Source organism: Pinus tabuliformis, chromosome 1_1 (genome assembly GCF_031772625.1).
Source record: "Pinus tabuliformis cultivar Carrire ecotype Pingquan chromosome 1_1, CPIR1, whole genome shotgun sequence".
Classification (NCBI taxonomy): Eukaryota; Viridiplantae; Streptophyta; class Pinopsida; order Pinales; family Pinaceae; genus Pinus; species Pinus tabuliformis.
The window spans coordinates 784,986,629-785,058,717 of record NC_142297.1 but is presented as its reverse complement, the minus strand read 5'-3'; the positions used below and the strand labels follow the sequence as shown (position 1 = coordinate 785,058,717).

Sequence of the window (72,089 nt, the reverse complement as noted above, 5' to 3'; positions counted from 1 at the left end):
ACCTCAACATTGTTGTGCTCAAAGTGGTAGGTGATTCAGAAATTGTTGTACGACAAGTATGCAACAACATACACTATTTATCACCTCATTTCAAAAGTTTCCATCACAAGGTATGATGACTAATCTCTAACTTCCAAGCATTCAATATCATTGTTGTGCCAAGAACGCATAATGTAGCTGTCAATGCTTTAGCAAACGCAACTTCTAGAATATCACCACTTAGGGATAGATTTACTGTTGAAATTTCATACAAACCTTCTATCCCTGATAGCATAACTAATCTACTTGTTTTTTACGATGATCAACATATACTGCACTTCATGGCCAACATTGATGTCTTCAAAGATGCAACGATTGATGAAGATGAGCACGAGCAGTCTCTACAAGTTGGAGTTGATGACAAGAAAGGTAGCCTCATCCCCAAGGGTGTGGTATCTCTAGAAAATATCTATGACTTGCAAAACTGCTTTCAGGGGCCAAGGAACAACAAAACCCACAGCTCCACCATGATGCACGAACAGATAAACCTGGGAATAGAACAAGATCTGAAGTTTGTCAATCTCAGTACATCTTGCACACAATAGGAGAGGAAAGCCTTTGTCTGCTTGTTCAAACAGTACCGGGATGTCTTCGCGTTGATGTATGATGATCTGAAGACATAACACATGCGAATAATCCAACATGTGATTCCAATCAAAGAATGGGTCAAGCCATTTTAGAAAAAGTTGAGGAAAGTCCATCCATCACATGAACCCCTCATACAAAAAGAGTTGACCAAGTTGTTGGATGCACGGATCATTTACAGATTTCGTCATTCCACATGGGTTTAGAACCTTATTCCTGTATGTAAGAATTCCGGGGAGATCCACTTGTATGTTGATTTCCGAAACTTCAACCGTGCCTCGGACAAAGACAATTTCCCTGTGCCGTCTATGGAGCATATTTTACAGATAGTATATGGGGCAGAGATGTTTTCCTTACTTGACGGGTTTTTAGGATATAACCAAGTTCTGGTAGAGGAACCTGATCGACATAAAACTACCTTCTGTACCAAGTGGGGAAAGTTCACATATAGACGAATGCCATTTGGGCTTGTGAATACAAGTGAAACCTTTTAGCACGCCATGGACATCACCTTATGTGGACTCATCGGATAGAGCATAGTGGTGTACCTTGATGACGTGATTGTCTTTTCCAGAAAAGGGTTAGACCACATATGCCACCTGAAGAAGATATTCAAGCGATGCCGAAAATACGGTATTTCCTTGAATTCCAAAAAGAGCATATTTTTAATGTCTGAGGGGAACCTCCTTGGGCACATCATTTCCAGAAGTGGGATCAAGGTTGATCCGGACCGAGTCTGGACCATTACACAAATCCGTCACCCAACCAACAAGAAAGCAATGTAGTCCTTCATGGGAAAGATAAACTTCCTTCGGAAGTTCATCTCGGACTATGCACAAATAGTGAAACCAATGCAAGACATGATCAAGAAGGATGTAGTTTACAGCTGGGGAAAGAGGGAAAAAAATGCATTCACCCATATCAAGTAGGTTATAGCAGATGCACCTGCACTTTACAGGCCAGATTTCAACAAAGATTTCTTGCTATACACCTTTTCCTCTAACAACTCGCTTGCTGCAACACTCACTCGGAAGGATGAGATGAATGACGAATGTCCCATCTCCTTTATGAGCGCAAGCATGCAAGGACCTGAACTCAAATACCTCGTCGTTGACAAACAAGCATACAAAATATACAAGGCGGTGAAACACTTCAGACCCTACTTGCTGAAGAACCATTGCATAGTCTACGTGCCTCACCCAACAGTCTGCTCACTGCTTGTACAACAAGAGTTGGATGAACGACATGCGAACTGGAGGACAGGCTTGCAAGACTATGATCTTGACATCAAGCCAACTCACACCGTCAAGGGTCATGGTCTCTGCAGACTCGCAAATAAGGTAGTCCATGCACAGGAGGAAGAAGAAGAGTTCATTGGTTGGTAGAAAGAAACCGAGATATGTGATGTAGAGCGAGCACCACCCACTGCATGCGAAAACTCTTATTACGAAGATGTGTGCCATGTGAAAATTTATGAATCTAACAAATCAAAAATCCTACAACAACAAATTGATTTGCATTACCTACCTGTGTTCTTCATTTTAACAAGCTATTTTTAGAATTATTTAGAAAATATTAATGAAGATACACTGCAACCTACACCAATATACAAATCTAGTACTCAAAAATAAATGTGACAACCACACAAGGGACACACTTATTTTTGGACTAAACGTACCTGGAAAAACCCAATGTGATAAAACCAGTGCAACAGATATGAGGGTTTTATTATTAAGCAGATTTTTGAATACAACTAGGGAGCCAAATCTGGCTCACCCAACAAAGAATAAATTGGCAGCAGTACCTCTATCTGGAGACAGATATTTTGGTGGATCTAACAACTGGATGAACAAACCCCATTGGTGACTACGTTGTCCCTAGTGTTGTGCAGCGATGGCTGCTTGGAGCTCTGTGTTGGAATTGCGTCACCTCCTCTAGGAGTTGTGTCACCCTCCCGATGAGCCTTCCTGACTCAGAAATCGATCTGTTGAACTGATGCTCGATCTGCCTCACAGAAACCCAAACGTTGCCTCTGTGTGACTGCGTCAACCCCTCTAGCTTCCGCGTCACCCTCGTGGAGTTGCGTTGTCTTTCCATGGTGCTACACTGCCTCTCTGCTATGTATTATTGGCCTTGGACGAAATTTTTGCTGCCGAACTGCCCCTCTATGCACTAGAAGCTTACTCTGAAATTCTCAGCAAAACACACCCCAAAATTTCGATCTAGCTCAAGTGTTGCTCTCACTATGTGTGTTCTCCAACTGACCCCAAGCCTTCCTTCATACTTTTTCTGTTGATAAATCAACGGTCGTGATCTAATCTCTAATCAAAGATGTGTCCCTTCTATTCAAACACTACTTTGCATAATGGCCAGACTTGATGCAAGCAAAGCATCTTCCTTTCCTTCCATCCTTAGATCCAAACTTCTCATTGAAGTGACCTGTAGGTAGGCCACTAGATGTTTTTGTTGCGCCATTTTGATAATCTATTTTGCTTCGACTTCACCCTTGGTGAATTTGAAGAGGGATGAGGAACACATTGAGTCTTTTGTCCTTTACAACTATCTACGGAGATTGCTCTTTCACTCTTGCTTGGGCTTTGTCTTCACCTCAGCTCTGATACCATGTTAAGTTTTGGTATGTTCGATGCTTAGAGAAATTTATTTAAATTTTTCCAATTAGCTCAATATCTTTTCCAGATTAGCAATCACATCATAATAATAATAAATTGCAGGTCAAACATAAACATAAATCGCAGAAAACAAGCCAAGACAAGGGAACACAAGATGTGGCGCCAGCTAGGGACAAACCCCAATGAGGGGAAACCCTTGATCAATTCTTCTTATATGTTCTTCAATAGTTCAGCAAAGAAAGAGATAGTACATATACATCAGAAGTCAACCTTTTGACTTATCTAAATAAGAGTAGAGATCTTCTTTAGGAAGATGGCATATGAGGAAGCTGATTTGAGCAAACTGCTTCCACTAATCCTAGGTGACTCCATCACCATGCTACACCTCACTGTGCTGCACCCAATCTTCATGTTGTACCTTATCTTCTTGTTGCACCTGCCTATGCTGCATCATGTTGTACCTCATTGTGCCCATCATGTTGCATCTCATTGTAGCATTTATTATCACTGTGCTGCACTTTGTTACCAAAAGTTGCACACAACATGCTACACTACACTTCATCATGATGCCCATCATTATGCAACACCATTCAACGTCATGTTGCACCTTATAGAAACGTTGTCACATCTTACCATGTTTTGCATTAGTTCACTATTTAGGGGATTCACTATTTGCTGCAGTAGATTGGGCAACCTTCATCATGGACTGGTTAGGCCATCAAGACTGTCCTACCAACCCTCACACATAGGCAGCAACATATCAAATACATACCTGGAACTTGTGCACACTATTATAACATTAGATAATAGGTTAGGGCATCCAAACAATCATGTTCAACCCTTCTTCCAGCTATAATAGTCCTCTTAAATTTGCAGCTCATCAACCATAGAGAACACCCTTCATTCCATGCACAAGTTGCTCCACAAACCACCTAGGTTTGTCCTTCTTCAATGCAGCTCCCTACTACACTTGCTCGACCCTGTCTAGGGCATCATGCTGCCTATAAAAACACTTCAGAAACCCTCAACATGGCTCCATTTCCTTCGCTGCTGCTACAGGAATATGCGGCCTTGTTTTGGAGGGCCTAATACGTCTCAGCCTCCAAAACAAACCTCCCTTCCTACCTGTAATTACCCAAAGAAACTTGACCTATTCACTTGTGAGGTTTCTTTTATTTCTGCCCATACTTTCCCATCGTGACCTCAGCCTCCTGCCTGTAGTAACTAGGCTTCCAAACAATCTAGAAGGAGGCATAAAGTATGCCTTCCTTCACCTTCACTGGGCTTCTCTCTTCTGTGGCCAAAACAAAGCTCTTTATGCACCATAGATCTTGTCATAAGTCTGCTGCTAAGGCACATTGTGATAGTTCATTTAGGGCCTCATAGATCGACATTGTAGGTCTCTTATAGACCTGCATTTAGGGCATCTTCATGACCACGTTTTAGGGCATCATCTACATGACTGCGTTTTAGGGCATCATTGTCTTCTTAGGATATCTCCTCCCACCAAAACCCAAGACAAGTGGAGAGGAAGAGATCACAAGAAGTGTGTGTCCAAATGACCTTCAAGGCACCTCTATTTATACTAAAACGTTTAGCACAAGTGATGGCAATTTGGTTGTTGGCCGACCTTGACGAATTGTCCCATAACACAAATAAATTCATATCTCCATGAATACTTGCCGGAATCGAATGATATTTAGATCAATTCTACACCTCTCGATGAGAGGAATCCAAGAAAAATATCATCTTCCATAAATAAGATGACCCACATGGAGTTTGGCCCTAGATTCCAATTTTAACACAAACACGTTGGCATCAAGGGGTTGCAATCTGTGAGTGGTATGAGCTGGCAATGTTAATAGGTCAATGCCAAAATTGTTGGCCTCCTCAATTGTCTGCACAACCATGTGGCTTCCATGGCCATCTAAAATAAGTAAGTGTTTTTTTCAGGCGAGACACCACCTGTTACAAATGCAGTAAAGTGACAAATCCAATTCATGAATAGTTCCTTTGTCATCCATGCATGGGGATGTGCTGCCATGCATGCACCTGGTTCATAGTTTTGTATATAGTGTTTTAGTTTTGTTTTACCTTTGAATAGATAAAATCCTCGGATTGAAGAACCAACTGCATTGACACAAGAAAGAATAGTGATCCATTCCCTGCTCTTAGGCAAAATCTTAGGCACATTTTTGCTCCCTCTTTTGACAATTACCCACATACCAGAATTCCTTCCCACCTGTAAGTTTGTTTCATCACATTTCCATATATGGTCTGGGGCATATGAGTGTTGCTCATATGAAGCAGAAAGAGTGTTATAGAACCTGGACACAATTGTAGGGCGTAGATTTAAAGCCCTGTCTCTATCAAGGCCCTCAAATGTACGTAGCACAAGGTCTGGATGCCTTTTTTTATATCCACTCCACCATGATTTACCAGGAAACCCATCTTTGAAGGGGTTTGGCCTCCCCTGACAGATTTGAGCTACTGTGGATTTAAGTTGTATAATCTCTAACCCATGTCCCAACTGGGCCATCTCCTTACACCACTCAACCACCTCGACTTCCTCCTCTTCAGTCATAATTGTAATAGGCCCTCTACGCTTCTTATTAGTCAACCCATTTATCCAATAATGTATGTTAGAGGCAACGATACCATGTTTTTTTGCAAAGGCACAGATTGAATGTCCCTTACACTTGATGTCATCAATTACAACTAGCATGACTTTATTTGTCCAACCTCTAATGGAATTGCTTTTCTTTGTTGAACTTGCACCTTGCACTGTGGTTGAAGGCAACTCTGTGGTTGATGGTGGGATAGCATGATCTGCCAACACAATTTCCTTTTCAACGAAATTACTGGGCGCATTGGGAGTATTCACATCACCCCCCTATCCTCATTTGATGAACTCGATTGCAGTTGGGCCGCCCTCGGCCCTTGCCTCCTCCTGTTCCTTGTATGATCTACAATACAAAATCTTGGCATGGCTGCAACAACCTGCAAAGTTACCACCAAATTCTGATTTTAAAAAATTGTATTAGAAAACAAGGAAATTCACTGGCCTTTGCAATCAATGAGCAACAACAATCAGTGCTTTATCTATATATTGTAACTGAATACATCTCGGATCTGAAAATCATTATTGGAAGGGTTTAAACTTCTTTATTTGATTCTTAGATGGTTTTTATGAGTTATCAGGAAGAGCTATTCCTTTTTAATTTTGTAACAGGTTTGACATAACACAATTTCTTCAATTTTTCTGTCCCCTCGAATGATTGTTGGCATTCATTTTATTCCTAGTTGGTAAAAATATGGGTTTTCGGGAAGAGATATTGCTTTTTCTTTTTGTAATAGATTTGACATAACACAGTTTCTTCAATCCAACTATCTTTCTATGTCCTCAAATCATTGTTCTTGTCATTCACTTTGTTCTTGGCATTCATTTTATTCCTAGTTGGTAAAAAGATGAGTTATTAGGAAGAGATATTCCTTTTTCTTTTTTGTAACAAATAACACAGTTTCTTCAACCCAACAAACTTTTTGTATCCTAAAATCATTGTTTTTCGCACTCATTTTGTTCTTGCCATTCATTTTATTGCTAGTAAGGGCTAGCATGTTTTTATGTAAGGGTTCTTAGTTGTAGTCTCTTTATGTAGTTATTCCCTTTCAAATTCTAGAAGTCTAAGGTGGAGGCATTCGTTTACTGGTGTCTCTCCCCTGTGTAGTTATTCCATTTCAAATTCCTAGTTCCAGTTCTTTTAGTTCTTGCAAGTCAAAACCTAAGTCAAATACAAGTAAGAGGTTTCTTTCCTTCTTGTTCTTGTTCCTACTCTATCCTAATTATTATAACTAAACTATCAAAACTATTACAGTTTGGGTTTTCCACACCTAATGGTGCTCTATATGCCTTCAATGTTGCCCCCCACTGCGGTGTAATTCAACCTCAAATAATATTTGGTTTGGTTCTATTATGCTTTATCTCTAGTTCTTAGAATCTATTGGCTCAATAGTTCTTAGATGTGTTGCGATGTTTGGTTTGCTTGATACTTATTTTGATTTCAGATTCACCTCAGGCACATATCTTTTCAATTTTGTCATTCTTCACTCATTGTTATATTGTTGGAGGCATCTAATCTCAATGAGCATTAATATAGGTAAGAAATTATCCTTACTATTGACTGCTTAGGGGCAACAGATCACACTGAGTTTTTTGTGTGCCAATCAACTTTGATTCTTTACATATTTATGGGTTTGTTGGCAGCATACAACTCCTAGGGGACCCCCTTGAGACTAGAAAATTACTAGTCCAAACAAAGAGGCGTAGTCGTGGTAACACTAGATGGCCTATAATTATTAGGCAGGTCCACTGATGCATATTTGCATGATAGCACTCTAAAACCTTCACTTTAAGTTTATGCAGGACTTTGACAGACCTTAACAGAGATAATATAATGTGTTCTCACAGCTATTACAGTTTGGGTTTTTCACACCTAATAGTGCACTATATGCCTTCAATGTTGCTCCCACTGTGGTGTAATTCGACCTCAAGTAATATTTGGTTTAGTTCTATTATGCCTTATCTCCGGTTCTTAGAATCTATTGGCTCAATAGTTGTTATATGTGTTGCAATGTTTGGTTTGCTTGATACTTATTTTGATTTCAAATTCACCTCGGGCACATATCTTTTCAATTTTGTCATTCTTCACTCATTATTATAATGTTGGAGGCATATGATCTCAACAATCATTAATATAGGTAAAAAACTATCTTTGATGTTCACTGCTTAGGGGAAACAGCTCACACTGAGTTTTTTGTGTGCCAATCAACTTTGATTCTTTACAAATTTATGGGTTTTTTGGCAGCATCCAACATCTATGGGACCCCCTTGAGACTGGAAAATTACCAGTCCAAACAGAGAGGCGTAGTCATGGTAGGGCTAGATGGCCTATAATTTTTAAGCATATCCACTGATGCAGATTTGCATGATAGCACTCTGGAACCTTCACTTTAATTTTATGTAGGAAATTAAAAAAATACCTTAATGGAGATAATATAGCATGTTCTTACAACTATTACAGTTTGGATTTTCCACACCTAATGGTGCACTATATGCCTTCAATGTTTTCCCCTTATATGCAGAAGCTCAACATGGTCCATAAATCAATTGAACAGAAGTGTGATCTGTCAGTTTTCAGGTCCAAAATATCCAACTTATCCAATTTCAGCTCTTCTCTAATTGGAATAGCTAGTCCTCTAATTCCTTGTAGTTCTGCTCCTGCGATCTTGTAGTTATCTCACTTTAATTTGATATTGTAATAATTCGATATTCTGATAATTAAAAGAGAATTTCTAAACCAGTGGGTCTATTATTCATTTAGAAATACTTCTCTAACCAAACAATGAATCTACTTGACATCAAAATTTTCTCTTTGAAAGGATATTCTTTGCTATTATAGTAGTCTGATATTGAATTGCAGGGGGCATTGAAATTGGTTTCTAAATCAGTGGGTATGCTATTCATATAGAAATTCTTCTTGATCTTGTGATCTATTTAACAAGTGATATTGGCTGTAATGGCTTTAATTTACCCTTGTTTCTCAACAAAAATAACATTATTCATTATTCAACAAAAATGGTAACATTATTCAACAAAAACATACATGTATTTCTCTAGCAACTAAAGAATAGGATGAATGTAACGATCTGCACCCACTCTATTTGTACGTCTCGAGCAGCTGATGAATAAAATGAATGTAACGGTGTGCACACACTTCGTTTGTATGTTTCTAACAACTTCTGAATAGAATGAATGTAACAATGTCTGAACACTTTGATTGTATGTCTCCAATAACTCATGAGTAGAATGAATGTTTGAAATGAAAATGAGTAAGAGTTTATGTTTTATAGTTTTTTCATATATAATTTAATTTGTAGGGAAGATTGGCATGGATTGCCATCTCCCAAATTCAAATGTGTGGCCTAGATTGATTTGTACATGATCAAATGGCTGATAATATTTGATGGTTGATCCTTGGGTTTTCTTGTTTTTAATTCCTGCATTGAAAAGGTTAGTGTGTTTAATACTTGAATTTAAAGGGTTGGTGTCATTTATTGCATCCTCTAAACTAATTCCTGAATTGAATGTTGTCATTTATTGTCTTCAATAGCTTGAATGGTTAAACACACATGTACATATGGCTGACACACATTTCACCTATTCTTGTGCAGGTATTACTAAGTAATGAGATGTGTTGCTCGAGTGGAAATCTGTAGGTGATTGTTTGATGGGATAGGTGTACTCCTGAATAGAATTCAATGGAATATTTGGTAGTGCATTTTGACTTATTCGGTAATTCAGTGTTGGAGGTACTTGGGACATTATGTCTTGTCAACTTGTGATGTAAAGGTTTGGTATTTGACACTTGTTGGCCCAATCAATATGTGGGCCCATTTTGGACTAAATTATATAACTTAATATAAACTATTTATGTGCATATTTTTTATGATTTATGAATATTTTTGGATGGATGTGTGGGACCAGTACTATAAATAGTATTTGTTCGTGCACAATAATAGAAGGCTCTCCCGTAACTATAATTTTGTTTTGGACAAATGATCTAGCAAAACCACAAAGAGAATAGAGAGGTGGATAGCCTTTTACAGTACGTCCGGAACATGACCTATGGGCTAGGCCGGTCTCCTCCTCATTTCCAATAAAAGTATCCAAGCAAACCCACTATATAGTCTCGGTTAGGTATTGATATGAGAAAATTACAAATATCTTTAAAGTAAATCTTAAAATCGAATAATTATAAATTTAAATAAAATTTTACTAGTTTAAAATTATGTTCATTATTCATATTTATCAAGTGGGAAAATCTATTTTTCCTCTTTTGTTAAGATTTATGTTCATTATTCATATTTATCAAGTGGGAAAATTTGTTTTTCCTCTTTAAAAAAAAGATTTGTTAGATCCAGAGTTAAATGGATCTATATTATTAATTATAGTTATAAATATTTATTTTATATTTATTATTATTATTGAAAAATAAATATATTAAATAAGGGACATTAGAATATCTTTACTATATTAGACTAGAATTTTATGTTTTTTATTTGTCAAAATTAAATAAAGAACATAGAATGTCTTTATTATATTAGACTAAAATCTTATGTCTTTTATTTGTCAACATGTTTAATAAAACCACATTAAATTGAACAAAAATCAAATTAACTTCAAAATAAGTTTCAACTAAATAACTTAAACATATGAAAGGTTGAAATTTAAATATATATGAAAAAATATTATAATTAAAAAATAATTGATAATGAGTAAATATTTATTTCATTCTATCTAGAAACTCTTTCCATTGTTATTAAAAAATAATTGATGTTAGATATATTTAATAATAATGAGAGTGCAAATTTCACAATTATTTATATTGAAAGAATTTGAAAAAACTTTTTGGTTGGACACCAACCATAGTTAAAGATTAGAGAAATGAATAATGACAAACAAGTGCTTTGAAGCATTAAATGTGAGAGGTTTGCCAATTAGTCATTAAGAAATAATATTAAATTGATAAAGTGATAGTTAAGAGAAGACAGCCAAGATTAAAAATATATATAAATAATTAAATAACAAAAAGATGAGTAAAAAAAGAAAAGAAATTATAAATAGTTTAATAAAAAAATCAAGGAGAGAATTAGGGGATGCAGGAGAGTAAACTAGAATTAATTAAAGAGAGAGACAAATTTGATTAATTTATGAAATTTAACATGGATATAAAAACTTATAAATAAGAAGTAAAATGAATGAAAAATGAAATCTTCAATTTTTAATAAAAAATAATATTAGATATATTTAATTGTATTACCACTAGTATTTAGTATTAATAACCAAAGTTTTCCTAACTCATTAGGATTGTGCTAATAGTAATAATATTTTGCTATTTGATTATCAAAACAACAATGTTTATTTAATTGTTTGAAATAATGGAAATCAAAGTATACAATTTAATAAGGTGTTATTTTGTTTTTTTTTTTCATTAAAATTTGATGATTCAATTTTGGGTAACATTATGATGTTTCTCTATTTAATTTTTAAGTATATAGACAAATCTAGGTTTTTGAAAAATTTTGGAGCATTTAAATTTATGTAGACTCCACAACTTAATTTGAAAAAAATTAAAGAGAAAAGAAAAAGGAAAAAAATATCACTAATTAAGCCATGGCAATAAGATTGGACAAGTTAACGCCGATGAATTGTCCAGACGACAACCTTTGGCCATAATCCGTGCAAAAAATATTCAACAAATCTTGCAGAATCAATGTTTAAATCATGTTTTTGATAGTGAAAATGGATTTGACACCATCAAAAACGTCTGGGGCACTCAAAATTTTGAAATTTGACAGTGATAATTTAGATTTATAAAAATCCCTACCAAAATTTATCAAAATATTACAAGAAATTCCATAATTTTCAAGACAAAAAAAATATGATTAGACTACAACATTATAAATGGTTTAATATTCTTTTTTTTGGTAGGTAAGCACCCACGGGGGATTTAAACCAATGACATATCGCAGGGAGTGCCTTAACAATGCATCCATTCATTGTCAATCCAAAACCTCGTAGATTAATTTAATATTCATTAATAATATAAATATAATAATAAAAAATATTATTAAATAACTTTATATATTATATAAACCACCTTATTGATTATTATAACCCAAACAAGATACATAGTACTTTTTACTATCATTAAAAGCTCAATTAAATTCACAATAAAATTATCTATCTTGCAATGTACTCATAGTACTTTTTGTTATCATTAAAAGCTCAAATAATTCACAATAAAATGATCTATTTTGCAATGTACTCTGTTCGATTCGCTTACCAATTATAAACGAAACGGAATGCATATTATTTTTTACTATTAGTAAAAGCTAAAATAAAGTCACAACTTAGATAGTGTTAATTTAAATATTTAATTTAAATATTTAAATTAATTTATAACATGTTTGGCCATTTTAAATGGTAAGATTTTAATAATTAATTAGTTAGTCGATTGTTATTATTATTATTATTATTTTTTTTTTTTTCTCAGTTTGTCAAACCAACAGTGAGGATAGCCATCTCTGGCTGCTATCCGCGAGTTGACACATCACTGTTATCAAGGAAAACCACGCCACCTGAAATAACCCGCTGTGGTCCGTAAGGGCGCAGGCTTTCACTCCTGCCAGATGCCTCTGGGTCTTGGGCCATTAACCTGTTTCCTTACGTCCGAGGAAGACGAGCTCTTAGCCAAGCAGAAGCAGTTTTAGGGCATACTCCAGGCCCTCGATTGTTATTAATTTAATATTATAATTTATAACACTTAATTTTAAAAAATAAATTATTTAATTAAATTATTTGATTAAATTATAATTTGAAGGTTTTATTTGAGCTTTCACACAATATAATACCAGGTGGATACTTGTTTCACTTAATTTATATTATAATGTATAGATATCACTACAATTTATAGATATGGTTATTGTATTCATGTATGATATTTATATACTTGTGTAGTGATTTTTTATTCTTAAGTTTTGTAGAAAAGCTATCCAAAAATAAATTCTTTGAAAATAACTCATGCTCAAGTACTTCTGAAAAAAAAACTCATGCTTAATATATTTAAGCAAGTCTTTGCATAACAAATGGATAGGAATAAGATGTAAATATGATGTAAATAAATTTACTTACTCCCACCTTTATTTATTGTTCAATACTTCATACTTATACTTCCTAGTGATTATTGCCCACCAAAATTTATTCATATTCTTGTACCGGACAAGCAATTAATTTATCCACTTCACATCTCAATTTATTAGTTTTAGCTAAATCAATACTATAAGATTCTATTTTCTTATTGACCACTATTAATTTACCATTAACCACTATAAATTATATTTTTATGCAATTTTTCTCAAAGTAAAATTTCTAACTTAAATGACACTACCCTGCCCCATAACACTTATTCACATATATCTTTTACACTACAAAAAATAAATTTTGATAAAATCTTAAACACTACAAAAGATGTACAATTGGTTATATATATGAACACATTTTTTTAACAAAATCAATTGAACATTACACATGAATAGGATGCTAATTTAACTTATATTTGCATTATTAACTAGTTCAATTTGATTATTTAATTTTGTTTGTTAATTAACCTATTTTTATTTTATTTTAAATTAAATAAATAATATACATTTATTTTCACCTCAAAGACAAAAGTATAGATTTGTTATTCGTGATAATAAAAGTGTATGTATTTATTATTCATAAGTTTTGTTATTTTTAAATTTTATATATAATTATTTGGAATAAAACTAGTAATTTTATATTAAATAATTGAAAATTGAAAATTTTATTAGGATAGTTAAAGGAATTGGTTTTAATGGTGAAAAGCTATGAACTTTTTACTATTGGACATTTTTTGTTAAAGCCATAGGGTTATCTTGAGGTAGTGATTGAATGTGTGGTTTCACGTAGAGAGCTCATGATCCATGAACACATCAATGGATCGAAGTCCACCCTCATATCCTTAATAAATATGCACACTTAAGGCTCTTTGAAACCCTATGGATATGACTTTGGGCTTATGGGGGGTTTATGTCCTTTCCCTCGTCTCTTGAGGATTGATATGTTTAAGTAACTTGTCTCCTCCCTAAGCACCTAAGCAAACTAGTAAGAAGAACCCCCTCTCATTTTACTGGAAGATTGGAAGCAATCTTGGAGGCCTTGGTCCCTCTGGTAAATGCTCAATGTATGTCTTTAAAACTCATGGATCATGTTCTTTCTCATTATTTTTGTAACAAAGGGTTTCATGCTTTCTCCTTTGAAACTAAAGAAGATAGAGATTTAATATTTCCAATTAAGACATATTTTTATGGCACTAAAGGGGTTTACCTAAACATATGGACATTTGATTTCAACCATGAAAATGGTGTTCGCTCTATTGTCCTAGTATGGGTAAGATTGCCTCATCTTCGTCTTCAATGTTAGAATGATGAGGTATTGAGGAGTATCGTGAGTACTCTTAGAACTTATATTGACAAAGTTGAGCCAATAGATGGAATAATGGCCTATGTGCATATTTGAATTGAAGTGAATCTATAAAATAGACTACTAGAAGCATTACAACTAACATTGGATGACTATATGCATATCCAACCTATCGAATATGAGAAACTGCTTTTGAGTGTAAGTAATGCCATGAATATTAGAAGTTCACTAAAAATTGTCTAAAGAATGCAGTAACAAAGCAAGGGAACCAAGAAAGGAGGAACAATGGAAACATGTAAAAAATAAGAGAGTTAACAATAAGAAAACAAGTAATGTTTCACAATCTAAGCAAGCTTTGCAATCTACAATAGCTACTCAACCCTTTGACACAGAAAGAGTCTCTAGGAAATCATTTAAAGTGGCATACAAAGATTAGGTGGATAGAACTAAAGGAACCTCCTCAATGGGTTGAAAGGAACAATAGGTGGTCTTAATAAAAACAAGTATGAACTACTTTCCCATGGTGAAAATATTCCCTTGGAAATATTTGAAGTCCCTTTGGTTAATTCTAGCTTTTCCACATTCAATCAAATTACGGGGGAATAATTTGATGATATTCAATCACCAACCCTAGAGATAAATATATATTATTTTTTTATTTTTATTTTTATTTTTTTTATCATGAGGAACAATGCTTTCCTTCTCAAAATAAAGACCATATTACAATAAACATTTCCCTAGTGATCAAAGCTCCCATCATGAAGAAGAGGAATGGTTTGATGATGATATGGAAGAGTAAGCAATAGAAGGAAAAATATTGTAAGAGGGTTGGTAGAAAACCATATAAGGAAAAAAAGAGAAGAAATGGTGAAAAAAGAGATAAAGCTTAGTCAACAACATACTATTATGAATCTAACTGGAAAAGGAGCTATAAGGAACCAAAGTGTGTTGAATCCACTTGTTGGTGGAAATTAAAAAAAAACATAGGTAAATGATGATCGTAGTCTTGTAGAATTGTAGGGGATTGTGTAGCATGAAAATAAATTGAATAAATAATGGGCTTGGTTTAGGAGGAAAAACTAACATTTATCCTACTCCAAAATATAAAACTAGAGGCTACTAAATCCTTAAATAAGAGCAAAAACCTTTGAAAAAATAGTGAAGGATGGGTGGTAAACACCAAAGGGCCTTTAGACTATTATGGATAGTGTGGAATAGTTCTTCTTGTTAATCAGTTTACAATTAACACTTCTTGTACCGGTTACACACTAGTTTTAAGCATTTCCTCACAAGTGAAGTTTTTAATTTAGTTAATGTTTACATGCCAACTTCATACTCTAAAAATGTGGATTTTTGAGACATTTTATTAGTGTTGAGAGGGTTAGATCCTAGTTTCATAGAATTGTGGTTGGTGATTTCAACACCACCCTTAATCACAAAGACAAAAGCAGGTGAAGCATTGTTAGAGACCCTCTTAGGGATCAAATACAAGATTTGATATATTTATGGGATCTTTATCAAGTCAAATAGTGGAAGATACACTTGTTCCAACAAGTGACAAGAGCCTATACACACAAAAGCAAGATTAAATAGAATCTTGGTTTACCTGCTTTCTAAAGAGTGATTATTCAACATCGTCTAAAATTTCCCCTTATGCACCCTTTGATCACGTGTCTATTCTACTTCATCTCAAGGAAATCCTTGATTATGTTCCTATTCCTTTTCAATTTAAACCTTTATGGCTTCAAAACAAGATTCATTTTGATATAATAATAGCTTCATGGAGCAAATGGATTATTGATTTGCCTTACTATATTTGGGAGAAAAAATAAAATCCACCAAGAAGGTGCTTAATGGAATGGACCAAAGCTTCTTTCTCCCCTCTTGATATAGAAGTGAAATAAAACTAATAGAAATTATAATTAATTCAAATCAAAATAGAATAAGAGAAGGTTATTCAAGAGTTATTATCAGAAGAGAAGGATACCTTCAACAATATGAAAAATCCCTTCAGCTAACAAAAATGAAATTGAGATCAAACCAAGAAGCTTATGACTTGAGCCAAGGGATAAGAACACACCTTATTTTCATAAACAAATTAAGTCTAGATAGAAAAATAATGTTAAAGAGACATATCTCCCTTATTGGGAAAATTCGTATTCCTTTGACAAAATAAAAAAGGTTTCCGTCAATCACTTTGGTGATCTTTATGTAGAAAAGGATTTTCTTAAGCCTAAAATTACAGTGGCTATTCTAGAACACATTACTTCTATTATCTCTCTTGAGGAAAATAATATTATTTTATAGAAGGTGTTTAACGAGGAAATTTCAAAGGCTATTTGGGATCTTTCCCTTAACAAGGCTCTTGGTCTAGATGTATTCACAATTCATTTCTATATGGAATGTTGGAACATTTCAAGTTTGATCTTATTTTGGCGATTCAATATGTGAAAAAATATTTTCGAATAGGAGAGACATAAAATATTCCTTCCTTTCTCTTATTTAAAAAAAAGACAACCCCTCCTCTTTCTCAAGATTCATACCTACCTCATTGTGTAGTGTCTCATACAAAATTATGTCCAAAATTATAGCAAATATACTTAATCATATACTTCCAAAAATCATCTCCTAGAACCAAGGGGGGTATACAGAAGAAGAAAAAAAAGAAAAAAAGAAAAAGAAAAGAGATAAAATGTTGATAATATGTTTTAGGTCCAGGAAGTGATCCACTTGCGCATGACTAAAGGAAACAAAGATATTGTTATTAAAAATTTGATATGGCAAACTCTTTTGATTGGGTGAAACACTCCTTCCTCTTTGATGTTCTTCATAGGTTTGATTTTCATGTTGATTTTATGCACTAGGTTTCTTCTTATATCGGTAACCATTGGATACCTCCACTTGTCAATAGGCATCCCTTAGGTTTCTTTAAAGAAAGCATGGGGCTAAGGCAAGGTTTCTCTCTATCCCCCTTGTTTTAAATTATTATGGCAAAACCACTTAATTGATTATTAGAAGCTAGACACAACAATTGAAATATTATAGGTATACAAATCATAAGAGTGGTTATAAACATTAACCATCCCTAGTTTGTTGATGAAACCCTTCATTTAGGAGGGGATTCTACTACTATTGTAAGAAGGTTCAATAATATCTTGGATTTGTTCACTTAAAAAATTTGAAGGTTTGATCAATCACAAAAAAAATAATAAAAAAATCTAGATTTACACTCGAATGTGAGCCAAAATATATTAGTTGTTTTTCCAAACTTTTTAAATTTCCTTATAAGGTGGTTGGTATTCTTTAAAATATATAATATGCCTGTTTGTTTCCATTTTTCCTCTTGTAACTTGTAGGAACATATTGTAAACAAAATCAAGACTAAATTTGTCCTGTGGGGTGTAATGGTTAAACCCTCCACGACATCTAATTCCCATAAAATTTGTTCTATTAACTCTACCAAATTTTCAATATTCAACACTCTTGGCCCTTGTAGGTTTAAAATAATAGATAGCCCAAGAGATACAAAAATTCTAACAACAAGGGTAGGGGGAAATAACTAGAAGAGGTTTCATCTAGTCAGTCGGTCTATTGTCAAAGCACCCATGTCACAAGGTGGATTATGAATCAAGGATCTTTGGAGTAATAATTTTAGGGGAAACCAACCACTAATCCAAGCTCTTGTGCTCCATTCTTTGAAAGTCCTGGTTATATTTTCAAAGAGAAAAGTCCTTTTATGACATTTCATCATGGCCTTTTGATGGCTGGCAGAATGGTTAGAATTTTGGCTTTATTCCACCTAAAATCCCCCTAGTTAAGTAGTTAGAAACACATATTAAAGGGTATACTTCAAGAAGGCACTCCTCTAATTATTAATGTGGTTAGGAACATTAAATTTTTCAATAAATAAGGGCTATAATACATAGTTGGAAAAAGTCGTTTTTTCTCCTAGTTCCCCCTAATGGAGTAAGATTGGGCATCCAAATGGTATCACTAGAATCAACATTTTTCACAAATATAGGGGTACATGGTGCTTTCAAATGTGCTTTAGACAATGCAAAAAATATTTCCCATTTATTTTTGGGTGGTTTGTTCACATTTCAAGTCTAGTAACATGCATTGAAAGTGATTAAGCATCAATTTTGTGGTTCAAATTCTTAGATGTATTTATTTAGCAAATGAGGATTTAAGTAGCAAGGGATCCTTAACAACAAACAATTGTTGAGGTAGTTGTGGATTACTATCCTAAAATATATCTATTAGAAAGTCTAGTTGGCAAGAAATTGGGTAATCCCCCAACAAAAGTAGACTTCCAAGCCTAAATTCATAGCAAATAGAGTTTTTGCACTATTAGCAGAATGCACTACCTCTAAAGGCTTCCATCTCTCCTCTACATAATTGTTAGAACTTAATAAAGATACTTGGCTGGCATAGTTTAATCTTCACACTCATTCTCCTAGATTCAAAGGGAGATCAATCTCCATGAGGTGAATTTGGTAGTTTCACATGAATCAAGAAGAATTCTCAGCGTGGAGAGCTCACTAGATTGCTTATCTTCTTTTCTTTGAGGGAGCTTCGAGACATAATCCAAGGGAAATAAGTGCAAGGGAGGTGGGGAGGAGGGGGGTTATTTATAATGTGGAGGAAACTCTGTATCCATATATTGTTGGAGTGTAGGGTTTTCATTCAAAAACTTGGTAGAAATCTATGGAAATTCATGACATACAAAACTTGACAGTGAACATGGATACATTAATAATCATTAGGCATTTGATCAAGAGAACCAATTAATTTTCAGGTCAAGTTTGCTTTAGCATTACGCTAGGCTAGGCACCTTTCTTCCTGTTTTTCTCAACTAAGTCCTTTTCATGTTTTGAGAAGCAATGTTCTTCTCAACTAAGTTCTTTTCATGTTTTGAGAAGCAACAACGTTGAAGTAGATAGAATGACATCCCAAGCCACATCAATCACATTAGAAATCACCTCTCAATATTAAGTCATGACACTTGGCAAAATCAATTGAAATGCCTTTCCCAAAACAAGCTCAACAAGTTATAGTGAACAATCTAGTCAGGCATCCTATTGTGAACAAAGGCTTGGAAGGAGAGGCAAATCACTCAATATGAAGCTCTTCTTTTTAGTGAGTTTCATTTTGGTTATGTTCTTCAAAGTATTTAAGATACTAGGCTCACTTTGTAAACATTATACTTATTATCATGAATAAGACTTAGCATATTTCAAGAACTATATTTTATTGCATTGTTGTAAAGTCCCATATATATATATATATATATTTATTTATTTATTTTGAATATTTTATAATAAAAATCCACCAATATCAACTAAAAAACTAAATTTATTAAATAAAAAAATACATTTTATAATAAAACCAAAACCAAAATATAATATTTACATAATTTATATATACTTTTAATGGTAAAATTAAAATTAAAAATAAAAATAAAAATCCTAAATTTATTAAATAAAAACATACATTTTATAACCAAACCAAAACCAAAATATAATATTTATATAGTTTATATATACATTTTAAAAATAGAAATAAAAAATAAAAAATAATAATCAAGATATAATAAACACAATAATAAAAAATTTACATTAATATTAAATCAAATTACCATTAAAAAAATTAATAATTTTATATTATTTTAATATTAAAAATAAATGTCATATAAAATTTAATAATGTGGGTACGTCAAAATAAAGTCTTCCATATTCTCTAATTACAGGTAGGAAAAACATGGCCGCTAATAAGTACAAGGAAATTAGAACATACGAAAATGTACTAATATCACGGTATTTTGAATTGATTTAATATCGCAATATTTTGAATTTCCTTTGCTATTATTGAAATGTTTAATTAATGCATATTTATATAACTCGGAAGAATAAACTTGCTTATGATACATACGTTAAACTATGTGGACACTGGATTCGCAATAGATAATAGTAAAAATGTGTACAAATATAGATGTAATATAAATATGGAAGTTTTTGTTCACAGTCATATAAATAATTTATTGGAAAAAAAATGTAATACTGAGATATGGATTACATTCATTCCAGTTTTGGAACTTGAAAGTCCATTTCCATGATACACACTTCATTAACACAATTTTAGAATCTTACAAAATAGGCCCTAATATTGTTTGAACCATTAAAGAAATAATTCAAAACCGCTTGGATTCCTCAGAGTTTGTATACCGCCAATTTGTTTCTAGAAACCTTGGCATCAACAAAAGCAATGGCGGTGGATTTTTGGGAAAAAAAAGATAAAAAGCAGATAAAGATGAACGTGATAACTATTTGGAATTTGGAGCAGGCTTGTGACCGTTTGAAGTGGAGCTTATAAACACAGTTTTGGACTCCGAACATCGTATCAGTTTCTTCACAACTTCTTCTGTATTCGCATTGGCTTGGCTTCCTTTTCTGCTCTGTTTGGTCCATTGCATCGGTTTCATCTCAGCTTTTTCTGTATTGGTATTTGCTTGGCTTTTTGTTGTTCTTTATTAGGTCCATTGCGTGGCCATGCATGCTGTTTTTTACAGTCCATTTTATATATTGAGCGTCTTTCTCTATTTCACTTTTAGTATCTGATTGATCTGTTTTTAGTTTTCCATTTTTGTATGTGTGTGTCTGCACCGTTTGTTCAGCCTATTTTATTTTCCTGAGGAAGGTGAACAGCCGATTTTATTTTGCTGCCGGTTTTAGGGCTTAATGTGGACAGCTGGAGATGGATCGGTGATTTCAGATTCTTATGCGGTTGTAATCACTGGAATGGAGTAGCAGGTATGCTATCCTTATTTACTAATATCCACAAAATAGGATATTATCTATAGAAAGGGAACGTTAGTATGCATACGGTCCGAAGCTGTTTCTACGAGAGGTTTAACAGTTTTTATCATTTCTATTTCAAGGAAATGCAGGGTGTGGGAAAGAACTTCGGCGTAGCGATTCTTTGACATTTGAATGGAGATAGAGATCGTCATGGAGGTAAAGATCTCTCTGTATTGGGCCGTGCTGTTAATTTTATTTGGTGAAGATCTTCCTGTACTGGTCCGTGCTCTTAATTTTATTTGGTGAAGATCTTTCTGTATGCTTATCGGCAATTTTGGCCAGCGGATTTTTGACCTAATCTTTTCGTTTTTGAAACATTGAAATTAGCCTTAGCTGAGTGAGTTTGCGTTCCTCTACAATTAGCCTGAGCTCTGTTATAGGCTTTGCTGTGCTCTATGCTATTATTGTACTAAAACCCTTTTTCTATTTCAGGGTTCGGTTGGTTTGGGTTTGAGTGCTGTTTACATCACTGTGGTTCCAGGCGGGAGAAGAATAGAAGATGGAGGAGGATCAATCTTTCCTCAATTATTTGATGTGTATGTGGGTAATTGCAGAGGTCGTAGTCGCCGGTACTGCGTCAACATCAACCTTCGCCTCGATGCAAGGTAGGCCGACCCCATACCTTGTCATTTTCTTTTTAGATGTTATGCCAGGTAGGCGGAAATACACCTTGTCATTTTCTTCTTACATGTTTTGCCAGGTAGGCAGAAATAGGCCGACCCCATACCTTGTCATTTTCTTTTTAGATGTTATGCCAGGTAGGCGGAAATACACCTTGTCATTTTCTTCTTACATGTTTTGCCAGGTAGGCAGAAATATCCCTTGTCATTTTCTTTTTTAAATGTTTGGCAAAAAAGAAGAATATTCTCTCGATCTTTATGCATATAGCTGGAAATTTAGTGTGAGAATAGAATGATGCTCTCTGTTTTAAATGTTTTGCCAAAACTAGGCTGATGTCTCTCTCGATCTTTATCCGAATAACTCGAATGAGAATATTGGCGGACATATTGATGTGTAGTTAATGGAGGTGTGAGTGAGAATGGGTAGCTACTCCATACCCATAGACATATTAATGAGTATGTGCGAGACGTATCATGGTGTGAGAGAGAATGGGTAGCTACTCCATGCATGAGTAGTGTACCCATAGACATAAATGAGTAGGTAATGGTCAGACCATTCATGTTATGGCAGCGATATCGATTTGATGTGCTTCGGTTTCTGAAACAGTTAGTTTGTGGTTGAGAATGTTGGCAGAGGGAGCTGTGTAGGTTACCCGTAATACATATAAATGAGTAGGGAATGGAGGTTTGAGCCGTACGGTTAGGTCAGTAAAATCCATTTGATGTGCTTTTTCAAATAGTTAGGTGAAACAACAAATATTAGTACGGTTCTCTTTTCTTATTATGTTTTTGCCAAAATGAGGAATGAATGGTGTCTCGATCTTTCTCCGTATTTGTGTAGATAGTGCATGCCCATAGACATTAATGAGCAGGTAATGGAGCTGTCAGCCGTATCATTGTCAGGCCATTCATGTTATGGCGGCGATATCCGTTTTTATGTGGCTTCAGTTTTTGGTTCTCTAACAGTTCGTTCCTCGTTGCTGGTTTGGTGGTCGACGGGTTACGAAAAGTTGAGTTGTTAATACTAAAATGATAATTATAAAGAAATTAAATATATTCATTAAAATATATAAAACTGTTGATATAATAAAATGACATTAATTATTTTTTAATCATACTTGTTTTTTTATCTAATTTAATTAGATTTTGTCTTAAAATTATTTTGATCTTAAAATCAAATCTAAAAATAATTTGTAATTATTTTTGTTATAGATATGGATCATATCTTGTATTTGGTATCTGCAAATTAAAATGCTGAATAAGTGTTTTAATTTTTTAAATATAAATTTTAATTAATATATTAAACATAAATAAAATAATAATATTAAAAATAGAATTTGTAATGCTTTTATAAAATTTATAAAATTATTTTATTGGCCATTTTTTTAAATTTAAATTTAAAATTAATATTTTTTAATTATAATTTTTTTTATATAATTAAATTAAATTAAATTTTAAATTAAATTAAATTTTAAAATATAATTTAAAGATAATTTGTAATTATTACTCTTATAAATAAATCATATTTTATAGTTTTTAGTATGTAGATATTTATATAAATATTAAATTGGGAAAAATTGTTAAAATATAAATAAAATATAAATATTAAAAAATATAATTTTTTTTTTTTTAAATCGTTTTTGTTTTTTAATTTAAAATGATAATAATTAAATTATATATATATATATTTATATTTTATATGTTAAATTTATAAAATAATTAACCTTAGATTTATAAATAATCACATAAATAATACATTTAAGTATTGTATAATTTTAAAATTATGGTTGAATTGGAAGTTAGAGATTTATAACATTAGATTTATTATAAAACATATTATAAGTTGAAGTTTAAAGTTTACTTTTGGCGTAATTTTTTAAGATTGATTTGTTTGGAAATTTAATTATAAATTGAAAGAAGATAGTTTTAAGTTGTGGAGTCTACACAATTAAATGTTCCAAATTTTTTCAAAGCCTTAGATTTATCTATATATTTAAAATATAATCAAATAACAAAACACTATAATCTTGCAGAAAATTGAATCGCCAAATTTTACTTAAAAAAATCAAAATAACACCTTAAAATTTTACTTAAAAAAAAAATCAAAATAACACCTTATTAATCCGTCAATAGCCATTGTTGTTTTGATGATCAAATAATAAAATATTATCACTATTAATACAATTGTAATGAGTTAGGAAAATTTTAGTTACTAATATTAAATATTAATGATAATACAATTAAATATATCTAATATTAATTATTATTAATATTGAGAGAAATTTTTGGAACTTGTGTGGAGGATTTTAATATCCTTGTAATGAGAATTTTATTTTTCGTTCATTTTCCTTTTTATTTATATGTTTTATATCTAGATAAAGTTACATAAATTAATTAAATTCCAGTGTAATATGTCTAAAAGGTATACATATTCTATTTTTATGTTTTGAAACTGTGATCTCTTAGGAGGAAACACATGCTCTTAACCATTAGGCTTTGTGATCAACTCAATTAGCTATTTTAGTTCGTTCATGGAAATATTTTTTCTAGAACAAAATTAAAATCCTCCACACAATTTTATTCAAAAATCTATACTTTCTTATTATTATATACCTAATACCAATTATTTTTTAATAAAATTGTGATAAAAAATTGTAATGCCATTTTAAATCTTTTGTAATGCCATTAAAAAAATAAAACACATAAAATTAATAATTATTTTTAAGTTTAGAATTATGATTAATAATTAAATCAGCGTGAGTAAAAAGACATTTAATAAAATTTTAGTTAAATTTATAATTGGTTAGATTTTAATAAAGGGTTTAAAACGGTAATATAAGACAAACTATATATCTGCAATCTTCCCAGAGGAAAAAGAATCAAGTGCCCGGGAATACTTTCAGGAGCTCCTTTTCAGGATGCAGCCCACTCCGAAACTAGTCCGTAGACGATCACTCAGTCTTATATATGATATTTTATAATATTTGGCTTGCTTGGACATGAGGAGAACCCATAGGTCACCGGACTGACTACACAAGGCTTTCCGCTGCTGTATTCTCTTTGTGGTTCTGAGAGATCGTTTTCCAAAACGAAACTCTTCATGCATGACTTATAGGACAAGCGCATGATCGAGCTTAGCCCTTTAATTGATAAGGGGGCAAATCTAGAAAGCACTCCATGTTGGTAGCGCAACTGTAACAATCAACCTAACAACTCTCCGCCTTCAGAAACTCGTCTTTTGAAAGGCCCTATCTAGGTCCTTTCAAGTCGAATTCTTTGCCAGTCATTCAACATTCGTAAAAGGTCAATACTTTTGGAATTGGGTCTTTGCTCTAACAGGGTAGTTTGAGGGAGAAGTTGGCCGGAGATTTAGTGTTTAACTTGGGGGTTGGCTCCCTCGAGATGAAGGGTAGGGTAGGGCAGACGCGAAGTCAACCTAGTGTCACTGAGCAACAGGATGAGGCGGAAGATACTTTCGACACTAGATCAGTGAGACCACAAAACTCATCTTGATCTTTGACTAACAGACTCTGGCGATATACCCACCCAGATAGGCAAGAGAATAATGCTGCGCTCCCCCTCTCTCTTGCCTACCTGCCCCTTTCATTCCACATGATAAAGTCCCTTAAATGAACACATTAAAGCCCCCTTTTCCAGAAATGAATGAATGAATTTATTGTAGGGTATAACATTGTTTTATCCAGGGTACCGTATAAATGACTGGCTTCCCACCCGATTAATCACTGTATAGAGTGGATCAGTCTTCATCTTCAACATCCAGTGTTTCTTTCTTTCTGATTATCTCCCTACCCTCCACCTTGGTTTGTTGTGCCCGTCCTGGGTTTTCGCCGAACGAGCGTCAAGTGTTAGCGGGTCTATAGATTATAGTTTGGAGTTTTGTTTATCTTGGTATAGGTTTTTTCAACTAAATATTAAAGTGGATGTTTTTTTTAATCATTTTTTTATAAAGTTTGAAATATAAATAAGATATTTAATGTTAAAATAATATTTTCATTTATTTAGCTTTTAAATTTATTTTTAATGAATTGAATTAAATTTAAAATTTCTAAGAAATGTTTTTGGCAATAATCACATTGGTTTATGGTAATATTATCATGATTTATTTTCAATTCAAGTACTATTCCTATATTAATATTAGGATAAATTTATATATATTTTATTAATGGAAAAAGAATGAAAAATTTCCATTAATAACTGTGTATTGAATTTAAATTTCTTTATTTAAACACATTAATATATATTTTTAAGTTAATTTTTATTTAATTAATATTCTTAATTAAGCATAGGTTTTTTGGTTAAATAGAATAATAATAAATTCTAACTAACTTTTTTATATATATATTTTAATATATTTTTTAACTTCATTTTTATAATAAATAAATTTTTTAAATATAAACATAATTAATAATTTTTTTAAATATAAATATAGTTATAAGATTCTCATTGTAACCCTCTATATTCATTTAAATATATAAATTTATATATATTTATAAATATATATAATGTTTAACTAATAGATTTTTTAATTTTTTTAAACATAGAATTTATAACAAATCTGGTTTTATATAAAAATAGTTAAAAAAAAATAAATTAGTAAATAAATAAACTTATGTCTTTCACTTCTGGTCTTGTCTTTTGCAGTTGAAGCCCAGTGCAATGTAGCCGTTTTTTTTAGGTCAAATATAGTTGTTTTTCCATTTAACTGGTTACCATGATCCGAGTCTTCACCTTGTCCTGAAGAAGAACCACACTATCTGAGTCTTCACCTTGTCCTGAAGATGAACCACACTTGCTGGTTCGAAACGCGTCAACAAATGAATTGTGATGTGATTATTGCAGAAAACATTTCTCAAAAATCTGATATGGATCACAGAAGACTCAATTCAATAAATTTTAAATTTTAAAATATATATAATTTTTTTTTACTTTTAACTGTTAGAATAATTAGCATTAGAATTTATAAATAATTAAAAGATAATGTATTGATGTATTCCATAACTTTTAAGTTATAATTGAATTGAAGTTTTACTTTAGGCTTGTGAAATTAGATTATCAAGAGGCATACATATGTTATTCTCAAGATGTTACTAAGGCTTGTATAAGATATAATTAATAAAATTTATGGTCACTGAAGTTAATTTAAATTTAACTAGTCAAAACTTCAAGTGGTGCATTGATCAAATTTAATAATGATATTTTTTGTTGACAAGTTTCATCTTCATAAATAATATAACCATGCTGAAATGCTAGTTTAACATCATAGTTACTAAAATGTTATCAACTTAAGCTATTGGTTTTAGTTTAGTAATTCTAGTCAATTTTTAAATGACATGACCTCAAATTGCCATATATACAATGACAGTAAGATTATATTAAAAGTAAATGTCATGACTAGAAATGGACATTCACTAGAGTAAAAGATTGTGGTGGCAGAGAGATAAAAAAAGAATGACATAGTACAAATACATTACATAAATGGATGTTATTATCACAAAATTCCTTATATGTTAGATTTGCAATCTAGATGGTGTCTAATAATTTCCTAATGATTTAAGAAAGTCTTCCTAAAACATGGCCTTCATCTAGAAATGGGGATATGGATAATTGGAATGATCCTTTGCAAGATCACTTAACACCTTCCACAAAAAAATGTGCTAAGAAAAGACTTAGATAAATGGATCATTTCCTTTTATTTTGCAATAGAATATGCAAAACAATGTGAAGCATGAAGTGAGATCCACTTAAACGAGTATAATCCCAAACAACCAAGATATTGAACTCTTTTTTTTTTGGCCTCTCTTTGCATCTTTCCAAGGTTAGCCTTGGACCTTCTTTGGCTCAAGCTAGCTTTCAAAGTAATCCATCTCCTTTGAGATGTGAGAATTAGTTTGGTTATTGAATTCTCTGTTACATTTTTTGTTACCCTATTATGGCCTTGTATAGAGCCTAAGCTAATTAATTGTTTTGGTGGTTTCTCAGGGGTAAAATGTACTATCTATGGGTTGGATTTACTTTTCCTTAGGGAAGATCCCCCTTTTCTTTATCTTTGTGGGATATCTCTTGCCCACGTTTCTCTCCTTTTTTTCCTTTCCTAGTTCCTTCACCTTTTCCTTGTAGTGTTTTCATTTTTGCAAGTGACCCCATGCGACAACCTTTCACTCCCTCTTTCTTACTTTTTAAATATTAGGAGTCTTTTGGAAATTGGAGCACTTTTTGCAACCTCCTTTCTATTGTAGTGGTGTACCCTTCAATAATAAAGATTAAGTGGTGACACTACATCCTTCTATCACTATCAAGATCTTTTAACATTATACAACTTTACATGTATTCTCCATCGGGTTTACTTCACCATGCATCATCCAAGATCCACCACAAGCATATGAGAAGAGATCACATCACATCACAATTTCAACCAAGAAAAGTAACTCGACTTATCCATCCATAGCCAAATTTTAAGAGAGAAATTACAGAAATTTCAAACCTCCCAAAAGATTTTCCCTCCAAAAATTCCACCATATCAAAATGTGAGGAAGTGCACCTCTATTTATAGAAGAACTGCTCAACTTTTCTTACAATAAAATATTAATTTTCCAAGCTAAAATCCCCTTATGGAGGAGTAAAAATCCCTCTTCAACAATTAAATAATCCACAACAATACAATTTAAAAGCATTTATGCCAAGTTTACAACAATGAAAATTAGGGAGCATGAGTGTTCACAAAACAAGGGCTGCAAAATACCCTACGATGTGAACACATTAGACTCATAATAGTAGCATGGGACCTCATAGATAGGACATCGTCTTTGTGAATTTGATGAACCATTTATCGAAAATCAAACAGGGGTTGGGCTTAGTCAAATCTACCAAATAAATGGCACTTGAAAAGTCAGGTCCAATTCAGGTTTGTAGGTAGTTCAGGTCAACCTATTTCGAAAGGCTGTTAACAAATACATATATAGATATATAATTTAATGCATTCAAGGCTGAGCACATTAGTTTCCAAACTCCTGAAACAGTTAAGTGGTGATCTGCGCCCTCTGTAATGCTTGCTGCTTAGCAATGTCATTGGCATAACTGTTTTGATCCCTGCACTTTTGAAATTTTGAAGCAAGAGAATCTGCTGCTAATTTACTCCACTAGACTGCAATATTCCACCTATCATGGAAATACTTGCATACTCATGTCTTCAAATCCATAGGACCAAGAAGAGTATATCATAGTGTTTGGATGAGCCAAATAGAGGGTAGCCATCCTTCTTTCCTCATCATAGACTTCCTTAGCTGCAATGTAAGATGCTGAACCAGGCTTTGGTTGATGAAACTCCTAAGGATCTTGATTTAGACTGGCCAAGAATGTCCCTGTGAATTGTGAATTCTGTCACTTTGGAATTTTTTTTGGCACTTGTTGATTGTTCATACCTTATCTCTCATGTCGCTCAGCTCTAGCAGATGACTCAGAAGCTCTTTTTATGGTAGTACCCTGCTGTTTACAGATTTGGACAACAGCGGTTTGAGGATGTTTATGATTGTCTTCTCTCCTTGTATTGCTAACACCGAAATTGGTCCCAGTTTGTTGTTTTTTTGGAGAATGTTGATGCCAAAACCACCTAAGAATTAGCTTACATTATCAGTGACAACAATGACCTTCACATCCTTTTTCCTCATTGCCTCGTCATATTTTCTTTTAGGCTTGCAAGAACTGTTACTTCCAGAGTATTGACTGAGCTCACCAACTCAACTATATGGTCGTGCATTGAGATCATTGAAACCTGAGCTAAAAATTTGGATTTGCCTCTCACTGGCTGTTGATGTCCATTTTGTTAATTTCTGCAGGTGGACCATCACTTAATATTGCATAGTAAACTCTTCCATAGGACCCTTCCTAAATAATGAAACGTATTATAGGTCTGCTTGAGCCTTTTCATAAAAAATGATCAGACATTCCAACTCTGCCCCCTTTACCTCGTGCAAAATTCTTTTTTATTAGATCAACTACATGCCTTCCATTGTCTTAGGTTAGATGTTGCACATGATCATGCCCTGAAGGGTGTCAAAGATACTCAACTGAAAATGTGTAACATCTGGCTCCTACTTGGGGACAAGTGCTCCCTTGAGCACTTAGATCAACTACATGTCTTCCATTGTATTAGGTTAGATGTTGCACATGATCATGCCCTGAAGGGTGTCCTCAAAAATACTCAACCGAAAATGTGTAACCTCTGGCTCCTACTTGGGGACAAGTGCTGCCTTGAGCACTTGCGAGTCCTAGAATTTCACCAAGTAAAAGCACTACGCCAATGAAGCCACTTCACATCATCACAAATGTGCAATGGTCCTTTCCACAGTGTTTGATTGCCATAAAAGAACAGAGACACATTGAAGCACGAATGTTTGTAACTCAAAACATCCTTCTGGCTCCTTAGCAGTTCAGATACCACCACTTCATTGCCATCCATCAGACTTGTCTCAATTCAAATGCATAAGTCAACCAGAGGATTCATAGATCCTGCCTTGCCAGACTGTTGGTGCATTTCTTTGTATATTAGGCCTAAGATTTCAGCATTGTTGATGAGTGTTTTATAGCAATTAATACTTGAAAAGGCATAACCAACTTCTGGGCACCTGGCTGAATGAGCGAGCATGTGCCATTTCTTGTAGATACCACTGGAAAATTTAGAAAAATAATCCTTCTCCTTTGTCTACCTACATCCAACTTTTTCCCTCCATGCTGCTGCAATATTTTGGACTGTGGATGATTTAAAATTGTACCCATAGTTCCCAAATGGATAAAACAAAATGGCATGAAGTTGATATACCAAACTGATTCATGGAACCCAAAATGCATGAAGAGTTAATGAAATCTTCACCAAACTGATCCATGGAACACAAAATGCATGAAGAGTTAATGAAGTCTTCACCAAACTGTTCCATGGAACCCAAAATGCATGTGTCACCGCAAATCTGTTCAGCAAGAGGGCCTTTTGCAGAATTTTCCGAGCTTTCACTTGATTTAGTAGATGTTGGAGATAGTACCAAACTTCCAAGTACTTCGTCAGGTAGTTACATCCTAACACTGCTCGTAGGAACAGAGAACAGGTCCATTAAGACATCATATGTTAAAGGGACATCATATACATTTTCTGCTTTTACTTTTCCCTCAGAAATCTTTCCTTAGCATAAAGTTGTCACTGCCTTCGTCCTTGTTGTTGTCATTAGAGAGATCACCAACCAGGTTTTATCGCTGTTTTTATCAGTTTGTCCATGTAAATAAGGGTTCTCAGCAGTACTAATAATTTCATCTTCAGGGCTGCAATCACATTGATCATCAGTTCAAAGAAATTAATAAAAAAATCCCTCCTTAACATGTGTCTTAGCCCAAAGATCCTGTTTTCTTTTTGTAACTATCTTTGTCCATATTGTAATAAGGGTCAACATTCGTCTCAGCTCTAGAGTCCAAGGTTTGGGTGCCGAAATCACATACATCATAGACAAAGGTTTCATTATTGTCCTGTTCCAGACACAAAGGAAAAATTGGTCTGGTCTGCACCTCATCATATTTCCCATCGAGCTGTTAGGGTTCATGAGTATCAAATTTTGGAGTGTGATGTTAAGAGCCCGGAAGGTTCTTCTTGAGAACTGGAACGTGAGTGCTGTTATCTTCATTTAACTGAGCAGGTTCATGGTCAGGTCACTGATTTGCTTTATTCGCCTCAACAAGTTGGTGATAAATGCAATTTCATTCTTTTTCCACAATTAGTCGACAAGGTGAGATGTCAATGTCTTCACAATGATGCTTATCTCACCTCACAAGCATCAAATCTTCAGAATATTTAAAGAACAAGGACTTTGTTCTTCCAATGAAGTTCCATAGATGGAAATATCTACAAGATTGAATTTCATCTGATGTCATCTTTTGGGAAACGGGATTTATTTGCAGTAATGGTGCCAAGATGTTACCACAATATCTCTGATTTCTCAAGATAAGTCTGAAAGCTCAAGAGCTCCAAGGGTTAGCTCAATCGGTCAAGTTGGGGCCTCGCCAAATGGGAGGTCACTTGCAGTAGGCCGAGGGGCGTCAGCCCAGATTTTTCCAATGGACGTAAAGATTGAATTTCATCTGATGTCATCTTTTGGGAAACGGGATTTATTTGCAGTAATGGTGCCAAGATGTTACCACAATATCTCTGATTTCTCAAGATAAGTCTGAAAGCTCAAGAGCTCCAAGGGTTAGCTCAATCGGTCAAGTTGGGGCCTCGCCAAATGGGAGGTCACTTGCAGTAGGCCGAGGGGCGTCAGCCCAGATTTTTCCAATGGACGTAGCGCCACCCGTTGACCGAAGGTGTCCATGAACCATGCGCAAAAAAATAAAAATAAATAAATAAAAAAATAAAAAAAGAAAAAGTTTGAAAGCTCAAGTGTGAAACCCTTGTGTAATTTATGAGGGGGGGCCACTATTACCTTACCGACCCTCTTCCCGCTTTTGATTGGCTCTACTTCCATTCAAGGGGGGGGGTTATCCCTAGTAAATGTTAGGTATCTAATGGCCCAGTGAAACCAAGAGTCCCCTAAGGATTCTACTTTTATTACTACCAATCAAATGATTGAACAAATAAGGTTTAAAGTGGATCTTGAAGATATGATTGCTATGATTTTGAGGTTAATTTCCAAATTTAAGTTCAAAGGGAAGGTCCCCAAACACACACAATCAGGGAATTATAGAAATTAGAAGGTGATTTTGGAGAGTAAACCTTAGCAAAATAGTCTGAATGATTTAAAAAAAAGAAGGGTGATAGAGGATAGAAGATCAGTTCCTTAGCCTACCAATATATTTTTCGGGGACATATGGGGTCAAGGATCAACACACTTGAAGAGAATTGGAGTATTTTTACATTCACTAGGCTAGGATAAATCCATTCACTATCCCTAGACTTTTCAATCTTCAAGGACAAGGGAAGGACCCCACTTCTTCCTTCCTTAAAGTCTTGGAGGGAGGTTTTTTTAAGGAGGGATAGTGAAAATAAAATACCATGCTTACCTGCATAATGCTTAATTCCCATCTTCCATAAACATAACCAAGACATGAAAATTCCACTTAGATTATCATGCATTCATCCAAACTTCAGCAGTATGCATCCGAGAAAAGAGTGAAATCCACGTCAACAAGGCCTCTCCAAGAGGTTGCTCAACTTATCCATCCACAGCCAAATGATGGAAAAATATAATCACAAAAATTTCAGATTTGTTAAAGGATTTCTTATCACTAGATGCTGAACTAGACTCTGGTTAATAAAGCTCCTAAGGATTTTGATTTGAGATTCATTGAGAATGTCCTTGTGAATTTTGTCTCCTTGGAATTTTTGTTGGCACTTGTTGTGTTCATATCTTGTCTCTCATGTTGCCTAACTCTAGGAGATGACTTGAAGCTCTTTGTATGGTAGTACAACAATAGCTTGGGGGTGTTGATGATTGTTTTCTCTCCTTTTATTACTTACACTGAAGTTGGCTCCAATTTGTTTTTTATTTTATTTTTATTTTTATTTTTGTGGAGAAAATTGATGTCAAAAACGCTTGAGAATTAGCTTACGTTACTAATGAATAAAATGACCTTCATTTTGACTTACGAGAATTGTTACCACTAGAGCATTGATTGAGCTGACCAACTCAATTATATCATCATGCTTCGGTCTTGAGATCATTGAAACCTAAGCTAAAAATTCAAAATTTGCCTCTCATTGGTTTTTGCATTCCAATTTCTTAATTGTTTTAGGTGGACCCTCACTTAACATTGCATAGTAAGCTCTTCCATGGGACCCTTCATAAATCAAGAAATATATTACAGGTATGCTTGAGCCTTTTCACAAAAAATGCTCAAACTTTTCAACGTTGCACCCTTGACCTCTTGCAAAATTCCTTTTAATTAGATCAACTATATGTCTTCCACTGTCTTGGATTAACTATTTTACATGACCATACCTTGAAGGGTGTCCTCAAAGATCCTCAACCAAAAATATTTAACAAGTTCAATGCTTAATTAGTCAAAATTTCCCATGCTATGTTTCATTGGTAATAGTAGAAGCACGATGAATGATGATGGGAGCGAAGATTGATCGACTAGGCGATGGGGGAGAGAGAGAAATAATAGTTGCAATGTTGATCAATCTAGTATTACAATATACAATACTATTTCTTCCCTCACTCATTCATTACTACCATGTATTATTCTATCCAGTGTGGCCTCAACATCCCCTTCTTGAATGTAATTTTGAAACTTTGTGTCTATCCTAATAATGATCATAATGGTCATATAGATGGGAAATTAGAGGCCATTCGAACAATGGGCACCTAAAATCACACTACAAAGTCCCTAATACCAATCATTTCAACCTTGGAGGTACGCAAAAGTGTTGCTCACTATCACCACAATGACCACTCTTTTCACTTCTCACTATTTCTTTTGTAGCTCAAGGGTGGCTTACCTAAATCAACTTCAATGAGGCTACAATCCTTAGATATTTGACAAGTTCCATGAAAATACAAGAATGAAATAAGATATGTCATGGTTGGATCAGCCATAATTGGTGCCCACTTTTTGGGCTATGGAGTCACAATTGGAGCTAAAATAGCGCTTTGAAATGGTAGTCCAAAAATATAATAGATGAATTGTGCGTAGGATGAATCCTAGAATATTAAGTATGTTAATCTTCATATCGATGTTTGGCATATCGATCCTAATATGTGAGGAAATTTCACTACACACTTCACTAGTTTAATCATATCAAGTAAGTGGGAAAATTGGACACAGCATCAACAATGAGCTATAGACCTAACATAGTCTGATCATTGGTACTAATTTACTTAACTCCATATGACGAGAATTACGAGGATCCAATTACATCTTCAATCCATAGATGTTACCATAGACAACGGGAAGATATGTACATTAGTGCATATGAAAACAAATTGGCTCAATTACAAAGAAAGATAGCAACAGTAACAATGGGATCAACCTATTGAAAAAGAGAGAGAGCATGAAGACACCACTGATTATTCCATTATCATATAATTGCTTCAATAGTTGTTTCAAATTTTCTATAGAAGGGGGACCAAACCTCTTGTATTCACCATTTATAATCTTTACAATTCTCTTTGATCACCTATGACAAAGTTGTAGATGATCATTCAATAAAATAATCAAATTTCCTACAAATATTCCTTTGGATCTATGATGTAGGCATATATAGTCATTCATTCATCATTTAGAAATATTCCTTGTACACCCACACAACACCACACCCTTAGTTATACTACTAACAATGGATTGCTCTTATAACTATCATAACCACGTACCATACAAGAAGGGTAATTAATCATCCATTAAAATAAGGCTTATTAACCCAAGTCATCCTCAAATGCCTATCTTTCAAGAGTGTATCTACAAATTCAAGGTTTTGAAGGTGTTTTTACTAATTTGAATATGTTAGCTCATCATTGGAGCTTCCATTCTATTGTTGCCACATGTGATCTTCAAGTCTTTTTTTGTTCCTTAACCAACATCCTCATGAATTAAACTCCAATGCGCATGAGGTGATCCAAACTTGTTAGTTGCATGTAAAAAATTCATAATGCAAAATGTACTCTATGATTTCAAACATGTATTCTTTGTGTGATAAATTACCTCCTTGGATGACATTGAACAAAATTGAGGTGTAATCTACAATGTTATGTCATTTCTAAAGTTTGTGATTTGATTCCATCTCTCAAAAGGTTCATTATTTGCTCAAAGAAACTATTCGGGTGAAAGACATGGCATAAATCAACGTTTAGGGCTTCTAGAAAATGCTCTTAAGTGTGTAAAAGTACATACTAGATGGAATCTAAGTTCTTGTAATTTTGGCATTGGAGACAATTTTGGGCCTTTTTTACTCGGGAAAAGTCGGTAGATGGGTCCTACACTCTAGAAAAAGGAGGCACTATACACCAAGAGGGAAAATTGAACTTTTGGTGGAATGTGAGGGCCACCAAAGGAGGCAATTCAAACCTCTAGGAAAATGGGACGAATTGGTGGGCTATGGGGGCCAGCAAGCAGAGAGAAGGAGCCATGACTATAGAAGACAATTCGGAATTCAGAATTCGACCTCTCTTGGAGCTGCTAAGCGCAAGGGATTGAAGTGTTGTTGAGCACATGAATTTCAAGCGAAGTTCCACCCCACTTTCGGAGAACTACAAGTGTCTCCCTAGTTGGTACTTGGGAGTCCACTTCAGGGCTTCCATTGAGCTATATTACAACGAAATTTCTTGTGGTGCATACTACCATGGCGCAAAGGTAGTTCGTGTAGCAAAAATTGGGCCAACTATAGTGAGTTGGCAAATTGCGGGTGTATTTCCTACTTTGGAGCTAGAGTTTTCTCGACAATTTGAAGGGCTAGTTTTGGACCATTCTTATGGGCCGAATTCACTCATTTTTGGCAATGTGTGGGAGTTTCTGGGCAAAAGCTGCACAGGTGTAGGGGAGGAGTTGATTCAGGGAGCCAAAGGCTAGAGGGAATTTGGTTTCTGGAGGTAATTTCACAGTGAAGATTGGAAGCTCCTTCACTGGTGGATTTGGGGGCATTTAGCAACAATGTTTTCTCAACAGTGCACACAACCAAGCCAAAAAGCCACTTGCACCACTTGGAGGGCTTTCCCATCACCCAAAATTAACCCAAACCATTTCTGGGTTTTTTTTGGGTTTGAGGAGAGGAGTTTGGGGTTAATTTTTCAAGGCATTCCGAATAGTATTTAGAGCAGGATCTTGAATTCCAGTTAGCAGCTAGCAATAATCTTTTCTAGGTAGTGCACATTACCTATTTTGAGCCATATCCCTCATCTGGGTCCGAGACTTTTTATCTAGGTTTTGAATAGCTTGCATAGCAAGCTCAATTTCTATCATTCCTACCTATTCTATGTACCTAGTTCACAACATTAATAAAATGGCTATGTTTGTTTTGCACTTTCATTTGGTGTTCTGATCTGTGTATGACATGTGTGTGGTTTGTTTTTAATTTCTTTGTTGTTCCTAGTTCATTGCTTGATATTTATTGTTAAATTCCACTTAGGAATATTATTTTGGTATCAGAGCATGTTCTTGGAGAGATATCGGCGTAGGAACTGGTGATGCCACCTCGTTTTCAGCGTGTTATCTTTCACAGAGGTAGGGGCTGAGGGCTTGGCCCTTTTTCAGATACTCAAGTAGAGCACGCTAGAGAGCGTGAGATCTGGGTCGAAGAGCACATGGAGAACTAAGAAGAGCCTAAACAAGGAGGAATGGAACTGACATTAACATAGTTGACTAAGCAGCAAAAACTCAGGATGGACATGCCAACGCAACTATCTAGTGTGCATTTGCAGAACTAGGGGAGGCAGGATAACAATGGTGAAGGTGGATCTCGAATTGGTGAGGGGAGCCAAACACATGCATGCACAAACCAGCCAAAGACCCCACCTGTAACCTGTCATTCCAACCGTCTCACTATGCCCCAATTTGTAGATGGGCCATTAAGAGAACTTAATTCATTTGTAGCTTTTTTGAGGTCTTTCTTAGAGGGGATTGATTTGTATGATGCATTGGACCCAAGCATCAAAATGACCACGTCTTTTGGGTAATCACAGGGGAGGTCAGCAAAACCAGGATTTGCAGATGACAGTGGGGAAGATAACATTCCCCAAATTTGATGGTTTAGCCAGGAGTTCTGTTAGGGATTAAGTGCAAAAGCTAGACATCTACTTCTAGTTGAGCCCCATGATGGAGGCAAATGTGATTAAATTTTCCACCTTGCACTTGGATGGAGATGCATCGGAGTCGTGGTATCACGGGTTGATTACTTTGGGTCATGTGACCATTACTTCCTACACAGAGTTTATGTGGAGGCTTATATAGTAGTTTGAAAGGAAGGACCCAGAGTTGCACTTCTGAGAGTTGGGGCTGTTGAGGTAGACTGATAGTGCAGAAGCTTACATGGAAGACTTCCAAAGGTTGGCAAAGATCCGGATTTAAACAGGAACGCAACAAATTACAGATATAACCATAAATACAGACATGCACCAGAAATAACACTTCATTTCATTAATATCAAATACTGAATATGCTTACAAACAGAATGGAAATAAGACTAGCTAGGGCGATGGTAGCTTATCTCTAAGAAGAGATGTGACGGCTACATGCCTCTGAACTGTGTTACAATGAGGCTCAAAGGCCTATTTATTATTGAGAAATAATGGAAAACCCTAAACATCTAAAAACCTAACCCTAGGAGATGAAGCGCCAAACTACGGGCCCCGTTTTGGGTAAATTGGTATATCAACTTCCCAGGGTCGTAACTTTGGCATACGATCTTCGTTTGAAACGCACAATACCTCGTTAGAAAGATCTATCCGAGGACTACAACTTTTGAATGGCCAAAATCGGTCAAATACCCATATTGGCCCCAATTTTCCCAAAAAAGTCGTTTAGGGCCTCAAAACGGCTCTCAAAGTTTAGGACCCGAAAAATTGCCAAAAATAGTAAATTGTGCTATAAATAAGGAAACTGAAAAACTGAAAGAAACAAAGGTGGGGGTCCAAGTGGAATAATCGGGTGGCCACCAATATCCGCCTGGATCATTCCTCCCCCCTTAGGAAGCAATGGTCCCCATTGCGTTGAGTTCCTCCATGAGATGAGGAAACTTCTGCTGAACTTGGTCCCTGGTGAGCCACTTGCCCTGGTGAAGGAGTTGGCTTGCTTTGACAACTCGATATAGTTGGACCCTTTGTTGTCAGGTGTTTTTGATTTGCGTGCCCATGATCCGATCAGTTATGGCTTGTTCCATGCAGTCCAGATTTAACTTTGTAGGTGTGAGTTGTTCTGCAATGTTTGATGTGTCCAGCAATGGTGAGAAGTATGGTCGAAGGCGGTCCACATTGAACACTGGGTGAAGGCCAAGGAATGGGGGAATGCTGAGCTCAAATGCATTGTCTCCCACAGCCTTGGTAATGGTGTAAGGACCATATCAGAGTGGTACGAGTTTTTGATAGACTCTGATAAGGCGTTGCTTCTGCAAATGCAACCAAACTTTGTCGCTCACCTGAAACTTGTGTGGCACCCAATGTTGATCATGTCGTTGTTTGTACTTGCCATTTGATTTCTCCAGAATGTCGTGGACCTGTTGGCAGATGTGTTGGATGTGCTCAATGAAGTTGTTTACCTTATCGGCTTCGGACTGGACATGAGCCGAATCTGCCTGAGTAGTTGCAAATGGTATGGCCACATCAATGGGACATAGTGGCTGGAATCCCAAGCCCACCTGGAAAGGGTTACGCCCTGTCGAACTGTGGAGAGCTCGGTTATAGCTGTGATGGACATAGGGGAGGCTCTCATCCCATGTGTGTGGATGCTTTGAGTTGTACATGCGCAAAATGTGTACAATCATCCTGTTGACGACCTTTATCTGGCCATCAGTTTGGGGATGGAAAGTTGTGGACTTAGTGAGCTTGGTGTCTAGCATCGACCAGAGACTGGACCAAATGTACTGAGGAACCTGCTGTCCCGATCTGAGATGATAGACTGTGGGATCGCAAAGTGCACCCACCCTCATTCAAAGAAGAGTTTAGCAGTGGCTTTTGCTGTGATATTATTCTTGCAGGCCACCATAATGGCCATCTTCGAGAATCCGTTGACGACAACAAAAACATAGTCATTGCCATGCTTAGTAGAAGGAAGGCCCGACATGTAATCCATGGAGATGGATTCCAAAGGTTGACTATGGGTAGGTAGCAGAATATAGAGGCCTTGCTTCTTGATGGCCGGTTTGGCAATGGCACAGGCAGTGCAGGATTTGATGTACTTCTCGAAATCCTGTCGAAGATTCGGCCAATAGAAATACTTTTGCAGTATTGCCACTATTTTCTCGACCCCAAAATGCCCAAAGGCCTGATTGTAGTGCGCTTCCCAAATCGTCTTGGCACGCTCACTTGAAGGAACACAAAGGTGGCCCAGGTGGCATAACAGGCCATCCTGGAGGTGGAAATCTGGAACTTGCTGACCCTCCAAGAGTGTTTGGTATGTGTGGCTGAATTCTAGGTCGCTTTTGAAGAGAAGTGGCCAATTAGAAGTCTCGTGCCCACAAGAGTTGAGCACGGTGGTTAACGCCATAATCGGTGGTCGATTGAGACAGTCTGCAACATTATTGGTGCTGCCCTTCTTGTACTTGATATTCAAATGGAATTGTTGCAGGTATGTGGACCACTCCCGATGGCGATCATTCTGCAATTTCTCTTGCTTCTGTATGAATTGCAGGGGTTGGTGGTTTGTGTGGATGACTGTTTCCTTCCCCAAAATGTAATGCTTCCTTTGTCGGCAGGCCTGCACAATGGAATACATCTCTTTGTCATAAGTGGGATACTTCCTGACTGTGTCTAAAAGTGTCTCACTGTGGTATGCCACTGTTGAGTAAGGACTGCCCCAATAACATAGTCAGAGGCATCTGTCCTGATCTCAAATGGTTGTTGCAAGTCTGGTAATGTGAGCACTGGTGTAGAGTAGAGGCAATGTTTCAACTTTGCGAATGCCTTTTGTTGAGATTCCGACCAAAATAATTTTTCTTTCGCTTGTCCCTTGGTGACTTGACTCAACGGCCAAGTGATTTGAGAGAACCCCAACATGAACCTGCTGTAGAAATTGGCAAGACCCAGAAAGCTGCAAAGCTCTGTCAGAGTGATTGGGGTTGTCCAATCTTGAATGACTTGGATCTTGGCTGAATCCACATGCACCCCCCGTTCGTTAATAATATCCTAGATACTGAACCTGGGTCATGCCAAAAGTGCATTTCTCCAAATTGGCACACATCTTGTGTTGCGGCATTGTTTGGAGAGCTAGTCGGGTGTGGTGGAGGTGCTCTTCCCAACTCTAGCTAAAGATCAGGATGTCATCCAAGTATGCCACTACAAATGAGTTGGTGAATGGTTGCAAGATATCATCCATGAGCCTCATGAAGGTTGTAGGAGCATTCGTCAACCTGAAAGGCATAACCAACCATTCGAAAAGGCCTTCCTTAGCTTTGAAGGTAGTCTTACACACATTGGAGGGTTCGATTGGTACGTAATGATATCTGGACTTCAAGTCGATCTTGCTGAAATAATTTGCCCCCTTGAGTTGGTCCAGAAGGTCATCAATCTGTGGCATTGGGTACTTATTCTGGATAGTGATCTTGTTCAATGCCCGATAGTCAATAAAGAGTCTCCAAGTCCCATCCTTCTTCTGTACCAAAATGATCGGGCTTCCACACGGTGATGAACTTAGTTGGATGTGACTTTTTTGTAGCAACTAATGACTCTGCCTCTTGATCTCATCGTTCTCTAGAATGGAGCGCTGATAGGTTGGTCCATTGGGAAATGGCACACCTGAGGTCAAATCGATGGAGTGCTTGACTTGACAGTGCAAAGGCACCCCTGTGGGGGAGGTGAAGATGTCCTTGTACTCCTCCACGAATTTGTCCATCTGTTGTTGTCGTGCGGAGGGGCCCTATTTGGAGGTCATGGCCACCGTATTCTTTACCTGAGGGTGTATCATCAGGAAAAAGAGTATCTCGATTTTGGAAAAATCATGAACATAAAAGTATACTTCTAGCAGATTTAACCATTTATCTATGGTGTCTGCATCTATTTGGCCCTCAAATATGGGAATGTCAAAGTTTACTTGTACCTTAAAGGGCGTGGAGCCTCCAGAGTGGTTGCTGGATGTGGATGCGCCACTGGTGGGCAACCGTTGATGGATTTGGGCAAAGTCATCCATCCTTTGTTTCTCGAGGGCCTCCTCGAGCAATATTTTGATAGGATCTTCTGCCCCCTCGTCTTTCTTTTCTTCCCCCATAGGCAGTTGTCAGGGTTTGCGAGGCTGATCTTGCAAGGGTTCAACCAGATCGAGCCCTAATTCCTTATATCTCGACCTTGTTGGGAACATGCAAAGAAAAACAGAGAAAGAGCAGACCCCTCTGAAACCATTCATCTGGATTTAAACAGGAACGCAACAAATTACAGATATAACCATAAATACAGAGATGCAACAGAATTAACACTTCATTTCATTAATATCAAACAAACAGAATGGAAATAAAACTAGCTCAAGCGATGGTAGCTTATCTCTGAAAAGAGATGTGGCGGCTACATACCTATGAATTGTGTTACAATGAGGCTCAAAGGCCTATTTATTAAACATCCAGAAGCCTAAACCTAGGAGATGAAGCACCAAACTATGGGCCTCGTTTTGGGTAAATTGGTACATCAACTTCCCGGGGTCGTAACTTTGGCATACGATTTTCGTTTGACGCCACAATACCTTGTTAGAAAGATCTATCTGAGGACTATAACTTCTGAATGGCCAACATTGGTAACAATCCCATGTTGGCCCCAGTTTTCCCAAAAAAATTTGTTTAGGGCTTCAAAACGGCTCCAGAAGTTTAGGACCTAAAAAACTGCCAAAAATAGTAAATTGTGCTAGAAATAAGGAAACTGAAAAACTGAAAGAAACAATGGTGGGGGTCCAAGTGGAATAGGCGGGTGGCCACCAATATCCACCTGGATCAGGCAGTGATGGTAGCAATATCTTGAAGGTGAGATTGGTTATGTTGTTCGTTGAGGGGTTGATAGACCCATTGCGTGGATGGGTGAGGGTTTATAAGCCCAAGAAATTACATGATGCTATTACCCGGACTAGGGACATGCTAGATGTAGTTCTTAAGACTAGAGCTCCTCCTAGACCTACCTTTCCCTAGAAGTGTAAGGACACCAAACCTCCTCAAAAGGAGCGGACAGGACAATGGGTAGATGGATGATGAGATCATGAGGGATCTCCATAGGAGGAAGCTTTGTTTCACTTATTAGGAGCCATGGGCTCCAGGCTACATATGCACTAAGGGAAAATCCCATTCAATGAAGTGTTTTCTGACAATGAGCCTAGGGGAGAGGATGAGTAGGAGTAGATAGTAGGAGGAGCACCATGACATAGGGGAGGATTCACATGGTTAGGGTGCCAAGGGAGGCATCATTGCTTCACTCATAGGGATTCCAAGTTATCTGATGTTATGGGTCAGAGACAACATTCAAAGGAAATAAGTGATTGTTTTAGTAGACACAGGGGCCACCCATAACTTCATAGATTTCCAGATGGTAGAACGAAGGAGTTATGCAAACAACCTTTTGAGGTCTTCTTAGTATAGGTACTGGGAGATAGGACCATGCAGTGCACGAGGATGCCCAAGATGACGTTGACAATTGGGACTACTTGGTTACTGCCGATTTCTTTGTGGTGAATGTACTAGACACCATTGTGGTGTTGGGCATTCAATGGTTGTACTCTCCTGTATCCACGATTGCAATAAATTGGAAACTTTTCTTATAACTAATGCCATTTATTTGTCCTCTTTTAATTAATTTAACTACAAATAACAAATAACTAACTACTACAATCTTCACAAACAAAATAAATGTTGTGGCAGTAAATCAAAAATTGAGGAATAGATGCACACACATAAAAATGACACTAATGATTTGGACTAATGTCCCTGGAAAAACCCCAAAGGGAAAATCGGTCTGCAGATGAGGGTTTATATTTTACTATTTTCAACAAATTAGAGAGTACATAGATTTGCTAGCCATAACACTAGCCAAGCTCCAAAAAATTTACTCCACCACTCCAACTGGTAGATCGACCTAGAAACCCTTTGTTTCCCTTGCAAAATCAAACTTTTCCTCCTCTAGTAAATGCACACAAAAAGCACTATTGCGGGAAATATGCACTTGTTGGAAATTGAGATTTGTTGATCCTGCATTCCTGTTGGTGATCTTGCACTTGCATTGGGAAACTCGCTCTATCCTCCAGATTTGATCTTGACAACTGGAAAAACTGGTCTACTACCCAAATTTACGCATTGGAGAAACTTGCATGACCTTCTTGCTAGTAAATTCGGCCTCTGCAAATTTCAGTGGAAACCTCCTCTGGAAAACCTCTCTCCAATCTCTCCTAATCCTCACTGATGCTTTGCTGGCTTGCACTCTTCCTTCGCTGAATGTTGTAGATTGGGAAATTTGCACTGCCTTTCTCTCTTGCTCCTTAGATGTTTCTTGTCCAAGCCCCATCGACTTGCTCTTATAATTCTCTCACTGAACCACCAACAACCAAGATCTAATCATGATCGATGGCTGAAAACATCTTAGACTTCGTGAAATTAATTTTAATTATCTAGTCAGTTAATTTAATTAAGGTGTTTTAAAGCCCCACATCTCGCGAAACCATTTTTGGGTATTGGAGATCCCATGTTCCTTAGTCTCTCTGACACCTTAAAGACTAGAACACAGGTTTGATGCTACCACCATAATAAAAAAACTAACATCTTGGGTGTGTCACTACAGATTATAAGGCCCTAGAGATGGAGTTTATGAGACCAGTTGGGAAGAAGGTGGTGTTGAGAGGCATGCATTCCTACCCACCTTAGTTTGTGACAACTAACAAGATGGAGGCAAATCTGCGCAAGGGAGACATAGCATGGGTTGTGGAGTTACGGATCTCAGAGACAGAAGAGGGGGCTCATGCAGGACATCACCATCTAGACATTCTAGCAGTTTTATAGAGACATTAAGCAGTTTTTGGGGGATTCCTCTAGGTCATCCCCCAAATAGAGGGTTTGAGCACACTATTGAGCTGGAGGAGGAGGTGTAAGAAGTCATCACCACTCCTTATAAGCATCCCAAGGCATACCAATATGAGATCGAGAGGGCCATTAGGGAGTTGTTGGCCTTGGGCCATATCAGTCCAAGTTCTAGCCCCTTTTGCTTCTTTTGTGGTGTTGGTGAAGAAGGACGAGACTCTACGTTTGTGTATTAATTACAAGGCCCTCAATAAGAAGACATTGAAGAATAGTTACCCCATCCCATGCATAGATGAGCTGATGGATGAGTTGAGAGGAGCCAAGTACTTCTCTAAGATAGACTTGCGTTCAGGGTACCATCAAATTTGGATGAGAGAGTAGGATGCCATTATGGGCATTTTGAGTTCCTGGTTATGCCCTTTGCCAACGCTCCGACCACTTTCCAGTGTTGTGTGAACCATTTGTTCAGTAAGAAATTGCATAGGTTCATGTTGGTATTTTTCGATGACATACTGATATACAATTAGGTGTGGGAGCATTTGCATCACTTGGAGGAGATGTTGGAAATTTTGGAGGACCAATAACTATATGCCAAGATGGAAAAGTGTGAGTTTGGCCTAACAGAGATGTTGTACTTGGGCCACGTGATCAGGGAGGATGGAGTGTGAGTTCATCAAGAGAAGATCTAGGCCATTTTGGATTGGCCTACTCCTAGGAGTGTGATGGAGCTACGAGGATTCCTAGGTATATATATGCACCTATTATAGACAATTTGTGACGGGGTTTTCACAGTTGGCAGTGCGCCTCATAGATATCACAATGAAGGGGTGCTTGAGTGGATAGATGTAGCACAAGGCAGTGACAAGTTCTTATTTAATCTTGGAACTACCAGATTTTTCACAACGCTTCATATTGGAGTGTGATGCATCACGTGAGGGCGTCGGGGCAATTTTGATGCAGGGTAGTCATCCTATCGCATATGAGAGTAGGAAACTCCAAGATTACGAGAGGTTGTACTCCATATATGACAAGGAGATGTTTTCCATCATGCACACATTGGCCAAGTTCAGGGTGAAAACTGATCACAACAGTCTACGATTCCTTTTAGAGGAGAACGAGGCTAATTATAGACAATAGAAGTGGGTTAGAAAGATCCAAGCTTATGATTTTGAGATAGAGTACGTTAAGGGAAAGCACAATGTGGTAGATGATGTGCTTTCCAAGAGATCCCCAACACTCTCTCTTATGGATATCACACATGATTGGAGGGCGTAGCTTCTAGTAGAGTACTCCAAGAACCGACAAGCATGTGAGATTTTGGATGGGACCTTTGGGGATGACAGATACAACGTCATGAATGAGGTGATATACTACAAGAACTGGATTTATCTAGTTCCTGGGTCTCAACTTCGAGAGAAGATCCTAAGGGAAACACATGATTCACCTCTTGCAGGGCACCCTGGTTTCCTAAAGACCTACAAGGCTGTCAGGGAGAGACTCACATAGAGGGGTCTCAAGGGGGATGTCTTGAGATACATGCAGGAGTGCAACACTTGCTAGAGGAATAAGGTAGAGCACATGCACCCAACATGACTACTTCATCCTCTACCTATTTCAGAGCATAAATGGGAGAGCATCTCCATGGATTTCATCACAGGAATCCCAGTTGTACAGGGGCTAAATTGCATCTATGCGGTGGTGGATAGGTTGACTAAGTTCGCTCACTTCTTCGCTATTCCTTCAAGGTACTCAACTTCACTGGTAGCCAAGCTCTTCTTCAGGAAGGTGTTTAGGTTGCATGGTCATTTGCATGGTCATTCCATGACCATTATCAGTGACAGAGATAATAAGTTCATGGGGGGCTTTTGGCAGGAGATTTTCAGATTGGTGGGTATGAAGCTCACACTTACTACTAGCTACCACCCTTAGACTGACGGGTAGACAGAGACAATGAACAAGTGGTTGGAAGGCTTGTTGAGGAACTACATGATAGGGAAACAACGGGCATGGGTGAAGTGGCTACATGTTGGGGAGTATTGCTCCATTAGTATGTCTCCTTTCAGAGCTCTTTATGGTTATGATGCTTTATCTTTTGTTGACATGGTGTTTGGAGACAACGGGGCCCCAGGGGCTCGATATTGGATCCAAGAGAGCCAAGAGATACTTAAGGCTCTCAAGGACACCTTACAGGTTGCACATAATCAATAGAAGATTTATGCAGAATGCCACCGGGTTGAGAGGCAGTTTGAGATTGGAGACTTGGTCTATATATGCCAACAACGATATCGACAATCGACTCTCAAGCAGAAGGGGGCCGAGAAGCTCAAGTCTCGTTTCTATGGGCCATACAGGGTGACTAGGTGTGTGGGAGAGGTGGCATATGAGTTAGAGCTTCCACTAGGGAGCAAGGTACATAACGTGTTCCATGTGTCATGCCTAAAAAGGGCTTTGGGACAACAGGTATCAACTTTTGTAGAGTTTCCACACTTGGATGAGGAAGGACATCTAGTATTGGTTACTGAAGTCATTTTGGAGATAAGGGAGAGGAATCTCATGAATAGGGTCATCAAGGAGTTCCTGGTCAGATGAAAGGGCTTGCTTGATATCTCCAATTGCATAAATTGATGAAGTGTGGCACAATTTTGTAATTTTGGCATTGGAGACAATTTTGGGCCTTTTTGACTTAGGAAAAGTGGGTAGATGGGTCCCACGCTCTAGAAGAAGGAGGCACTATACACCAAGAGGGAAAACTGAACTTCTAGTGGAATGTGGGGGCCACCAAAGAAGGCAATTCAAACCTATAGGAAAGGGGGATGAATTGGTGGGTTGTGGGGACCACCAAGGACAGCGAAGGAACCATGACTATAGAAGGAAGCAAGGAAGCATTGGAGCTCATATTTTGACAATTACAATTCAAAATTGAACCTATCTTGGAGTTTTTCAGCACAAGGGATTGAAGTGTTGTTGAGCACAGGAATTTCAAGCGAAATTCCACCCAAGTTTCAAAGAACTACGAGTGTCTCCCTAGCTAGTACTTGGGATTCCACTCCATGGCTTCCATTGAGCTATATTACAACAAAATTTCCTATGGTTTGTACTACCAGGGCGTAGAGGCAATTCGTGTTGCGGAAATTGGGCCAGCGACAGTGAGTTGGATGAGCCAACAAATCGCATGTGTATTTCTTACTTTGGAGCCAAAGTTTTGGAAACAATTTCTAGGGGTGGTGTTGGGCCATTCTTGTGGGACATATTCACTCATTTTTGGCATTGCCTGGTGGTTTATGGGTAGAGCTTGCGCAGGTGTAGGAGAGGAACTAATTCAAGGAACCAAGTGCTGGAAGGAATTGGGTTTCTGGAGGTAATTTCGCAGTGAAGCTTGGAGGCTCCTTAGATGTGGATTTGGGGGCATTTCGCAGCAGTGTTTTCTTAGCAGTGTGTACAACCAGCCAGAAAAGCCACGTGCACCACTTGGAGGGATTTTTCATCACCCGAAATTCCAAACCATTTTTGGGTTTTTGTAGGTTTGAGGAGAGGAGATTGGGAATAATTTTTCAGGGCATTCCCAGTTGTATTCAAAGCAGGATCTTCAGTTCCAATTAGCAGCCAACAACAATCTTTTTTGGGCAGTGCACATTACCTATTTTGCGCCATTTCCCTCATCCAGGTCTGAGACATTTAACCTGTGTTTTACATAGCTTGCATAGAAAGCCTAGGTTCTATTATTACTACCTATTTTATGTATCCAGTTCACAACATTAATAAAATGGCTCTGTTTTTTTCTGCTCGTTTATTTGATGTTTTCATTCGTGTGTATGTTGTTTTTTTAATTTCTTTGTTGTTCCTAGTTCTTTCTTGATATTTATTGTTAACTTCCACTTAGGAATATTACAAAATAGGATTCTCATTAATGCTTTAAAATTTGTTTTTTAAGTTTTTTTAGAGTTCTTTAGAATATTCCTAACCTTCTTGCATTATTATATTTTCATTTTAAGGATCAAAATCTGCAAGAAGTAAAAAAATTATCAAGCTAATACAGGACAAAACTAAGCTTAGGTAATTCAACGAAATGCATCTGGATCTTGTTGGATTGCAGTTTTTTCTTAGCACTGCATACAACCAGCGAGAAAGCGACTTGCACTACTTGGAGGGCTTTCTCATCCCCCGAAATTAGCCCAAAATATTTCTGGGTTTTTGTGGGTTTGAGGAGAGGATTCTGGGAATAATTTTTCAGGGCATTTTGAGTTGTATTCAAAGAAATATCTTCAGTTCCAATTAGCAGCCAGCAACAGTCTTTTCTGGGTAGTGCACATTACTCGTTCTGGGCCATTTCCCTCATCTGGGTCCGAGACATTTAACCCTCTGTGAGATGCATGAGTACTTCAAACTTATTTTGGATGTGTAGACAAAGAACAACATATGTTCATTTCTAATTCAATAAAAACCAAAGCTACAAACAATAGAGGATTTTGAAATAAATTGCAATATCCCTAAGGAAAATTAACAGTGATAAGTAGAGCATGCATAGAAAAAATACCCACAAAAATTTCACATAAATTAAACACCAGGAAATGCACCAAAAATTGCATTGATCTGAGTCATTTTATTATAAATAGATGGGGTACAATAGAAGCTCAAAATGTATGCACCTGGGCTTCCCCAAGGCAAGCTAGCAAAGCCCAAGTGATGCATGCAATCAACTGCTCCAACTACATTGGCCCTTCAAAAACTGAATTGCCGGCTGCAAAGAATGGCTGATTTGACCCTTTTCCCATGCTCAGAAAATTCCGGGGAATTAACCCCGGACTCCACTCCAACAACCCGCCAAAACTAGGAAGGGTTTGTCCTACTTCGAACCCTCGAAATTGACCCCAATTTCAGGGTACTCTCCAATTGACTAGTAATTTCAGCCCACCTGAAGAGTTGCCTGATTCAGACCTCCAAAATACTGCAAAATGCCAAGGCTTGACCCCTCCGTAAAACTCCCCAAATCCCCAACTCAAATCTACCCCCAATGGTCACCCCTCTAGCTCCGACGTGCTCCAGGAAAGCCTCCTGCTCAGGCCTACACAGTCACCGAGATGGTTGTTTGTTTGAAATTTTTATCTATTCCAGTAATTGGAAATTGTTCTTCTAACTGTAAATTTAATATGTAGTTTATTTTCTACAACAAACAATGAATAAAATCACAACTGCAATTTTCACCATAAAAATATTATAGAAAATAAAATACTGAAAACTGAGAGATTTTAGCACACACACAAGAATTTTGACACAGTTTTTTGGACAGTTATCCCTGGAAAAACCCAATGCAAGAAAACTGGTGCAGCAAATGAGGCTTTTATTATTATTCTTCAACAACAATTATGAGTACAATAATTTAGATGCTCAACTGACAATCTAATCTGAGGAAAACACTGGCAAAATTATTGTGAGAATTTTCTCTCACCCCACAACTAATGTTTGCCTCCGAAATTACCTCATTAGCCTTTGCACTGAGCCTCAGCATCACCCTCTGTGCAGTGCTTACGCTAACTAACCCTGTGGGGATTTTGGCCTTCCTTCCTTTGCCTCTTCCTGGAATTGGAAAACTTCCTCCCAGAATGTTGCTACCCTCCTCTTCCACCTGTTACTCACCCTCTGGCTCTATCTTCTCTGTTTAATTACTGCCACTAAGAAAATTGAACTGCCTGGGCAATTGAGTATTTGCACCCCTCACCACATCACCACATCAATCTCCTCTTGTAATCTATTGTTGAAGCATCAATGACCAAGATTAAAACTTAATCGATGGATAGGATCATCTCTGGATCGATCCGTGTGAGTTTCTAGATGATTTTCACTTTATCTCAGTTAATACTGATTAATTAATCGTATTCCCTAAGTTTAGACTTAGGAAATATTTTAAAAACGGTTAATAATCTAATTGAGACACTTCTAGGCGGAATTTCCAGAAACGATTTATGGGTTTTGGAGATCTCATGTATTCTAGCCTATCCATCAAATTTTGCTACTCGAACTCATTCGTTGCTACAAAAAACTAACACTTTTCTCCAACAAAACTCCTAGATTTGGCTGATTTCTACCTCAAAAACTCTAGCAAATAGTGTGGAAAGACTCCCTTATAAACCTCATCCAAACTTCTACTCTACGCTGGCCTCTCCAAGCAATTCGTACTCCCTAACTACACCCTAGAAACTGCCATGAAACCACCACTGAAATTGATGCCGAAGAGGCTCACAAGGAAATCGACCCCTGTCCTTGGGCTGGCACTCAAAGTCCACCGAAGCAAGGGAGGATAAACTCGCTTGAGAATCTTGGTTGCAGACTCAGCTAAACAACTCAAGTGTGCTTGTGCAAGTAAATGTTAAATTGTTAAAAGGCCCCTATAGTTGTCATCCTCCTCCTATTTATAATTCCCTTCTTGTCTCCACATGTGGGTCCCTCCATCTAATATTTCAGCCTCCTCACCTTAGCAATTCGACTTCTGTCCAAGGGGGGTGTGTATTTCATGAGGGGGTGGCCCGCACATTCCACTAACCAAGTAATATCAACCTCCCTTCTCCTAGGTATTTCCTCCAAAAATATGTGGGTCCCTCACAATAGCCAAAAATGAAAAATTGTGAATCTTCTTAGCAAAATTCATTTTAGGAAGGGATATGACAGTCCTCCCCTCCCAAATTTTGTTTGTCCCAAGCAACTGCAGTGTCAGATGCTGAAGTATGTGCTTTGTTGAATTTACACGACCTTGGGTCTAGGTTAGAGTCTTAAAATCACTGACGCTACCAAACCAAGAATCTCAACCATAAACTACTTTGCACAATGGAAATATAAAGCGATAAATCACATATGCACAATGTACAAAATTTTAAACAAAATTGTACAATATGTACAATCCCAATCTTCATTATATTAAACAAACCAAGTAATACAACAATCTATGGTTTACGAGATACAATGACAATCTTTGCTGCAGCTTCTATGTCGTATCTCATCCTGCCGTTCCTTCACTTCCGTACTGCTCACTAGTAATGCCTTAGTCCATCAAGGCATCTACACATCAAGACTCCAAGAGGGCTTCCTCCTATCACTGTTACAAGTCGCGTCTGTTACAATGAACATGGGCTCATCAATTGTTCTCTGGGTAGGCCTGATTCCCGAGCTCCAATCTGCTAGGCTAGCAACAACTTTCATCCATCAAAGTGTTGCACTTCGACACCAACACTTCACCCAATATCGCACCAACAAATTCCTTCTTGTCTACTTTTCTACGGATACTTTGGGTAGCCAACTTGCTGCGCTCCAACCAGCTCTATGACACCCAATCTCGTCACTGCAAGATCTGCTTCTAAGAAAGGCTTCTAACTCTCCAAGTCAGCCTTTCTAATTGGCTCCCACAGGCTGCAATGTCACAATCCAAAACTGACCCAAAAACGTGGATCCAACACACATTCAATGTTGCTGCTATATTGTTGTTCTACTGTCCCTGGTTAGGGCAAGTGCACGCTGCAACAACCCTTCAAAATTTACCCTAACAACCTCCATTTTGATGTGGCCTAGGCAAGGTGAGATGGCCTGCTTGTGGGCTATTGTTATGGGAAAATGGCAGCCCTTAACACCCCAACACTGGCCTGTTTTGGAGAGGGCTAGGCATGCGGCCTACCTCAGTTTTTGCGGCACACTAACAGCCCTCCAAAATAGTCACTTCTCACCTCTTTTCTGCCCTCAAACAACTCCGCAATCACCCCCAGCAATCTCAGCCTCCCAACTCTTATCCTCGGCCTCCTCCAGCACATCAATCACCTAAAACAACCCTAGAAACAATCCTTGCCCTTCGTTGTTCCTTCCCTTTAGTTGTTGCGGCTTCATAGAGATATCCAAGTTCTTCTTCCTTGTGTGTGTTGCACTTATTAGATGATCAAAATGACTCCAATCTGTCCTCAATATATAGCCTTTAATGCCTCCAATGAATCACATGAAAAGACACGTCGTTTGGATTTTACTTCAAGTTGGCCTACTTGAAAATTCCAATAATAATTATGTCAAATTCAAAAATTCATTTCTCCCAAATGACAACTCAGATTCAGACGATTTTCGATGCGTTGGAATCATCTTTCCGAGCACTATCATCCTCATCCATCACGTGCCATGAATCCATCATGGTTTTGCCCCAAAACACGATGGGTGTCAAAACCCCACACTTGGGTTCCAATCCCATAAGCTGCGCTTGTGGTGCTTTGTCCTCCAAACCCCGAACCCTAGGGCTTGGAGTACCTCCCAAACTACACAAATAAACATGCCCACCCTCCCAAGTAGAATCCTCATCCAGTTAGTTCCTCCAGCGTACCAAGTATTTTTTTGTAACTCTGCTCCTCAACTTCCTCTCTCTAGTCTCCAAGATGGCTTCCGTCTCCAACACTAAGTGCCCTTCATCATCAAATGTGGGTAACTCTGTAGTAGTTGTTACATGTTGTCCCAACACCTTCTTGAGGTATGATACATGGAAAACATTATGAACCGTTCTCTGGGTGGAAGCTCCAACTCGTAAACCACCTCTCTAATTCGCCTGATCACCCTATAAGGACCATAAAAATGTGGTTGTATCTTTTCGGCCCCCTTCTGCTTCAATGATGACTGCCTGTAAGGTTAAAGGCATAAAAAGACTAAGTCATCCACCTTGAAGTACCTCTCAACCCTGTGCCTATTTGCATATATCTTCTACTGATTCTGGGTGGTCTGCAAGTTTTCTTTGAGAGCCTTAAGGATGTTTTGGCTCTCCTGGATCTAATCTTTAGCCCTTGGGGCCTTGCTGTCTCCAAAAACAAGGTCAGCAAAATATAAAGCATCATATCCATATAAAGCATAGAAAGGTGACATACCGATGGACATGTGGTAGGTGATATTGTAGCAATACTCCCCCAAGTGTAAACACCTCATCCAAGCTCACAGTTGTCCTGTCACATAGTTCCGCAGGTACCCCTCCAACCACTTGTTGACTATCTCGGTCTGCCCGTCCATCTGCGGGTGGAAACTAGTACTAGGAGTGAGCTTAGTGCTCACCAATCTGAAAAGATCCTGCCAAAACGCCCCCATGAAACCACTGTCCCTGTCACTAACTATGGCCTTGGGAAGAGCATGCAGACGGAAGACCTCTTTGAAGAAAAGCTTTGTAACTTGCGAAGCAGAGTACCAGGAGGGGATAGAAAAGAAATGTGCATACTTCGTCAACCTGTCCACCACCACGTAAATGCAGTCACGACCCTGCACCATGGGAAGCCCTGTGATCAAATCCATAGAGATGCTCTCCCACTTCCCCTCCGGAATGGGAAGCGACTGCAGTAACCGCGTTGGATGGGTCAATTCCCCCTTGTTCCTCTAAAAGGCCTCACACTCCTGTACATGCCTCAACACATCCCCCTTATGGCCCTTCCACGTGAAACACTCCCTAACTATTCTGTAAGTCTTCAGGAACCCCTAATGTCCTGATAAAGGTGAATCATGGGCTGCTTGGAGAATTTTCTCCTTCAATTGTGAACTTGGTACCAAAAATATGTGCCCCTTGTAGTAGATGACATCTGCCATCACCCAGTAGTGCTCATCCCCATGAGTGCCCTCCAAGATCTCACACGCCCGTTGATCCTTGGAGTATTCCACCAAAAGTTGTGCCTTCTAATCATGGAGGAAGCTTATGAGTGAAAGTGTTGCAGGTCTGCTAGACAATGTTGATTTTGGGTAGCATCAGATGTGCTCTAGCTCCAAAATTTTGTGGAGGGGTTAGAACACATGAGATCTCCAAGAACCAGAAATCGTTTGGAGAAATTCCACTCGGATGAGGAGTTATTAAAAAAATTGATATTTTTAATGGGTTTCTAAGTCTAAACTTAGGAAAATAAAAATATTAATGGGTATTAATAAGAATATGGGTGATAAACTTCTAATTGACGAGGATCAAGTCTGTTTTACTCGTAGTCAACAGGAAAAGTCTAAGAGGAGGCTTGAGGGTCGGAGACACACCATGATTGATCAGTCAGTTCGATTTTTCTGGGGCGAGGTTTGCTGAGAAAGTCAAACGGGTGATTTGAGTTGCGGCAGAGGGGCAAGGATAGTTGGGGTTGGAGGATCTTCTCCAGGACCCCGAATACACAGTAGAGAGAGGCAGATAAATGTCGGAGGAGGCAGTGCAGTGCAAGGCAAGCTGACGCTAGGCCAAGAGGGCCCACACATTGCTTGATACAGTGCCAGCACAGGGGAAGAGTTGCCCTGCTGCAGAAGTTTGAATTCAGCCGGGGAGCAGTAGGATCAACCGAGAAGGCTGACGTCAAAGCTCCAAGAGGCAGCGTAGAGCTTATGCAGAGTCCCAGTGTGCTCCACGCAGGCCCACATAGCTACTGTGATGGGGCAACGCAGTTGTAGTCGGGGATAGTCAGTCCGGTTGCCGGATCAGAGGGATTTTTCCGGGTGAAGTGCGGTAATATCACATAGGGTTTTGCCAATATATTTTATCTTTGTAACTGGACAACCGAGAGGGCATCCATAGTTGTATTCAGAACTACCGCTTAATAATAGAAAACCCTTAGAGTTGTTGCACTGGTTTTTCCGCATTGGGTTTTTTCCGGGGATGTTTGTCAAAAACTAACGGTGTCCCTTGTGTGTTTGTCTCATATCTTTTTCAGTTTATGATTTGTATGTTAGTGTAGTCTGCAATAGTGTTTTTCATCGCTGTTTAAATAATTAAATAACTTGTTGAATAGAAAAACAAGTAAGAGATGATAAAGCAATGATTGTAGTAGGGTTTATGATGTGTAGATTCAGAAAATTTCACATGGTATTAGAGCATTGCAGATCATAAGAGACTGAAGACATTGATTGGGAGATCCAACCAATTTGCTGCAGAGAAGCAGTTGTCCCGAGTGACAACATTGTTTCAGAGGTAGAGGAGTAGCTGGAGGAGTGACACAGAGCCAGAGAAGTGACGCAAAGGCTCACACAGTGCTTGCATCAGCATTTCGAGCCTGAAGAGGGTGACGCAGAACCCGAGAGCAGCTCACGCAGTGACTACGTCAGCTCTTTGGGCCAGCGCAGAGCCTGAGGGGCTCATTTCAGTTAGTTGTCGGGGCTGGAGGAGCAACGCAGATTCGATCTGAGGAGCTGGTGGGATGTTGTTGTTGTTGGCGCAGAGTGTCTATGGAGACAAAGTCGAGGTAGAAGGAGCCATTGCCTTGACAGGCTTGTAGCCATAGAAATCTAGATCCGGGATGTAGCAACAAAGGAGGATTGGAGAGGAGTGATTCGACATTTGGCAGGAGGATTTCCATTAAGGAAATCAGGATTCAGAGGGAGTCTAGAGGAGCTTGTTCCTTAGAGGATTTCTAGCACCAAAGAAATCCAGATCCATGTCTTGCGGGATTAGCCGCAGGAGAGGGAGAAGAGAGTTAGTCTTGTATTTTTTGAGTAGAGATGGCTGTCAATGCACTGAGTGATCAGGACAGATTGGATGGAGCATCCAATTTTGTCATTTGGAAGGCTAGGATCCTGGCAATCCTAGACAAACATCACATCAAGGACTATATGCCTTGAAGGTAGTTGTTTTTCTGGTCGACGTTGATCCGCTAAAGAAGTATGAGGAGGCCCAGGCAAAGGCCAAGTGCATGATTCTAGACGGGGTCAAAGATCATGTGGTCCCACACATCGGTGAGAAGGAAACAATGAGGGAGATGTGGGAGGCGTTAACCACCTTGTACCAGGGGACTTCCGTTCAACAAAAGATGCTATTAGAAAATCAATTGAGACAGTACCAGATGCAGAAGGGAGAATATATCAATCCCTTCCTCCTCAGGTTGCAAGGGATTCGATACCAGTTGACTTTCGTGGGGTCTACACCAGATCCTAAGTTCATGGTCTGGACTACCCTGAATGCAGTCGCCGAAGACTGGGAGACATTTGTCCAGAGTATCTTGGGCAGAGCTTCTCTCCCTAGTTGGGAGGAGATGTGGGCAGCTCTTCGACAAGAAGATATCAGGAGGTTGACCAAGGCAGGGAGTGGCGGCAGAGGAGCCCAGGTCAAGAAGGAGGAGGAGGAGGATGCAGCTCTCGCATCATCGGGACAACAAGGGCAACAAAAGAGGAAGAAAAAGGATATTTCCAAGGTCAGATGCTTCACGTGTGGGGAACTTGGACATTTTGTCACTCAATGCCCTCGGAAGAAGGGCAAGGGCTTGTGACTCGAAGGCTGCTGCAGTGAAATCTTACAGGGAAGGCAAGGATGACGATTCTGCCATGAGTGCTCATGCGCCTTTGGAAAAGAGGTGGGGCGACATGGAGTTGTAGTCGAGAGGACTACATTGGGGGGTAGGATCCTTGAGGTGCCCAAACTCTTGGATCACATACGACTATGGGATCCTTTAACGACAGTAGCAAAATGACGGGTGTCAGTTGGTGTGAGGTGTGATGGAGCAACAGTGGCAGAGCTAGAGTGCCAAAGTATGAAGCAACGGGGTAGATGTTGTAGCAGTGTGAGAGGCACAATGTAGTTTGCAGTAGCGCAGAGGGTTAGCACAGATTAGCAGCAGGGGTAGCTTCAGCATCATGAGGCATCCATACTGATCAACATGTCAGTTTTTGGGTGAAGTTTCAGTTGCTTCTTAGCAGTTAGTAGTGGCAGTTCTATGGGCAACATGATGCAACATTTTGAGAGGGAGCTGCAGTACAGATGTAGCAATGATAGTGGCAATGTCATGGGTAGCAGTACAGGTTGCAACAGTGCTGTGGATGAAGTACATCAGCCCAAGCATCAATAGCATAGAGGACTAATGCAGTGGATCAGTGAGATGCTTCTATTTGTGAAGTATTACTAGAGCACATTCCTTGGTAAGAGGGAGTGTTGATTTTGAGTAGCATCGGATGTGCTCTAGCTCTAAAATTTTGTGGAGGGGCTAGAACACATGAGATCTCCAAGACCCATAAATCGTTTAGAGAAATTCCACCCAGATGAGGAGTTATTAAAATAATTAATATTTTTAATGGGTTCCTAAGTCTAAACTTAGGAGAATAAAAATATTAATGGGTATTAATAAGAATAAGGGTGAGAAACTTCTAAGTGACGAGGATCACATCTGTTTTAATCTTAGCCGTTGATTAGGGACTTAATCTCAGCCGTTGATTCATCAACAAGAAAAGTATAAGAGGGGGCTTGAGGGTCAGTTGGAGACACACCATGATTGATCAGTGAGTTCGATTTTTTTGGGGCGAGGTTTGCTGAGAAAGTCGAACAGGTGATCTGAGTTGCAACAGAGGGGCAAGGATAGTTGGGGTTGGAGGATCTTCTCTAGGACCCCAAATACACAACAGAGAGAGGCAGAGAAACGCTAGAGGAGGCAACGCAGTCCAAGGGAAGCTGACGCTGGGCCAGGAGGGCCCATGCATTGCTTCACGCAGGGGAAGAGTTGCCCTCCTGCAGAAGTCCGAATTCAGCTGGGAGCTGCAGGATTAGCTGAGAAGGTTGACATCAGAGCTACAAGAGGCAGAGGAGGCAGCGCAGAGCTAACGTAGAGTCCTAGTGTGCTGCACGCAGGCCCACATAGCTACTTCGAAGGGGCAACACAGTTGTAGCTGGGGATAGTCAGTCTGGTTGCCGAAGCAAAGGGATTTCGCTGGGTGAAGTGAGGTAATCTCACTTAGGTTTCTACCAGTATATTTCACTCTCTAACTGGATAGCTGAGAGGGCATCCGAAGTTGTATTCAGAACTACTACTTAATAATAGAAAACCCTTAGAGTTGTTGCACTGGTTTTCCCGCATTAGGTTTTTGCCTGGGATGTTTGACCAAAAATAACGGTGTCCCTTGTGTGTTTGTCTCATATTTATTTTGGTTTATGATTTGTATGATAGTGTAGTCTGCAATAGTGTTTTTCATCGCTGTTTAAATAATTAAGTAACTTGTTGAATGGAAAAACAAGTAGGAGATGGTAAACTAGTGATTGCAGTAGGGTTTCTGATGTGTAGATTCAGAAATTTTCACAGACAATGCATCTGCTACCACATTATGTTTGCCTTTGACATACTCTATGTCAAAATCGTAGGTCTATGTCCTGCTAAACCCACTTATGTTGTCTATCATTGAGGCCTTTCTGCCCCAGAAAATGGCGAAGATTATTGTGATTAGTCTTCACTCTAAACCTATTTCCAACCAAGTATTGTCGGAATTTGGCCAATGCATGCATAATTGCCAACATCTCCTTATCATAAATCGAGTAGAGCCTCTAGTGTGGAAGGAGATTCCTGCTCTCAAAAGCGATGGGATGCCCACCTTGTGATAGTACTGCACCCACACCTTCACCCAATGCATGACACTCCAAGGTCAATTCCTGGGTGAATTCAGGGAGCGCCAATACTAGGCAACTACTCATCACCAACTGTGAGAATCCCTTCACGAAATTCTTGTAATAAGAGTATATGCCCACAAAACCCCTCAACTCGGTCACATTTCGGGAAACTGGCCAATCCCAGATGGCTCGAATTTTCTCCTCATGCACCCTCACGCCATCCTCTCCAATGATGTGCCCCAAATAGAGCATATTTGTTAACCCAAACTCACACTTGGACAACTTAGCATAGAACTATTGCCCCTCCAAGATCTTGAGCACCTCCTCCAGATGTTGCAGGTGCTCCTCCCATGTCCTGCTATAGATCAATATGTCATCGAAGAAGACAAGGACATAGTGCCTCAACTTCCCACGGAATACATGGTTCGTACAGGACTGGAATGTGGCTAGCATGTTGGTTAGCCCAAAGGGCATCACCAGAAACTCAAAATGCCCATAATGGCAGTGAAATGTTGTCTTGGGGATACCCCGAACACAGGTCTATCTTATATAAGTACTTAGATCCTCTAAGCTCATTCATCAACTCGCCAGTCTGAGGAATGGGGTACCAATTCTTCAACGTCTTCTTGTTAAGGGCCCGATAATCAATGCACATCCTCAATGTGCCATATTTCTTCTTCACCAGGATAACTGATGAAGCAAAAGGGCTATAACTGGGCCTGATATGCCCCAACGCCAACAACTCATTAATAGCCCTCTCGATCTCATCCTGATAAGCCTTGGGATGTTGGTATGGGGTCGTGATCACTGCCTGCACTCCTGGTTTGAGCTCAATTGTGTGCTCAAACCACTTGTCAAGAGGTTGTCCCGGCGGAATGTCCCTAAACATTGTTGGGTACCTGTATAAAATAGCTTGTACATATGGATGTGGTGGTTGGGGCTTACCCCCTGCATCAGATATCCTAAGCTCGACTGCCCACTCTATATCGCCATGTCTCAAATCAGCCTCCATCCTGTGTGCTGACACTGTCTGTGGAGGGTATGAGTGCATGCCTCTCAATAAGACCATCTTCCCATCATGCCCCATGAACTCCATCTCCAACTTCTTCCAGTCAGTAGTAACACGCCCAAGTGAATATAACTACTACACACCAAGAACTACGATGGCGTTGGGAACATGAACCACAAAGAAGTGGTCCATCGTAGAGTAGCTCCCCATCACTACTGCCATCACAGGGATGTATCTGGTTCACTTCATTGTACAGTCTCCTAGTACAAAACCGATAACCTCTCAAAGGACTCTATTCATATTCCCCTCCTCTCCACCATTTGGGCATTTGCGAAATTGTGGGTAGCCCCACTGTCCACTAGTACTGAAACACGTTGCCCCTTGTACCATTCCCTTGAACATCAAGGTGAGGTACTTCGACACTTCCCAAAATGAAGCGATTACTCCTGCTGCTGAAAATAAAGCGGCTCCCCCTACTAGAGGTGGTGGGCCCCTACCTCCTCCTCTCGCCATAGGTGGACCCACATCTCCAACATCTATCTCCTCCTCCACATCATCCTCTGTCTCATTGTGAGAAAAAACCTCTATGAAGTTGGCCTTGCCCTTGTTACACCGATGCCCCAGTGCCCATGGCTCAACATTCTCCCACGGAGGTCCCTCCTAGCCTCATCATCCAATTGGCCACGTCCTTGGGTGTCTCTCTGTGGTGGGGCCCTAGTGTCTCTCTCCTTCTGTTGAAACACGGGTCTGGGGGGTATCTGCACTCTGATTCTGGGTAGAGCATCCTGCAAGTCCTGGGCTCTACCAACTGTGTCCTGTAAATTGGTGGGCCTGTTGGACCTCACCAAGCCCCTTGGCGGTTCTATTAGCCCCTCCAAGAACATGAATACTCTCTTAGCCTCCGATAAATCTAATACCATCATTGACACTCTCATAAACGCAGAGATATAGGCCTCAACACTCCTTGCCTTCTTGAGTTGCGTCAGCTCTCCAAAGTGTTCCTCTGGGTCTTTCCTCTTAAAATTCTCTAGAACCCTTCGAGTGAAATCCTCATAGGTCGTAACTCTCGCATGTCTCATTGTGGTCAACCCATGGAACCACCAATCATGGGCTTCCAGCTCTGTCATCTGGTTGAGCTCGAAGTAGACATCTAGCTTCTCAACCCATGCCCTGGTCGAGCTCTTAGGTGAGCCATCAAAATTTGGGAGGAATAACCTCCCCATCATGCGCTGTAAATCAGTGCCATGTTCATAGCCTCCTCTACTTCGCCCCTGCTCCTCTTGTTTCCATTAAGTTGACAAAAGTCCTTGAAGATGACTACCTCTCTGAAATCAGGCCCATAGAACTGATACTCCACAAAATAGTCTTCCATGGGCATCTCCTCCTACCCTATGACCTTCCAGTATCTGATGCTAGAAATGTGGGGATTGTAGAAATTCCTTGTAGATTCAAACTGCTAATTGTAATTTACTAAAAGAGTAGACTTGACTGTATTCTACTCATTAACGGAAACAATTAATTGATTGAGATATCATGAAGTATACAAGAGAAAGAATTCAATACACATTACACAATGATTTCTTGGGGAAAGCCACAACTAAAAACCCCTGCTATTTGTATATTGCATTAGTCAGAAAATATGAGAAGATTACAAATGTGAGGATTGTAGAAATTCCTTGTAGATTCAAACTGCTAATTGTAACTTACTAAAACAATAGACTTGAATATATTCTACTCATCAACGAAAACAATTAATCGATCGAGAAATCATGAAGCATACAAGAGAAAGAATTCAATCAACACATTACACAATGATTTCCTGGGGAAAGCCACAACTAAAAACACCTGCTATTTGTATATTACATTAGTCAGAAAATATGAAAAGGTTACAATGCTTTTCTCAAGCCCGAGCAACCTCTACACTATCTCTATCTGTCTCATTGCTTCCTAGACAAGCCTTGGCCAATACTTAACCAATTTTCTGCTTGCCCAAGTCCTTATTTCCTTACATTGTTTCCTTGGGAATTAGCCCCCATTAATTAGGGAAATTCCTCAATTGGAATTGCACAATCCATCATAGGCATTCCTCTGACTGCATGCACCACTTGTACAATTTGGATGATTATACAATTGATAGTATACTACCCTTGAATTCCAATCTCAACTGGGTAACTCTCAGATCACAAATGCATGAGTTATTTATGGATGAATTATCAGTTAACTGGTTGAACACATGAAACAACACCCCACTATTAGACATCCTACTAGTTCCTCCATCAGTTGGAACTAGTTTTTTTGTCTTTGAGGTTTCTGCGAGTCTCATGATTATGATGATTAACTGCCTTTAACTCAGTCAAACTAAATTAATTAATTACAACTCAAAATAAACTCAACCAAATAAAGTAGGAGACACTCTACATGACTCAAGTTAGACCCTCAACTCGAAATAACTGGACCAAGTCAAATTAACTTATTTAACTCATACAAGTTGTCTTGTGATGTGGAATTACATTTTTTCTCCTAATTTAATTCAAGGGAAAATTAAATCATGATTTTCATGTTGCATTTTCAATGCTCCCTCTCAACAAGAAAGGGATTATCAGATACCCCAATCTTGCCTCTATGGAACTTGAATTTGCCTCTTGATAGTGCCTTATTCAAGATGTCTACATCCTACTCCTCTATAGAATGTACTGCAACAACATGATTCTCCTCTGCACACAATCTTGTAGATAGTGATACCAGATGTTGATATGCTTGGATCGATAATGAAAAGCTAGATTCTCAAAGAGTTTGATACAACTCTGATTGTCATAGTAAATCATTGTAGGATCGATCTGCTGACCAAGTAACCCAACAAGGATCTTCCTCATCTAAAAAGCCTCACAAGATGCTTGACTAGCAGCCATGTACTCTACTTCTGTTGAACCTAGTGCAACTGATCTCTGCTTCCTGTTGTACTAAGAAATTGCTGAGACCCAATACTAAAGATTCCCACTGATGTGCTCCTTGCCCAATCTGCATCTATGAAGCCTTACAGCTTCACTCCTTCTTTCTGTTTGTAACAAATACCAAACTGAGTGGTGCCTTTGAGGTATCTTAGCACATGTTTAGCTACCTTCCAATAGAGTTTGGTTGGCTTAGCAATTGTTTGACTAAGCTGGTTAACTGCAAAACATATGTCCGGTCGTGTGTTCACCAAGTACATAAGTGAACTCACAAACTGCCTGTAAATAGTAGCCTTTACCACTTCACTTGAAGTAGCATCTTCCTTCCTCCATTTCCCTGCTATAGGAGTCTCCATGGGTTTGTTGCTCTCCATGTGGAACTTCTTCGGTATCTTGTTGGAATACTTGCCTTCAGAGACAAATAGTTCCCCATCTCCTTGCCATACCTCCATACTGAAAAAATTATGCATGAACCCTAGGTCCTTCATCTCAAATTCTCTTGCAAGATCCTCTTTGCAAGATTTGATCAACTTCTCATATAATGTTCACTTGAGTCTGCACACATGCGACTCTCTGATGAAGGTCTCAAATCCTTCCGACTACGCTATGTACACCTCTTCCTCAATCATGCCGTCGAGGAAGACTATCTTTACATCCATCTAATGTATTTTCCATCCCATCTGCGTTGAAAGTGCTAGAATAGATCTGATTGAAGAGTAGCTTGCTATTGGAGCAAAGGTCTCCTCATAATCAATTCCCTCCACCTAAGAGAACCCCTTGGCCACAAATTTGGCCTTGTGTTTCTCAACACTCCCATATGCTGCTTGCTTCAGCATGTAGATCTACCTGGAACCTACCATTTACTTGGGATAACTTCCGAAGCGCTCTTCCTAATAATGGAGTCACACTCTTCTACCATGGCATCAACCCATAATTGTTGGTTCACTTCTTCATCGAGTGAGGATGGCTTAGTCTGTACACTCTCACTCATCAGAGCCATGTAGCCAGTGTACCAGTCTAGTGACCTCCTCTGCTTGCGCTGTGATGTGGGTGCTCCCACATTCTCTTTAGCATCATGTATCAATTTATCAGCTTCTCTGGTGTGCTTCCTTCCATCCTTGGATGTCTCTGCATGAGTGGGTGCTTCCACTCTCTTCTCCTTTGCTTGTAGCTGCTCCACATCATCCTTAGGTTCTTCCATTGGAGCTAAAAGCTCCTCATCTATATGTAACTAAATATCCCTCTCAAGGGAACATCTCATGGCCTTCTCTTCATCGAACTTCACATCTCTACAAACAAATGTCATCCAGTGAGATGGCAGGTACACCCGATAGTTGTGAGGTGAATCAATGTACCCCACAAAAATGCCCAACTCAGCTGTTGGTTTTAACTTTTTCCTTGCATCCTTGGTAACATGACAATAAACAGATGAACCAAAGATCTTGAAGTGTGACACATCTGGTTTCTTCCCTGAAAAATCTTCTTCTGGTGTACTCATCCCGAGAATTTGATGAGGACTCTTGTTCTGCACATATACAAATGTTTTGCATGCTTTAGCACACAAGTGAAACGGTAGACCCTGATCATGTAACATCACCCGTGAAGGTCCCACAATAATTTTGTTCTTCCTATCAAGCACCCCATTCTGCTGTGGGTTATGTGGTTTTATTAACTCCTGTCGAATGCCTTCTGATGCACAATATTTCTTGAACTCATTAGACACATATTCTCCACCTTTATTGCTCAAGATAACCTTCACTTTCTTGCCAATGTCTTTCTCAACAAGTTCTTTAAATTCACAAAATTTACAGAACGTCTGATCTTTCTTCTACAAGAAGAAAACCCAACACTTACGTGAGAAATCACCTACAAATATCACATAATACCTGTGCTTGGCTGTGGAGGTTGTCGAGAACAGTCCACACGCATTTGAGTGAACTCTTTCAAGGATTGCTTCCACTCAACTATCCTTATCATGAAAGGTGGCTTTGGTGTACTTCCCTAATGTACACCCTTTGTATGTATCTTGCTGCTCTAGTGCACCCTTGGGAAGTCCTGTAGAAATTTGCTGCATGATCTTCAAAGCTCCATGGTGCAAATGGCCCAATCTTCTATGCAATAATTCACGATGTCTCGGCTCTGCACCTTCTCTACTTTCGTGCTCAAAGCAGTACAGTTTCTACATCCAACTTGTAGAGGTTCTTCACCTGATCCCCGATCCACTTCACTTGTCCTGTGGTTATGTGACGAAGGAAAGCCTTTCCTTTGCTAAATAGCACATCGTAGCCACGGTCTTCTAACATAGAAATTGAAACTAAATTCTTCTTCATACCCAGAACATACATGACATCTTTTAATGTGAGAAGAGAACCCAACTCCCTCTGAAAAGTAACAATACCAATGTCAGTCGTGCTATACCTTCCGTCATATCCCGTCTCGATGTGCATTTGGAGGTCCTCCTCCAAGTCGCTGAAAACTTCTTTGTTGTCGATCATATGGAATGAGGATCCACTATCCAGATACCACACACTACCCATAATTGATATCACCATGCATGAAATGAGGGTGAAATCCAACTCAAATTGTGAAGCTAGAGGTTCACCTACCACTCCTCCTGAGGGCTTATTGTCGGCCTTCTTGTGTGGACACTTTGTGAAAATATTTAATCTTCGACAAGTCCCTATTCTTGCTGCCCTGACTGGAATCCCCTTTGGATTGGGATTTCTTCTCTTTCCTTTTCTTTGCGTTTCCAGCCAAGGCATAGTTCTCCTAATCATCATTCTTGGATGAGGTTCCATCTTTGGTGTTCCGCCTTATCTTTTCTTGCACCAAGTTGGACCACAAACACTCCCACTTTGGTAGATGCTCCCTCCCATTTATTGAATCCTAGTAGCTGTGCTAGCTCTTGGGAAGGCCTAGAAGTGCTAGGCTGACCAGATCATCTTCAACAACTGTAATACCAACGCTCCCAAGCTCATCTCGACATTAGGTGAACTTGCTCAAGTATTGTGGTATTGTGTCGCCCTTCTCCATTTTAATCTTCCGAAGCTTGTCCTTCAGTGCCAACTTCCAGTGGTCACTATTGTTCTTAAAAAAGTATATCAAGGCTTGCCACATTGCATATGGTGTATCCTTCCCATGGATATTCAAGACAATATGATCTTGAACTCCTTCTAGTATGATCATCCTCGCCTTTGCCACACATTTCTTCCACTCTACCAGATCTTGAGCATCAGTTGTTGGAGGCTTAGGAATTTCATTGTCTATGAATTCCTTCAGCCCGTTGTCTTCCAACACTGCCTCCATCCTGTCCTTCCAAGCAATATAATTGAACTACCCTCAAGGGCATATATGAGTCTCAATTCGTAGATTGACATCTTGTTGGCTTTGTAGAATGATGCTGCAAATTCGATTTCACTTGCAAAGATAAACTTGTATTCTTCTCTTCTATTGTGATTTCAACTCTAATACCATGTAGAAATTCCTTGTAGATTCAAACTGCTAATTGTAATTTACTAAAGCAATAGACTTGAATCTACTCTACTCATCAGTGGAAACAATTAATCGATCAAGAAATCACGAAGCATACAAGAGAAAGAATTCAATCAACAATTTACAAAATGATTTCCTGGGGAAAACCACAACTAAAAACCCTTGCTATCTGTATATTGCGTTAGTTAGAAAATATGAGAAGATTACAATGCTTTGCTCAAGCTCGAGCAACCTCTGCACTATCTCTATTTGTCTCATTGGTTACTAGACAAGCCTTGGTCAATACTTAACCAATTTTCTGCTTGCCCAAGTCCCTATTTCCTTGCATTGTTTCCTTGGTAATTAGCCCCTATTAATTAGGGAAATTCCTCAATTGGAATTGTGCAATCCATCATATACCTTCCTATGACTGCGTGCACCACCTGTACAATTTGAATGATTATACAACTAATAGTACATTGCCCTTGAACTCCAATCTCAACTGGGTAACTCTCAGATCACACATGCATGAGTTATTTATGGCTGAATTATCAGTTAACTGGTTGAACACATGAAGCAACACCCCACTACTAGACCTCCTACTAGTTCCTCCATTAGGTAGAACTAGTTTAACTGACATTAACTTAGTTAAATTGAATTAATTAATTACAACTCAAAATAAACTCAACCAGGGCTCCTATAAAGTAGGATACGCTCTACATGACTCAAGTTAGACCCCCAACTCGAATTAATTGAACCAAGTCAAATTAACTTAGTTAACTTGTACAAGTTGTATTGTGATGTGGAATTACAATTTTTCTCCTAATCAAGGGAAAATTAAATCGGGATTTTCTTGTTGCATTTTCAACAGGGATGGTTGATATGGGTGGTGTGCTAGAAAAAAAGGGTACGTTGGGTGGATTTGTTGCATGGTCGTGCGATGTACCTGAGCCTTCACCCAGATGAATTTCCCCCTAAATCCCCTTCCCCTTTTTGTTGTTGTTGTTTTGCTACCTCAGTTCATCAATGCGCCTAGACAAATCATTGGTGGCCTTCAAAAGATGTTGAGAAAACTCCTTACTCATCTTATCTCTCTCATTATCCCCCATATCTGGCCTCTCAACCTCCGGCCCTACAATTACTGGATTAGGAGTAATTTGTAGTTGCCTTTCTCTGCTTCTATACCTTTGCCTCCTGTAAGTGGCGTTCTGCTTATCTTCTGGTGTCATAGACTAATAGTTGCTCCCACAAGCTGTGCCAAGACTGTGAGCTCTGATACCATTGCAATATCCCTAAGGAAAATTAACAATGATAAACAAAGCATGCATAGCAAAAATACCCACAAAAATTTCACACAACTTAAACACTAGGAAATGCTCCAAAAACTGTGTTGATCTGAGCTATTTTTTTATAAATAGATGGGGTACAATAGAAGCTCGGAATGTATGCACCTGGGCTTGCCCAAGGCAAGCTAACAAAGCCCAAATGGTTAAATCAGTTGCTCCAACTGCCAGGTAGTTGCCCCCACAATAGCTCCGCGCTGGCCCTTCAAAAACTGAAGTGTTGGCTGCAAAGAATAGCTGATTTGACCCTCTTCTAGTGTGCTCAGAAAATTTTGGGAAATTAACCCCAGACTCCTCTCCAATAACCCACCAAAACCTAGGAAGGGTTTGGCCTACTCCCAACTGCCGAAATTGACCCCAATTTCAGTGTACTCTCTAATTCACTGGTAATTCCGGCCCACCTGAATGCTATAAAATGCCAAGGCTTGACCCTTTCTGGAAAATTCCCCAAATTCCCAACTCAAATCTGCCCCCAATCGTCACCCTCTAGCTCCCACGTGTGCCCAGGAAAGTCTCTTGTGTAGGTCCACTTAGTCATCTAGATGGCTGCTTTGCTCCAGCAAAACTCCTCCTAGATTTGGTTGACCTCTCCCTCAAAAAATATAGCAAATAGTGTGGTAATACTCCCCCATAAACCTTAGCCAAACTTCAGCTCTATGTTCGCCTCTCCAAGCAATTCGTACTCCCCAATTGCGCCCTGGAAACTGCCATGAAACCACCATGAAATTGCCTGAAACTAAAGCTGAAGAGGCTCACAAGGAGATTGACCCCCCTCCTTGTGCTGACACTTTAAGTCCACTGAAGCAAGGGATGAGAAACTCACTTGAGAATCTCGGTTGTAGACTCGGCTAAACAACTCAAGCATGTTGGGTGCAAGTAAATGTTAAATTGTCAAAAGGTCCCTGTAGCTGCCATTCTTCTATTTATAATTCCCTCCTTGTCTCCTCATGTGGGTCCCTCCATCTAATATTTCGGCCTCCTCACCTTAGCAATTCAACTTCTCTCCAAAGGGGGTGCATATTTCATGAGGTAAGGAGGTGGCCCCCACATTCCACCAACCAAATAATATCGACCTCCCTTCTCCTAAGTATTTCTTCCAGGGTTTCAGCTATTCCTTTATTAGCTGGATCATGGGTTCCATCACAAATGTCAGCTTTGCAGTTCTGGTCAATGGTGCAGCTTCCTCTTTCTTCAACAGCCAGAGAGGACTCAGGCAAGGTTGTCCATTATCCCCTCTTCTGTTTCTTCTTGTGGCAGAAGGGCTAAGTAGATTGATTCACAAAGCCAGAAGAGAGGAGAAGGTAAAGGGTATCGAGGTAGCAATCAATCTCTTCATCACACACCTTCTTTTTGTTGATGACATATTGATTTTCACCAATGGTTCCTACAATGAACTAAAGGAGCTAAAATGCATTTTTGATCTTTTTCTAAAAGCAACTGGAATGCAGATAAACTCAAGAAAATCCCAAGCGTGTGTGGCAGATTTTGAAAGAAGAGAAAGGAATAGAATGGCTAATCTATTCCCTTTCCCCATACAGCCCCTGGATTCTCCCTTCAAATACTTGGGCTTTTGGTTAAAGCCAGCAGGTTACAAAAAAGAGGATTGGAATTGGCTCATCGCAAAGATTGAAGCCAGAATCTCACATTGGAGCTTCAGATGGTTATCCAGAGCTGGTAGGTTGACCCTTATTAAATCAGTTCTGTTAGCCATTCCGGTTTATTGGGCCGCTCTGACTTGGATCCCCAAAGGCGTGATGGAGAAAATCAGAAGAATTTGCTGCAGATTTTTATGGGCAGGATCAAAGGAGTCCTCAGTGTTACCCTGGGTAGCTTGGGACAAAGTGGCCAGACCAAAAGAATGGGGAGGGTGGGGCATTAAAAGACTCCCTGAATTCAGCCTCTCATTAGCAGCAAAATCAGGATGGAGGCTAATAACTATGGAAAATCTATGGACAAGGGTGGTGAAAAGGAAGTACATCGACCCTATCCCTATGGAAGACTGGATCCGGAGTCAAAATAAGAAGATAAAAAATATATCAGCCATCTGGAAAGCCACGGTGGAAGCCTTTTCAGTGATCGAGCAAGGATTAGCTTGGAAAGTTGGAGATGGAAGACTGGTAAGGATTGGCAGAGATCCATGGGTAGGATGCAATGAAGCTTATGCCTTATCACCAGGGCTTCTCAGACACTTGGATAGTAAAGGTATTACAACATTAAATCAGGTGGAGAAGGTTGGACAGTCTACTATATGGGGACAGGCATGGAAGGATGATGTAGATTTGGGGCTAAATGTCAGATGGAAGATTGAGTGGGAGGGTTTCATCAAAGAATTACAACGTTCAAATGTCAGGATAAAAGATGAACCTGATTGCTTGATGTGGGCACAGAGTAAATCAGGGGAATACTCCCCAAAAGATGGATACCTTTTCTTAATGGGAAAGAAAGGATGGGGAGTACCGGTTTGGTGGGCCAAAAATATCTGGAAACTCAAAAGCCCAGCTAAGGCCAGGCTTTTTCTCTGGTGCATCTTAAAAAGGAAGGTCCCAACATGGGAAATTTTACAAGCTAGGTTCTTAGTTGGGCCTGGTAGATGCCCCCTATGCAAGTCTGAAGAAGAAACCATTAGTCATCTTTTCATAACTTGTGCTGTTTCAAGAAAGATATGGGAGGAGGTCACTGGTTTGCTCAAGATAAAAGCTCAGTGGGGGCATGATCCCTTGGAGACAGCCTGGAGGAAATGGTGGCAAGACCATCCGGAGGGGAACTTGAGAAATCTGCCTCTTATTTTCTGTTGGGGAGTATGGCTTGCCAGAAATAAAAGTCTTTTCCAAGATAAGGACACCCTTTCTTCCGTCATTGCCATTAATATAGCTGCCATATACTCTGCTTTACCGCCCCCTGAGGTTAAAAATCCTAAACCAAATAAAAAACAAATCAACATACAGGAAGGCATTCCATGTGGTTTCTTTGATGGGGCTTCCCAAAACAATAGGGCTGGAGCTGGCCTGTGTATACATATCAATCCGGATCACTCTTTAAAAGCTTCTGTTGGGCTGGGTACAGGCACAAATAACTATGCTGAATTATCTGCTCTGCGCTACCTCTTATGCTGGCTTCTTCACAGAAATATCAACACAATTCAGATATTTGGGGATTCACTAAATGTCATAAATTGGGTCAATGGAAATGCATCTTGTCAAAATCAGATTTTGATGACTCTTGTTGAAGAAATTTCTTTTTTAAAGGCATCTTTTAATAAGTTTTCTATCTGCCACATTTACAGGGACAAGAATGAGGAAGCAGACCAGCTTTCTAAGGCTGGTTTACAACAGGATATGGGCAGCTGGACAGTAGAAGAGATCAGACAGGGGCAGTCAGTCATAACAAATCTGCCTCCTTATACACAGTCACTTTGATTATAGTTCATCTTCCTTTTTTGACAACAGTTTTCGCAGATATATATGTTTCTGTTTTTATATTTATCAGTTTTCTTTTCAGTTTTCTCAGGTATATAGCCACAGCAAACAGTTTTAGATATATACTTTTTTATGGTTCCTTTCCGGGTTATAAACTCATATTTTTTTGATGTATGGGGTTGTTTTCCTTTCGTTGAAGGAGACCCCAGCTTATTGTTCGGTTTTCATCATGAGATTTACTATGCCTCCAATGGGAGGAAGACTGTACAGGTTCAAAAAACAGCAGAAGCAGCTCCTAAATGTTGAGCAGATCAGCAAACAAATGAGCCACCTGTTATGGCTTAAGACCAATATTGCATGTAAAACTTTTTATAGTCTCTAAATAAAAAGTTTTGATTTTTTCCTCGGAAAAAAAAAGTATTTCTTCCAAAAATATGTGGGTCCCTCACAATAGCCGAAAATTCAAAATTGTGAATCTTCTTAGCAAAATTCATTTTAGGAAGGGATATGACATAAATAACTACTACTATTCATTGATGAATTTATTTAAATAAATACCTATCTAATCCTAACCTAATTAGGCAAAGGACTGCTAACTGAAGTCATATTTCTTGTGCATCTAATCAATGATCACACTAGGACTACAAAATCTTCACCTATGTTTGATGACAAACCAAAATAAGGGAATTGTGGTCACCTTCATGATGCATGATGACCCTTCTGTCATTTTGCCTCTGTTGAGCTGGGGGGAGTTCAATTTTCATGAATTCAAACGACATCCATCCAATTTGGCGTCTCTTCATATCTTCCTTTCTAAGATTTGATTCATCCAATTGTAAATAGCACATCCTTGTGTTTATAAAATAAATGGTGGAAAAACCAAAATTACTAGGTATATGCATGAAAACTAGGGATGTATCATCTTCCTCAATTTGTTGGTTATCATTGAAATGTGAAAGCTTATCGTTGTTGTTAATGGAAACATCCTTTTGCAACATGGGAATATTTGTCAGAATATTGAGATAATGTATTAAATTGGTGCTTCTGATTTCTATGGAAATCAATGTTCATTGTTGTATGAGGACAAGGCTTGTTATTGACAATGAGATGATAT

The 72,089-nt window shown here is 38.4% G+C and overlaps 1 protein-coding gene across 1 annotated transcript; it reads left to right on the top strand.

The window, feature by feature from the left end:
- Window positions 1-20,663: 20,663 nt before the first annotated feature.
- Window positions 20,664-71,321, top strand: LOC149216341 (uncharacterized). The gene is made up of 5 exons (XM_089391181.1): window positions 20,664-20,819; window positions 21,051-21,128; window positions 21,257-21,332; window positions 21,609-21,781; window positions 70,843-71,321. Exons 3-5 carry the CDS (start codon window positions 21,309-21,311, stop codon window positions 70,973-70,975), a joined length of 330 nt encoding a protein of 109 aa, XP_089247307.1. The 5' UTR covers window positions 20,664-20,819; window positions 21,051-21,128; window positions 21,257-21,308; the 3' UTR covers window positions 70,976-71,321.
- The last annotated feature ends 768 nt before the right edge of the window (window positions 71,322-72,089 follow it).

Bases quoted from the DNA above. Each gene is read 5' to 3' on its own strand.
- LOC149216341 (XM_089391181.1), top strand. From the start codon at position 21,309: ATGGAGATAGAGATCGTCATGGAG. The intron at 21,333-21,608 runs GTAAAGATCTCT...TTTCTATTTCAG, and splicing joins AGATAGAGATCGTCATGGAG to GGTTCGGTTGGTTTGGGTTT. The intron at 21,782-70,842 runs GTAGGCCGACCC...CCACATTTACAG, and splicing joins AACCTTCGCCTCGATGCAAG to GGACAAGAATGAGGAAGCAG.